Source organism: Crocodylus siamensis, chromosome 4 (assembly GCF_052110815.1).
Source record: "Crocodylus siamensis isolate JL-2025a chromosome 4, ASM5211081v1, whole genome shotgun sequence".
Classification (NCBI taxonomy): domain Eukaryota; kingdom Metazoa; phylum Chordata; order Crocodylia; family Crocodylidae; genus Crocodylus; species Crocodylus siamensis.
This window is the reverse complement of record NC_143398.1, coordinates 205,185,131-205,257,219: the sequence shown is the minus strand read 5'-3', so window position 1 is coordinate 205,257,219 and position 72,089 is coordinate 205,185,131. Positions and strand designations below refer to the sequence as shown.

The window sequence follows — 72,089 nt, the reverse complement described above, 5'->3', positions numbered from 1 at the left end:
CACTACTTTAGAAATCTTCCAAGGATTTTTTAAAACAATGTATGGAGTGGGGGGGGTGTTCTTTTAAAAATAGACACATTAGCTATGTTGGATTCAAATGTGCATAGCCCGAGAAAAGAAAAAATAACAAATATTTCCCATGAACAAAAATGTCTCAACGTCAAAGCCTAATATCTCAGGACCTCTCAATACTAGAATGTCCCTCTACAAATCTTGGAAATCCCTCTCTTTAGTGATTCACAGCTCCTATTTCTAGTTTTGCAAGGCCACAAGATATAGACTCATACCTCAACTTTATTATTGATATATTACTGAATGCTGCACCTTTTGCTGTAATAGAATTTGAAGGAACCACAATTAAAGGAAAGCAAGAATCATTTCACCTGCAGACAGATTTTTGCAATAAGTGGATGCTATTTGAAGCTGCTCTGAACTGTGGCTTATGCAGTTCTAAGGGACAGTGACTTCTTACTGGTTGTAAGAAGAAAACTAAATGATACTTGCAATCTGTCACATGGAGCTCACTTTAATAGTCTGTCACCCACATCATTAACGGACACATCATTAATGACCTCCAACCCTTCCTGAAAAATTACAACCATCTCAAGGTAAATGTAGGGGACTGGCTTATGGATAGCCCTGCTAACCTCTAATAGTGTCTGTCCAGCAACAGCTCCCCTCATTTCTCTTTTCACTGAGGCATTGGGCTTTGCCCTGGGTAGATCCAGAATTCTGTAAAGGGAGGTATGGGGGCAATAACTGGAGCTGCAGACGTGGCAACAGCCCCACTCTCAGCTTCCCCACTCCAAGATAGGCAAAACACACTGCAGGAACAACAAACAGGGACTGTTTAAAATCCCAGGTAAGAATCTTGTCCTCCCACCCCAATTCTCAGCAGCACCTCATCTCCCATCCCATTTCCTTCCTCCCTTGCCTGCCACTGGCAGACTTCAGCACTCAGGCTGGCAGGGAACAGAGGAAGGGATCAGAAAGGGAGAAGGTACTCAACTCCCTGCCACCACTGCTGCCACTGTCTCCTGCTGATCTGGATCCCCACAAAGCCCAGATGGAGTGGGACAGAAGTAGATTCTCATCAGTGCAGAGGCAGAAAAGGATCTTGGAGTCATTATTGATGCCAAAATGAACATGGGCGAAAGTGTGAGGACGCAGTCAGGAAGGCCAACCATACCTTGTCATGCATCTACAGATACATCTCAAGCAGGTCCAAGGAGGTGATCCTCCCCCTCTATGCAACACTAGTCAGGCCACAGCTGGAGTACTGTGTCCAGTTCTGGGCGCCGCACTTGAAGAGGGACGTGGACAACACAGAGAGGGTCCAGAGGAGGGCCACTTGCATGATCAGGGGGCAGCAGGGCAGGCCCTATCAGGAGAGGCTACGGGACCTGAACCTGTTCAGCCTCCACAAGAGAAGGCTGAGGGGGGGATCTAGTGGCCGTTTACAAATTAGTCAGAAGGGACCAGCAGGCATTGGGGGAGTCCCTGTTCCCCCGAGCGCTACCAGGAGTAACTAGAAATAATGGTCACAAGCTGGCAGAGGGTAGATTCAGACTAGACATCAGGAGGCGCTACTTCGCTGTCAGGGCGGCTAGGATCTGGAACCAACTTCCAAGAGAAGTGCTGGCTCCTACCCTGGGGGTCTTTAAGAGGAGGCTGGATGAACACCTTGCTGGGGTCATTTGACCCCAGTACTCTTTCCTGCCATGGCAGGGGGTCAGAATTGATGATCTGCTCAGGTCCCTTCCGACCCTACCAACTATGAAACTATAAGCTCTGGAACTTTCCCCACCCCCAGGTCAGCTAGAAACCCTGACAGCATGTGGCCTTGATGCAGGTAGTAGTGTGAGCAATCAGAAAAAAACAGATTTGGAGGCATTCATATGGCCACAGTTCTATAAGCTGCCGTGACTGACCTAACCCAGCAATATAATGATGGGTGGGCAAGTGGGGCAAAAGCCCTGAGTGCTGCGTAAGAAGGGGAACTGGAATGCACCTGGGGGACATCTCCCCATCCCAGGGAAGAGAAAGGGGGAATTATTACCTACTTCAAGGACATAAAAAAGTCCCTGGCTGCTACGCCCATGACCAACCTTGCAAGAGCACCCCTCTGGATCTGTCCCTGGGCCCTGCAATGGATCCAGATGCCAGCTGCACTGCCTCACCAACACAGACCCCATCATCATTATGCTAAGTACCACAGATTATTACATCCAAGATTCATTCACTGGTACCTCTACCAATGTCACATATGCCATCACCTGTTCACAGTGCCTCTTTTCTCTCTACATTGGACAGACGGGGTAATCCATTCATGATAGAATGAATGTACATCTATCTGATGTCAAGTCCAGAAATACACAAAAGCCCACAGCAGAACACTTTAACTTCCTTGTACTTTCCATTGCTGACCTGAGAGTAGCTGTTCTTAAACAACAGAAGTAAAAAAATTAACTTGAACATGAAAATGGCAGAACAAAAATTCATCCACAAACTAGAACATATTAACTATGGTCTAAACAGGCACTATGAATTCTTATCCCATGATCCAGATTGAAACCTTGATTTGGTGGAGAGACTTGTGTGCTACTAGTGACCCTGAGGACGATGCTGTCTGGAGTTCTCTGCTCCTGGTAGGGTCACACATGGTGGCAAAGCCAAGAGTGAGATTTCCAGACTAACAGTGATCGAAAAATAAAAATCCTCAAGGGCAGAGCAGGTAGATAAAAAATATTTCACAATTGATGCAAAGGCACATGACGGCTTCAGTGAAATAGAAACCTCCAGTCATCCAGGTTTTCCTTGCCATTGGATTGTTTCAAAGTATCATGTGGTTGCTCATGTGCAATGGCATCCCCACGTTAAATGAAGGCACAACAAGTCCTGCAACAACGGGCAAATGACGATGGAGCCAGGTGCTAGTGATCACTGGAAGCCCCTAGTCACAGACCTACACAGAGGCAACGACTGCATGTTGATTGTTTTTTACTTGGAACTGAGATAGATGTACAATTTGGCAGCTACAATCATGACGGAGCAGCCCTCCTCAGATCCACTCTGCTCACCTCATAAGGATGCTAACAATAAAAGTTCTTTTACCTCCACCCTATTCCCACTCACTCCCTTGCCTAACCATATGCCATACATAGACAGGATCAGGAGGCCAAGTATCGCCGTTCTTGAATATAGCCATGGGGACCTATAATACACACTCTCTGGGACAATGCTGTAATGCTATAACTATACCCATGGGCAAGAAAGTAGTATATGCAGAAATATGCATTCATGCTTGTTCAACCTGTAATTTCAGCTTTGATTCTTTTTAATAAGAGCAAACTTAGCAGAAATTATACACCAGGTGTATGTGTAATTCTTTCTGCTTGAAATCCATCTTGGATTATAAATGGTGGGGAAAGGGAGCAAGTCATGGTAGGTAAATAATACAGTTTCTATCTTCAACCAAACCCAAAGCCTTCCCATTACTCAGTAATTTTCTCCAAAACAATAATGTTATCCGTCATAACCCAGAAATACTTCCCACTGATGCTGCAGTTACTCTGATAACAATAAAGATGACAACCATCACATACATACAGATGACAACTGCTACTTCTCCAGGCCCATCTCTGAACAAATCCTCAAAATATGCCTACCTCAGAATGCCTACCTACCTGCATAGCCTGATTTGGGACTGTTTCTAGAACTACAATCTGTTCTAGTTCCTGTGATTTCACCAGTGCTTCTGTCCAAATCTCTTTAGCTGAAAAATCAGAATATTTCTGCTCAGGAACCTATACAGGACTGTGGGGTTTGTATATGAGGTAGTGGGAAGAATTCAATAAAGCCTTTCATGGTAGAGGCAGATAAATTTATTTGGTTTTTTAGATCATGGGTGCTAGACTCGCCCAGCCCCATCTGGCTGGATCCAGATCACAGAGCTCCTTGTGGGCCACACCTGGATCTGACGGTGGTCGTAAGCAGTGGCAGCAGTTGAGTGAATGGTGGTGTGGGGGGATAGGGGGTGGACTACCTGATGTGAGTCCCCGTATCCCCTCGCCGGCCCCTGGAGAAGAGGGGGGACTCAGCTGTCCGTCCCATGCTTCCGCCGATCTCGTCTGCCACGACTTGATGTAATTTAGGGGGTTCACCCGTACGGGGAAGCTGGCAGTCTGGATGCGGTCCCTCGTCTCTTAAAGTCCAGGGGTCCTGAGGGCTCCTCCTCCCCTACACCCTCGCCTGGTCCTCTGGGGTAGCCGCCGTCAGGGTGGCTCCCTACAGGGGTAGCCCCTGATAGGTAACAATGTCAATGAAACAAAGTAGTATAATGGCTGTCCAACGTCGGCACCCGCTTCTCTGGGGCGGAGGTTATTTTCCCTCTCCCAATAGCCTTCGGCCCCAGTCGGGCAGGGACCCTGGGACCCTCTGGCCGTCCACCAGTCCTGCAGTGGGGTTCCGTCCTCTCGGTGCAGGACCCTATAAGAATTCTCGCGGTACTTGGCTTCAGCCAGGTGCCGCTGTCTCCTGCGGCCCTGGGGCCGTCGTACCCCTACTGCCTGTCGCTCGAGACCCGGGGGCGTGCTGGGGCTTACCTCCACGCCCGCGGGTCCTGTTGAGTGGCCAAACAGCCTGCAGCCGCCAGAGAAGGGTCCTTCCTTCGGGGCCTCTCTTACCGGGACCCTCCGGATCTGCTGCCTCCGGTTCCACTGCCCCCGGCTCGGCTGCTGCCGGCCCCGCCGGCTTCGGTTCCGCTGCTGCCAGCTCCTCAGTCCCCGGCTCCGCGGGTCCCATCTCCACTGCTTCCGGCTCCGCGGCTCCCGGCTCTGCCGCCGCCGGCTCCGCAGCTCCCGGCTCCGCCGCCGCCTGCTCCGTGGCTCCCGGCTCCGCTGTCTCCGGCACCGCGGCCTCCGGCTCCGCGGCTCCCGGTGTAGGCTCCGGCTGGAGCCTCTCCCACCTTCTGTTTGGGGTAGGGGGGCTCCTTTTATCTTTCTGGGTTGGTCCCGGCCCGGACCTGTCTGGGTTCTGGGAAAGAAAAGGCTCCCAGACACACTTCCGGGTTTGCACCCGGAAGTTAGGTGGAACTCCGCCGCTTTCCGCCCGACCCTGGCCCCCCGGGGCCTTGACCCCTTCACAGGTGGTGAGGCAAGTGGTATGATGGAGCTGCCAGCGTTAATGAAGTTGTCGCTCACGCCCCACTGCCAACACACATCCACAAGGGGATTTACCTCAGATTTTGACGGTAGACAGCATCCCAAAATTTTCCAGTTCTCTATGAGCAGTGCAGGCCAGATTGCACAGCTCTGTGGCCTGGGCCCAGCCTTCATGTTTGACAACCCTGCTTTAGATTTATATCAGTCCTCAAGAAGGCTCAGAGCAGCTTACAATAAAATAGAAAACAATCCATCAGACATGAAACAAACTTTCAAAATGACACCCTGGAACTTTAAAATTCCATTATATTCCATCTACTCCTGCTTCCTTGCCTGTCACCCAGAAGAGCAAACTTCCAGCCCATCCCAACCGGGCTTTCCAACCCCATTCACTTCTAGGTATAGAAAACCTCTTGCCGTGGCCACATACTCCCACTCCTCTGCCTCTCACCCAAGGGAGCCCCTCCCCTTGTGTCCCTCCTAGAGTTGCTGGACTTGTGGTTGCAATAAGCACCCTGTAGGTTCTTAACATGCTCCCACAGCCACATTGATTCCTACTTGAATCTAACCTCTGCTAGCCTCTTTGAGATGCCCTCATTTCTGAGAAATTTTGAATGTCAATCCTTATTATACTCCCATGATATATTAACCAAAACCATGACGTGCTCCTATGGCCAGCTAGTAGTATGCCTGAATGGAAACTTCTAAAGCTGTTTTGCTGAGCCATGTAGAAAAAAGGGACATGGTGGGTGGAGTGAAGGTTAGATACTGACCAGTTATATGTAAACCCACAGGTAGCTCCTGATACATAAGAGGTGAATGGCAGGTGAGTAGGTTGATGGGCCAGAACACACAGGCCCTGACATTTGTGGGATGGCACCAGAGGATATGTGAACCTATCTAGATATGTTTTAACTTAATCCTCACTACAAAGTGGAGGAATCAAAGTATGTCTACAAGTAAAACACATGCTTTAACCCAGAGATTTTTAACTATTTGCAGACCCCTAAAAAATTTCAAATGGAGATCCAGACCTCTTTGAATTGTAAGTGTGGGTATTCACACACTGTTTATTAATCGTAGTCATCTTTCAGCATTGGTGACGCATAGGGAGTACATGCAGGTGCATGTGCACCCCCTGAGCGTGGCAGTGCACCCCCTGTGAAAAGACGCCACTGACACTGCCTGTGGGTGGTCGCTGCTCACCACCTCCCTCTCCCTCCACCCCGACACCACTGCCTGTGTCTGCGGCCAGTCTGTGATTGATGCTGGCTGACAATGCTGCCACGAGCAGTGGCTGCAGGTGGTCACTGACTGCCAGTAAGCGCTTGCCACCTCTCCACCAACAGCGCCACGGCTGCCTGCGGGAGCTCCCCACTGCCATGCTCCCGCCACCAACAGCACCTCCACTGACTGTGGAAGCTCGCTGTGCCCCCCTCCCCCCGCCAGCCTCTCGGGGCACACGGCGTTCACGTCTTTCATGAAACCCTTAGACCAGGGTGGGCAAAATATGGCCTACAGGCCAGATCCAGTCTGCCAGCCTGTGGCTGCCCACCAATTAATTGTACCCCACCCAGCCCATACACTTTGCTCCCACCCTTGTGTGAGGGAGGGTCCTGGCCAACATGCACAGCTTCTAGAAGGGGCCACTGCTGCAGCCACCAGGGGACCTGTTCAGCTTCCCCTGCCTCCAGTGGCTCCTCCTTGTGTCCCTGCTGCAGTGCTCACTCTGGCAGCTGGCAGGGAAGCTGCAGCTGGGTGGAAGTCCAGAGCATGGGGCTGGACCTGGCAGGAGCCTGGGGCCTGCACCCAATGAGGTGGCAGGATCATGGAGCTCAGGTGGGCAGGGTGTGGGTGTGTGGGGTGAGGAAGGGTGGAGGGATGTGGGGACCTCCTCACATGACTCTCCTATGGCGTACAGCCCCCACTGCCAGCAACAGCAGCAGGCGCCAGGCCTTGGGGTGCTTGTGGCCCATGCAGGTGCAGCCGCCCAGCAGTACACAACTCCAGCCAATTCTGGGAGCTGCATGTGGAATCAAGGAGTGGAGCTAGGCTGGTCCATCTCTTACCACATGGGGCTCACACACAGCTCCCGAGACTTGCGTGCCACTGGGAGGAAGCCCCATGCGATGGAGCTGGCTGCCTTCCCTGCTCCCTGCTGCCACGTGCTATTCACGGGCTTCCACCAGAAGTGGCGGGGAGCCCCCTGCTTCTTGGTGGAGTCCCATGATCTTCACATGGCACCAGCAGCTGGCTCCATTGCTTGGGGCTTCCCCCTAGTGGTGCTTGAGTCCCAGGAGCTGCAGGTGAGTCCCACGCCATAAGAGGCAGGCCAGCCTGACTCCACTCGTTTCCACTATGTGCAGCTCCCAGAACTGGCTAGAGCTGTGCATCACCAGGCAGCAGCACCCTGAGTGGGCCCTGAGGGCCCACTGCCTGCTGCCGCTGTCAACAGTGGGGGCTGTGCACCATGGGGAGGAGGGTCCCCCACACCTCCCAACTTCAGATCCCACAAACCCCACACATATCCACATGCCTCCCACATATACAACCGCCAACATACCCTAGACCCCCACAACCCGTTACAAGCCCCACACTCCCCCACTATACACACAAACCCCCCACCCACACCCCACGCACTCCCCCCACACTCCCCTAACACAATATACAAGAGTAAGCCTTTATTTTGTGCTATTATAAAATCACCTCTATATATACTATGCAAACACACATAAATCAAGACAAAAATATATTTTGATTTTTTTTTCAATACGTTATAGTATATATATATTTTTTGTATATGATTTTTTTTCCAGTTCCAAAATGGCAACCCCCTCTCCTTGCAAAAGGAGTACTTCCAGGGGCAAGGGGAGGGACTTCCAGTGGGAAAGGTCAGAGGTTAAGGGGCAGGGCTTCCATTCCCAAGATGGTCACCAGGAGCAGGGCATCTGTCAAGGGGCAGGGCTGCCATTGTGGACCTCAACAACTCCCAAAAACTCAGTAAGTGGCCCTCCAACCAAAATAACTGGCCACCCCAGCCTTAGACATAGTCTGCAAACCCCTGTGGGATTCACAGATCAGATTGCAAACCACTGCTTTAACCCATGCCTCCAGCTTCACACACAAACACAATCTTAGAACACGTATAAGTATGGGCATAAAGCCTAAAACAGGTAACAGCACCAGGCAGGTTGGCCATATAGACACTCTTTCAGATTCACAGCAAATTGATAGTTTTAACCACAACAAGGTCTTTATGAAAAGGATTACTGAAAAATAATTGCTGTGATTAGACAGTAATGTAGATCCTGGGAGATGTATGCCATTTTCAAATAATTTTGAAGCCAGGCAATATAAGTGATCAAATGGGACAGATTCACCCATGCTTACTTTTGGTGTTTACTCACCTCTTCCATATATAGCAGGGGCGGGCAGTTATTTCAGGCAGAGGTCTGCTTACTGAGTTTTGGCAAGCCATCAAGGGCCACATGACAGGCAGCCAGGGGCAGATAAATATTAATTTTCTTGTCGCAGGGCACTTGCACGCCCCGCTTCTAGTGAGAGGTACAGACTTAAGGGGGAAGGGGTGTAGCAGAGCACTAGGGTGCTCGCTACTAGCAAAGGTAACAAGGGCCCAGCTGCCAATCTGCAGGGCAGCGCAGGTAGAAGTTGCTAGGGCAACTGATTGGGTCAGCTGACCGCCAGGGGGCAGGGCCTGGCCTTCATAAGCAGCCAGGCTGAAGCCAGAGGTCAGTTCTATCTGACTGCCTGAGGAGTAGGAGTTCTGCCACTGAGCTGAGCTGCTTTACCACCTGAGTGTTGGTATGAGGGAAAGGGGTGGAGAGAACCCTGACTGGGAAGCGTGAAGAATAGCCAGGGTGGCGCACAGTTTATGTTATAGCCAGGAGGCTTATTTTGAGTTATAGCCAGTTGGCTTGTGGCTTTATGTTTCCTGGTTTGTTACTGTTATACCAGAGAACTGGGTGAGGCTGTAGGGGAAGGAGGAGGCCTCAGAGGAGTGCCCCGATAGTGTGGGGGTTCCTGGTGCCCTGGGAGGGCACAGCAATTGGGTGCCAAGAAGGCCACAGCAGGTGGTGCGCTGTAGGGTGGTGCTGTGTTGTGGGGTGTCCTGGCCACAGCCCAGTGGGGTGACATCGGTCAGGGCTAGTGGGGTGTCCCGGCCCCAGCCCAGTGAGGTGACATTGGGGTAGAGCCCAAGCAGGGCATATGACCCAGAAGATGGGTCAGGAGGCCAGGCACAGCTACAGGCCACCTGAGCCCCTACTGTGGGAGGCGCGGGGAGATAGGCCCAGTGAGGGCGACCTACTGTGGGAAGCGTGGGGAGACAGGCCCAGTGGGGGTACTGCCTCTACATGAGGAGCCCCGGAGAGGGGGCGAGCTACATATTGAGGAGCCCCGGAGAGGGGGTGAACCTATCATGGGACCCCAAAGAGAGGGCAAGCTATACAGAGGCCCCGGAGAGGGCGCGCACAGATTGAGAGGGGTCACTAAGACAAGTAGAGATACGAGAACGTCTGACGCATCTGCGAGGCTTGGGGCGTGCTAAAGGGGAGGTTGGAGGCACGTGATGCCCATAGGGTTAGGGCACCAAATTCATCTGGTACAAGAGCTGGGACCGGTAGAGTAAGAGCACCGGGTCCAAGGGGCCAAGTAAGGCAGCCTCCCATTAATCTTAGAGAAACGGCAAAGTTGTGGCAGGTGAGAGAGAGGGTGCTAGACCGGCAACTTGGCACGGTAGGGGAGCCAGGGGAGATCACGGCCACTCCTGGGTCCCTGCCCTGTGACCTCTTCTAAATTTTTTTATTTTGGGGGGGGGGGGCCCCCACAGGCCAGATAGAATGGCCTGGTGGGCCACATTTTGCCTGCCCCTGATATAGTCTCATTCTTAAGTTTGACAAGCAAGCATCTTACTTGTCATCCTTCTGGCTTCCCCTGCTGCCCTGGCTACAAGCATTTGAGCTCCAGTTCCACAACTCCCTATTGTTTGTGCTAATACAATAGTACAAGGATCATGCCCTGTAACCCAACTAATTCCTTTTTATGAGGAAGGCTAGAGAGCAAGAGCCAGCTGCAGGTAGGTCCCAACAGCGCAGAGAGACTGAATATAGAATATCTATACTCCACTGGCAATAAAGCACTGAACTCCATCGTCAAAATGTTGAGTTCTGTGGTATCGTGAGCAGCTGCCAAATTCCATAGTGCTGTGAATAACAGGAAAGAGGCAATTCACACTGCTTAAAGCCATTGTTTCAGGTTCTCTTGGGTGCTGACAGATGTGGGGGGGGGAAAAAACACTTTACCAGAAGAAGCAGCGCATTAGTTCAACCTGACTCCTTAGCATCTGTATAGATCAGGTGCTTCAGCGGGACTTTTTGGCACTTTTATCTAATAGCTCATTGAATCAGCTATTGGATAAAAGCACCATAAGAGCCCCGCTGAAGTGCCTAATCTATACAGACATTGGGCAAGCTGAGTTCAACTAATGTGATGCCTCTTCTGGACATGCGCTAGGCTTGGCATAGGGACACGCAGAGTTTAAAGTAATGTTTTGGTTTGGTTTGGGGTTTTTTTTGTTTTTTGTTTTTTACCTGTGTAAGGAGCCAAGATGTCTCAATTTTATACTCATTTTCAAGGTCCTCTCTGAAGTCATAAGGGCTAGAAAAAGTTTTTTGTTTTTTGTTTAAATGAAAATTGAAGCTGGATTTATGCACTAGTTTAAATAGAGCTGTCATTTCTGATCTGATTAAATTACATTGAAACAACCTATTTGTACAGAAACTTAGATTGATATAACAGTGATCTAAAACTGCAGACAAGCCTTTACATTTTGTAGCACAATATTGAAACAAAATGTCACTTACTCAATAGCCTCCATGGCCAGGGAATCTGCAGGATCCTGGAGTAAAAAACAGTATCTGCCAGATATTCTAAAACATTGATTCCACTGGGACTATGATTCAACCTGGTTTGTGGATGACACCAAATATATGCAGGGTGCAAGAAAGAGGTAATTAACCATGTTAGTTTGATGTCAGGTAGAAGGCAGATTAGATTTGTACCTTATAAACTAACTAAATCAGTGATGTACAAACTCTTGTTTGTAAGCAGCAACTTACTTCATCAGATGCAGACAGAAATATGCCATAGAATACAAAGTTTAATTTTCAAATAATCTTATTTCTCATGGTAACTATGTGTTGCTGGGTCTTCATCTGGTCTCTTGTTAACCTACTGAAATATTTTGGGCAACTGCAACTACTGTGTTTAATCTCACAGTTACATTTTGACCATCATTCTACTGGTTCCAGTTACTCTGTATAAACTTTACTGATATAAAAATGATCAACCACATTATTATCTGAGACTAACACTGATGTAAATACTAAAGCAGGGGTGGGCAATTATTTGGACTGGAGGGCCACTAAAGTTGTGGTGAATTATTGAGGGCTGGGGGTAGGGAAGAGTGCTGACCCAGCCTTGGCCCCCTCCCCCCCCCCCCCCCAATCACAGCTGTTTATGCTGTCCAGTGGTGGGGTGAAAGGGGGGAGCTGGAGAGAGATCAATTGATCCTGTCTGGACCTGGGCCCACCTACCCTGCACCCACCACTGAGAGCACTGGACAGAATGGGTAGGTGGGCAGGGTCTCTATGGAGACTGGCCTGGGACCCCTGGAGGCAAGGTGTGTTTGGCTGGTCAGATGGGATGGGGCTGTGGGCAGGCAGGGAGGGTGTCCAGGAGCAGGATGAGCCGAGATTGTAGGGTAGTGACAGCATGGGACCCCATCCCCATGCTATCATTGCCCTGCAATCCTGGTCCCGGTCCTGGCCCAGCCCACCTGTCCCAGTACCAGATGCCACCCTCCACTCATCCACAGCCTCATCCCATCTGCCCAGCCAAGTGTGCACTGCCTGTGGGCATCCCATACTGCTTTCCATGGAGACCCTGTCTGCCTGTTCTGGCCAGCACCCTCAGCACTGGGTGCAGGGTAGACAGGCTGGGGTGTTTGGGCAGTGGGGCTGGGACTAGCAGCAGTGGCAGAGACATTAGCAGCAGCAGCAGCAGCTGAAAAAAGCTGCTGCTGCCACAGGAGCTGCTGGCAAGCCAAGTCCAGCCACTGCCCAAGCCCACAGATTACAGTTCCTGGTGTGTTCAAGAGCCACAAGTGGGAATAGGGTGGGCTGAGCTCCACGCCAGGCAGTACCTCCACACTGGGCCAGGTGGGCCTGAGGGACCTGTTGCAGGCTGGATAAAATCACCAAGCAGGTTGCATCCAGCCTACAGGGTGTATTTTTCCCACTCCTATACTAAAACCAGTTTAACTTATGCACTGCAATATTACTGTATGATTTTAAAATAGGAGCCAAGTACTCAAAAACAAAAAACTCTTTGCACCTAGAGCGAGAAATGTAAACAGAGTTTAAATACTGGAGTTGGAATCTAGCCAGGACATCAGGTTTAATGCATCTGAAACATCTGTAACCTAAATATAGTCAGTCCTTAACTTAAAATGTTTTGAGTTGCAACCAATGGCACTTATGACATTTTATAAATTGACACCATTTTGACTTTATGAAGTCAGTTTTGACTTTACAACGCTTGATCCAATGCGATGACATGCCAGTGAACAAGTCTGCTGTGTTGCCCATTTCCCTGGAGAACATCTGTCCAAAGCTTCTTGGACAGTTTCTTTAAGAAAGCAGACAAGACTCCAGAAAAACTTGCAGGCAAGACTCCTGAGAAGACTCCAGCCAAGAGCCCTTCAAAAATTCCAGCAAAGTCTCCTCAAAGAAGTCCTTCCAAATCAGTATGATTGCTATTTACAATATTAATATATTAATGTAGCTATATTACTCATCTGTAATTGATTGAGTAAAAAATTCTGCATTATTTTTGGTGAAAATAGGGTATTGGGCCTTGGTTCAGGAACCAATCCCCCATTTATAACACTGTTCCTATGGGAAAATCAGCTCTGAGTTATGACGTTTCGACTTATGACACAATTGGTTCCTGAAAACTGCGTCTTAAGTCCCAGGACTGCCAGTGGTGGTGATGATGATGATGCAACCAACTTGAGTTTCAGTTTTGAATACGTTGAAGCATGTATGGAAACCATTTTATTGTCTTCTGCTGAAGTACTCATGGAAGTAAAGTTAAGTGTATTTGAATCCATTTTGGTAGACTATTGAATGATAACATACAGAATTTAGCCAGTGTATATTTATAAACTTCTAGAGTCCCTTATTTAAAAAAAAAAAAAAAAAGTCTAGATAATGCACTGCTTGGTATCACAAGGTCTTATGGGTTTACAAATCTTTATATCAGGGATTATACTATGAACTTTTGCTGCCATATCTTAATTTGCTAAGGGCAGAATGAGCCACCAAAAGCCCACGTTACAGATCCATTAATACAATTCCCAGTATAGCTTATTTTGCTTAGGCTGAGGAGGATGAAGGCTGGAATAAGCTATACCAACAAAAGCTCAGTTTTGTTGGCATAACCTGTGTCCACACTCAGAATGCTTTGCTAGTATCATATATCAGTATACTGCAGACCTGGCCTAAGTTCCTTAGTCAAGTCTGCTTCTTCCAAAAGTGACTTCAAGATGACATCACACATCTTCATTAACAAAGCCCCACAGCAGATGCACAGCTAACAGTGAAAAAAGGTTCCCAAATTAAACAAACTATATACACAGGACTGGTGCAGCTATTTTAGCTGGACTTTCATGAGGGTGCTGTTTTACTGTGTTTTCATATAACACAGTAAAAATCTATGCATTTTCCTGACTTAGAAAAGCTTGAGAGGAGGAAACTCTATGCTAAGGGTAGAGGTTTTACAGAGTGCAGGATTCTTCCCCGCCTTATGTGGCTTTATCTATACAACCCAAACTTGTATACAGCTCACACACCGCATACCCCTGCAGCCAGCTTCTAGGCTCTCTGAAATGACTCAGTCACTTGAAAATAAACTAAATTATCTGTCACCCCTTATGTTGAGCCTAACTCCCTATGACATTACTAAATACTTCTTCAAACAATCTGCCTGGGAGCCTCTGCCCGGACACTAACTAACATCTGCTTACTGATTTTGTAAACAGTGGCCTGACTTCTGGGAGTGCCCGGCTCCTACTCCTTCCTACACGAAAACAAATGGACGTGGCAGGGGATCAAGAGCTCCGAAATCCAGGCCCAGCAGGCGGGCTTCTTCGAGCACGCTTCCCCGTGCTGGCGCAGTTCCCGAGCGCGGGGATTGTTTCCAAGCCTGCCCCCGCGTCGTGTCTCCATCGGACACGCTTGTCTCCGTAGCGTGCCCCCGTAGCGTGTGCCCAGACCTCTGAGCTCGGGGCGCCTCTGCTGGGCTCCTGCCTCCCTCTCGGCTCCCCGAGCCCAGAGCAGAGTCCGATGGCCGGGGGGAGCGCAACGCCCCAGCCCCGCCCGCGGGGGAAGGCTGCCTGGCGCTGGCAAGGCTCCACCGTGGGGCTGGGCGGGGCATCGCTCCCTCCCCTCAAGGCCCTTCAGGACTCGTGTGGGTGAGGGGGCCCGGCGGGGCGGAGGCGGCCCTCGGCCAGAGTAACGGAAGCGGGTAGCGCTCGTGCCTCCCGCCCCCGGCCGGCCGGAGCATGGGGCGCTGAACATGGAGGGCTACCGACTCTTCCTGGCGCTGCTGGCGTCGGCGCTGCTGCTCGGCTTCCTCTCCGTGCTCTTCGCCCTCGTCTGGGTCTTCCACTACCGCGAGGGGCTCAGCTGGGACGGCGCCGAGGCCGAGTTCAACTGGCACCCGGTCCTCATCATCACCGGCTTCGTCTTCATCCAGGGGATCGGTGCGTACCGGCTGCCCGGCCGGCGCCTCCGCGGGTCCCGTCCCTGGCGCCCCGCTCCCCGCCCGTGGTCCCCCCGAGGCCCGGGGGCTGAGAGCGCTGTCCTTGGCCGGAGCCCCCGGGGCTGAGGGGAGCCGCCCCAGGCCCCGCGGTGGAGTAGCTCGGGCGGCGAGGGGCTTCCCCGGGTCCCGGTTGCGTCGCTGTCGGACTCGGGCCGCCTTCCCTGCGCTTCCTCGAAGTGCTTCCCAGGCCGCGTTGACCGCTGCTCCGCGCGAGTCGGAAAGGCAAGGCTCGCTGACTGGCTTGGCTTTCTGGGCTCAGTGTTACTGCCTCCAATGCTGGTGGCGGGTGGACGCAGCGAAGGAGGACTCGGCCTTGAGCTCGGCGGTATTTTGATGCCGTTTGGGAGCGGAGACGCGTTCGCTGCTTCTGTAAAGTTTTAAGCAACAGAGAAAGTGGTGGGGAAGCAACGGGTGAGGCTTCATCGTGGAGAAGTAGGGCTGGAAGGGACCTGCCCCCTCCCTATCCAAGCCGTCCTATACAATCCATAATCTAAACTCAGTCACCCCTAGCCCGACCCAAGACATAGCACCCTGACCTGCCTTAGGTAAAGCAGGGGAATCGTGGCAGCCAGTGCCCTGTAAGAGGTTGTTAATATAGGCTCAAGAGATCCTGGGGAGAGGCCCAAGCCCCTGCTACAGAGGAAAGCAACCTCTTTCCCCCACCCATTCTGCCTAGGGTAAAATTCCTTCCTGACCTCAAATGTAGCGATTGGTCTGACCCTAAGCAGAGGGGCAAGACCCTTTAGAAGGGAACCTCCAGCTTTGGTCCCAGCAGGAGCATTGGCAGGCCCCAGTCAGAATCCTCAGATTAAGATGGCTGTCCCTGTAATTGTATCTCAATTATGAAATGAATGGGAGAAATGGACAAAAAGAACAAGAGAACGGTTCCAAGGTGTGTTCCCACTGAAGTCAGTGGCAAAGTTCTTCTTGGGTTCAACAGGACCTGATTCCAGCTTCTCCATTAACAGTGCCTTAATAGTACAATAATGTAGAAGAAAAAAACCCAAACGGAAACCCAGGTTATTTTACCATTGACTTTGCTTTTTGTTCAGTGTTTAATTCATATTAGAGACTGAAGGAAGAATCAGTCTTTTCTTTGCAAGAATCTTGCAGTGTTTAAGTACACAAGTATATTTTGTGTACTTAAATTCATAATACCATGTTTGACCACTTTTAAATGCCAAAGCTTTTGTTTGGTTCATTGTTGAATGGCATTCCAGTTTCACCCAGCAAGCTCACCTGCTCAACATATGCACATTCCTGCTCTAGTAAAGGCAGTTAGATTACAGTTAGAGTAAAACTGATGGGGTGGATGGCTATCTAATAATAATAGGGACTTGTATGGTTTAAAAAATGAACAGAATTAATTCTTTTGGTGGGGAAAAATTGATATAAGTGATTTAAGTACAATTATATTTTTAAGTGATGTTTTCTAAGGTATTTTTAATGTAAATCACATGAAGTGCAATATTAGGGGCAATTAAACCTTCACAGAAGAATCTGTAAAAGTCCTATTTACTTCAAAAGGAGCTGAACCCTTCTGCACCATTAAACTAATAACTTTCATTTACAAAGAGAAAGTAGATGCATTTCCATAGAAAGTAGGGAAGGTTTTCTTCAGATCTTTCTCTTTTTTTTTCTCTCTCTCTCCTAATGGTTTAGTTTGCCCTTTTGCTGATAATCAGTGGTGTTATTTCAAGCAATATATACGCAAGGGATATTTTAAAAGTTAATGGAAGATCTCCACAGCTCAAAAGAAGGAAGCAGTTGTAAGATTATCTGTAAAACATAGTATAGATAACACATATTTTGTAGAGTTAATATTGTCAAACAACAGGTGCTGGCTATTTGTTATTTTAATAATTAATATATATTAAAAGTTCAGAAGACCAATTCAGCACTGCTCAACTAGTTTAAGTCTATAATTGGCCAGACAAAGCGTATGTTCCCAGTTTATTGGTCTTTTCAATCCTGCCATAACTCAAACATGACAAACTTAACATCTCACTTAGCAAAAAGAATTGTGTCAACTAATTTCTCTGTAGAGTAATAGCCTATAGACTTACGATAGAAGTAGTAAATCAAGAATAACAATACTGCACATATAAATCATTCTTACTAGTAAATCTCTCGCATTATTAAAAGTGGAATATAAGGAGTGTAAGACCTGTATCGGATTCAAAACAGAGCAAAGGTCTTCAAGACATTCTTAAGAATAGTTAGCTAGGCCTTGACGTAACTGATGAAAAATCATGGGAGGTTTGTTAATTATTTAACATAGCACAATAAAGGCCCCATTCTAATAAGCACGCAAGTTAAAATGAATCTCTAAATAACAACATATGCCAACACAGAAAAATAAAGGTGAAAAATAAAAAGAAGATAATGGAAGAGGTTAAACTAAATGAAAGTTTTTAAATATGTAAGAATCAAAATCCATTGAAATCACTCAAAAGATCCCATTGACACAGTGAGCTTTGGGTCCTGTGATAGGACATATAGCACTTTTTGTGTATGTAATTTAAAAGTAAGTTCAATCTTAAAGTAACTAATATCCTATTAGAAATGAATCTCCGATTACGTACAATTCTTGTTAAAATTAACTGTATGAGGCTGGAATGGGTATCTTAACAATCACAAACTCAGAATGAGCACATGTGGTTACTCACAACCAGTGAGAAAAGGAGAAGAGTTGTTATTGCTGATATGCAGAAAGTAGGGGAAACAGATGACAACAGCAGTATGGATTAAGAAGGTCAGATAGTGAGTTTGTGTACTGTATGTTAGCCAAATATTTGTGTATTAAATAACAATTATAAAGGGGACTATACAGGGACATGGTATTTTGCAAAATACTTGCACAAATGCTTTCCTCAACAAAAATAGGGGAAAAACATATGGGACAGAATCACTGTGCATGAGGCACAGGGACATTTTTTTTATTAGACTAAAATAGGAAGGCTTTGATAATAAAGTGGATTTTAAGCAGAGATTGAAGGAACAGAGATGTACTACTGTAGAATGTCAAAGAATTTACTAAAGGACTATTTAGAAAAACTGTCACAGTTGCAGTTTCTCTGTTCAGAATGGATGGACTGGCTTGGAGGCCTTTTATGGGACTGGAGGAAGAATGTATTCTTATTCTTGCTTATGTCCTATCACCTTTCAACTTATTCTGTAGGTATCACAATGTTGGGTATTAGTACCACTATCTGAACATAACAGAAAATAATTTAGGGCCTTTTGCCTCATGAAAGTCAAAGGGATGACAGGCCCATGATGATCTGAATATTATGGGCAAAATCTCAATTGGGCTTCCTTAATTTCACAAAACAGAGTACATCCATGTTTCATCATTCATAGTTTCATTTGCCATCGCAATATGGATAATAGTAAGGACACTTAAGGAGGTCTCAAAGCTGGGCTTTTAAATTAAGTCCAAAATTGGCCCCCCAGAGAAGAAACATAAATAATAAACTATTTCTGAACCCAAATGGTTTTACTTAATTTGCATATATAGAAAGATTATTGTAGTAAGTTAAGATAATACAGATGGGGAGACTAAGGAATCTTGGCACTTTTGAATAGCTACTAAACTCTTTGAATGCAAAGTACATATTCCCCAACCGGTCTATAACCAAATGGAAATTTTGCCCTTGTAGTTCAACTTGTAAAGTCTTGTAAGGGGATGCCCAAAGGTGAGTAACACCTTCCTTAATCTATTTTTTGTTAGCTTAATTTCTAAGCATTTTTAAATGTAACTTTCTGATTTATGAAGGGAACTCTGGCAGATCCAGAGAAATAGAAAAGCTTTATTTAATCAATAGGGAAGGTGAAATAAATCTTTCTATACAACTTTTCATTTAGGTACAGTAAATTTAAGCTCAGTGAAGGTCTGATGTCTCACTAAAAGGATCTGCCATTGCAATAAAAATGACTAATATAAAAAGTAATTCCTTAACAACATGGTGAAGTTAAATTAATCCCATATTACTAAGACATGAGGATACCTTGTATAACATTTGAAACATCAACATGGAAAATAGGTTGAAACAAAGCAACATCTTTTTCATTTCTTTTCCTTTTCTTTTCTTTTTTAGTGGCAAACTTTTGGAATTTGACATTTTTAGCTCTAATAAAATGTTGAGGTACTATTGCATCTGATGCAGTATTACTGTTGTTAATATTCTGTTTTCTCATGATCTAAACACATGACTGACATTCCAGAAACAAGTTACCTTTGATTTTTCATAATTGGTCTCCTGTCCTATAAGTCTAGTCAATCTTAGTTGTCAAACCAGATGCTGAACTAATAAATCTGCCTACAGCTACAGACAAGACTTTAAATTACTAGTACTGTATATTCACATGCAAGAACCTGATAATATTAGGAGTTGGTATAGTCCCTGCTATATTTTCCATTTTATTGGCTGTCAGCAGGAATGCTTCCAGTATTATATACTGATGTATAAAAACATAACATGCTGTCCAAGTGACCTCACTCATGTATACTCCACTGTGGCTGTATACAGACATTTCAGCCAGAAGTATGGGGGGTTAGATTGGGTTAAAAATGCTCCCCACCCCATCTGACTTAGCAATTAGATGCTGGGAGCCTGAGGTAAGGCAACTAGAGGGAGGGAAAGGGGCAGGAAGAACGAGGGGCATAGGTGGATAGGGAGGTTGGTGATGTCTGTGGAGAGAGCTTGGGGGATCAAGGGGCTAGTGGGGTTTGCATGGAGGCTTGGGTGGATTGGGAGGGCTAGCAGAATCTGTGGAGGGGGCTAGCAGAATCTGCAGGGGAACTAGGGGATTTGGGGGGGCAGCAGGAGATTGGGTGGGGAATGGCTGGATCAGACAGGCTCTTCAGTCCAGCAAAACCACTCGGGACCCCTCCCCCCCACCATTTCCTCTAATGCTGCCAAACTGCCTTCAATCTTGCAAATTGATCCTGGGGGTGGTTTTACCAGTATCTACTGGTTCCAGGAGCCTGACTGAAATAAATTGGGGTGGGAGAAGGGTGGACAGTTCTGTGGGGGGAGGCTGGTGGATTCATGGGGGTGTTTGGCAGGATCAGGGGGTCTCTCTCCCCACCACCAGAGGTTATTTTAGCCCCCCCAACCCTTCCTCATCTCCAGATGAACAACCCACCCCCGCAATCCCCACCTAACCCTCCCTCCCACCTGACTTGCTTCGATTGGCTCCCAGCACTGGCGAATACCAGTAAAACTAGCACTGGGAGTAGCCTGCAGGATCATGGGGTTTGGCAGGCTCTGTGGGGGTTAGCTGGCTAGCAGGGACAGGGATGTTCTGTCTGGTGGTGGAGGGAGGGGCTAAAAATAGCCTGGTACCAGTTGGGGTAGGGAAAGTGCAGCCCCGGGGCTAGGGCCACTGGCTGGGCTTTCCCAGCTCCAGGGCTCTGCTTGGAATGCATATAGATCAGTTTATCTGTACCTGATCTGACTTAGTGCACCTCTGATGTATGGTTACATTAGACTGGATTGGCCATTTTTGGACCCATCTAACCTTCCTAGAACTTCTCTACAGTTTGCATTTAGGTTGACCTAACTAGGGATCTAAGTGTAAGATCATGGGTGGATCTAACTAAATCCGGTGGCCATTTTTACTGTTGTCTAACCTCCCCTGATGTCCCTGAATGTCTGTATATACCCTGTTTTGCATAGCCACAGCAGGTCTAGGTTTGAATGCATGTTACTTCTATACCTCTTTTTTACATCTTTTGTGTATCTTTAAACAAAAGTAAAGGAAAAGAGGGAGTGATCTACTTGTTATGGGATTTATTGCTCATTTCAGTTTAAAGTCAAAGTGACTTTGACAGCCTCATGGCTTAAAGGATACCAACCAAAAAGCCCCCAAAAAACCAAAACATTGCTTTGAAAACTTTGTTGTCAAGAACAGGTAAATGTTATGCATAGCATAACAAAGTAGATTGTCTGTAACACAGTTCCACAGTAGCTTTTGCCTCTTATAGCATTTCCACACAGAAACATCCAAAGAAAAGTGCAGGGCATTAGGACCACATGCTATCTGGAAGTAATTAGAAACGAACACAACTCTTTAATCATCCACAGCTGGTCAACTTAACAAACTACATAGGCAATTTCTTAATAATAAAATGCTTAATACAGATGGATCCATAGTGAAACACAGTATCTGACAACTTTATCTTTAAGAAGGTTTGAAATTGGATTAAAATACTGTCTCTCTTACCCATATTACATTTTAAATATAAATATTTACAATTTGGGTAATATTTACATTTCTCTGAACCTTTTTAATTAATCAGTCTGGGGTTTGTAAATTGGGGTCCAAAACTGTGGCCCCAGACAGAAATTACCCACACAATTTTTCCAGAAAACTTTGGGAATTATTACATGTTAAAAAAGTATGTAATTTATTTTGTCTTGTTGGATAGTATTTGTAAGATTGATATTCTGAGTCATAGCTACATAATGTGGTTTGACTCTTATCAGGCAGTTTCAAAAGTAAGGTTGCCATCTTCGTCTATACTTTTTTGTACACCTCTCTTTTTTTTTTTTAACAAAAAGCTGCAAAATACCTCACTGTGCATACAGCATTTACTTTAAAAGGGCTTTTCATTCCCATGTTGTATTTCCCATCATATGTAGAAATGTCCCTTGATCTAAAACTTGCCTGTGTTCCAGGACATTCCATTTGTGAACAGAGTTTTCTTTGTCAATTTTTTTGTGAAATACTATGATTTTTGGCAAGTATTGCATCCAAGTGAAAGCCCTTGTGCATAAATATGACTAAAATTAATTTGTCATTATTAGTCACTCTGATATAAATATTAGTAAATATTTCCTTTATTATTTATTTCATTAAATATGTCCTTAAGAATGCTAAGGCTACAGACTAATAGTGGAGAAAGAGCATAAATGCAGTTTCTTTTACCAAGCATAACTTTTACCTTTCCGTTAGTCGAGAAGTATACTTTTTTTTGCTTTATATATACAAAGTAATATATTCGTACTTGCTCAAAGTAGGAACATTACTTACAACTAGGAATCCTGTAATTCTCTTGATTTAATATGCTTCATGTATATCTAGTTACTTTTATCTAACCATATCTGGATGCTAATTTATAGCCAGATATATTTAAAAAGGGCTTTATCAGTTAGGTCATTATTTAGAAAACTGTTGCTTTGTGTTGAAGGAACTATACCACTAAATATTTTGTCAATGTATTTTGTGTTAAAGCAATACATTTTAGATGATCTTGTCTTCTGTCTCTCTATTTCCTGGAGAGGAAATATCCTATACTCAGAATATTTATTTTTCTTGGTGAGCATTTAAGATAAAGCTATTCCATTTGACGGGTGCAGCTTGTCCTTTTTATATTTACTATGATTTGAGAGCTGACAGCTGTATGTAAAAGGGGTCAGTGCCAGAAAACATGACTAGTACTCAAAATACATCATATCTACACACTTGCATTGTAATTGGAGTGATTATCTGTTCCATTCAACCAATTTTGTTGGGAGTGGGCGTGGCAATTAAAAATTAGTATCTAATGGGAGAGGAATGCTTTTACATTTAGACAACTATATAATTTGTTAGCATTTTACAGCATTATGTATATGCAAAAGAATGTTGATCTAAGATTAAGTATGTACAGTTCAAATCAATGAACCCTTTAGTTTCTAAAAGCCAGATTTTTATTCCCTTACACTCAGTGAGCACATCTACACATGCTATTAATGCAACATAGGCTTACTGGGCAGTAAAATAATGCATAGTAAGTCTTCCCTGAGACCATGTCTACATGTGAACCCTGTTGGGAGCAAATCTGCTACCAACAGAGCAGCCCCATACAGGGTTGTTCCTGCCCTGCTTTGCCTCCCTGCAGCAGCCGGGGGAGCTCCAGGCTCCCCTGGGGTGCTAACCCAGTGGCTGGCAGGGGGCACAGGGGCCAGTCCCGATGAATACAGGGCCAGAAGAACTCTGCTGGCTGCAGCAGCAGCTGTTTCCCACCCCATACACATAAGAACCCCTCCTGATGTGCACAGGGCCAGGAGATAGCTACCACTTGAGACAGCAGAGCTCTCTCAGCCCTATGTTCATTGGGACACACAGATACCAAAGCCCCATACCCAGCAAGGCGCTCACCAGGAGCTGTTCCACTCCTGGGGCAGCTACCGGTGAGCCTTCCACTGGGCAGGGGGCTGGCTAGCATCTATCCCACTCCTGGGGCTGCTGCTGGTGAACCCTGTGCCCAGCAGGGCTTCCCTGCCCAGCAGGGGGCTGGCCAGGACTTGTTCCCAGGACCCGGCTTGTTCCCTGCCTAGCAAGGGGCTGGCTGAGACTTGCAGCCGGTGAGCCCCTTGCTGGGTAGGGATTCCCCACTAGGCACAGGTTTCACTGGCCACTGCTCCAGGAGTGGGACAGGTCCTGGCCAGCCCCACCCTGCTGGGTAGGGAATTTCTACCCAGCAGGGAGCTCACCAGCAGCTGCCCCACAAGTGGGACAGTTGCCAGCAAGCCTCTAGTTGAGGGGGGAAGCAGACTGCTCTTCAGTCCCAGCACTACCCAGCTCCCAGCTCCTATGGGGAGCTGGGGGCTGCACGGCTCTGGGATGGGGGGGGGCGCGTAGAGAGTGACCCTGTCCTAGCCCTGATCAGCTTTCAGCTCCTGAAGGGGGCCAGGTGCTGAGCACCACTAGGACTGGGGACTGACCTCTTCCCCAGTCTCCTGTGGCTCCTGCGGCTGTCCCTGCTGGTGTGACTGGTGTGGCTGACCGGAGCAAATTTACTTGCAGTCAGTGTCTACACAAGTGCTTCTGCGCAGTTAATCTAATACCTGTATTTACAGGTGCTAGCTGACTGCACAGTAGACTAATTTACTCTGCAGTAAATGCCATGCATGGGTAGACAATGATGCTTTACTGCCCAGTAGATTAGTCTGCTGTGTAGTAAAACGTCTCATGTAGATTCAGTCAGTGACTGGCATTTTACTCAGATATCAACAGGTCTGTTTAAGCAGATAATTGTGAAGTACAATGCTATTCAGAGTAGGAATATCAAAATCAGGCTCTTAAATTTTCCAAAAGATTAATTAATAAACTAATTAGGCTTTACTCCTGCAGATTAGGTAATCTGCAAAGGACCCTTACGCTCAGTAGAATCCTACACAGATAAGATTATTAAAGTAAGGCCTTAATTTGTACATGTAAATATTAAGCTATTTACTATTTTTTTTAAAAACATGTTCAGTCAGCACTCTGAAGGAAAAAGAATAATGTTTCTCTCCAAAGCTTATACTTTGGCCTAAATCATGTTTTGGGAGGTAGTAAGATTATATATAATGTGATGAAATTAAAACTTTTTTCTAGTTGACTTTCACAGTGTTGCGTGTCATTTATTCTGGAATAACGTGTATCATGCATGATTATTAACAGCAGCTAGAACAGTAAAATATTTTATTAAACCATGCTTTTTATTCCTTCCTCAGCTATTATTGTGTACAGATTGCCCTGGACCTGGAAATGCAGCAAACTCCTGATGAAATTCATCCATGCTGGGTTAAATACCATAGCTATGATTCTTGCAATTGTATCTCTTGTAGCTGTTTTTGATTTCCACAATGCCAAGAACATTCCCAACATGTATAGTCTGCACAGCTGGATTGGGCTGACTGCTGTTATACTTTATTCTCTCCAGGTCAGAATCTAATTTTATTTATAAACAGAGTATAAAAATTAAAGAATGTGTTTTATAATCCAAGCACAGTAGAATTCACTAATTTGCTTTAATTGCTGATAGGTTTATTCTGAAATATGGATTTTTTGCAAACTAACAACTAAACGTACACTGACAACTTTTTTATTTAAATTAATGTTGTAAATCCAAATGTATTTTGTTCATTTGCTTTGATGTATGTAGTATATCTATTCTACTTTATAATATACAAGTAAGTGTACTTTAATGTATATATGAAAGTATCTTGAGAATTAACTGCAGGCCCCTGATATGAAAACTGACAGGTAAAGGTCAAGAAGGTGATGATACCACTAATGTCTTGCCACTGCAATAATAGGGAATTAAATGTATGCTCAGAAGATCCTAGTAAAAGGACCATTACCTACACTACAGAAGGCAAAAACTACCCAAGTCATGCCAGTCTGACCTACTATTCCTTCCTGACCCCAGACTTGGCAGTCAGTATGACCACACACAAATGACCAACACCATCTAGCTAGGAATTCCAGCAGCAGCATCCCACCTCGGACAAAAAACCCACTAGCCTTAGCTGTGGCCGCTATTCCCAGGACCTCAGAAAAAAGTGAGGGAAACCCCCCCGAGAAACAAGTAGCATTCATGAGTGGAGGTAAGAAGGCAGGATATTAATCCTGGCCCTAACCAGTGACCAATGAACCCCTGAAAAATGTGGACTACCAAATATCTTCAACAATGCCCATGGCCACTGCAGAGGGAATCGGTGTACATAGGTCTCTTTGCTTTTGGTGTACAGGCAGTCCTCGGACTTGCGACACAATTGGTTCCTGAAAACCGTGTCTTAAGTTGAAACGTTGTAACTCGTAAGAAACGATGTTACAAATGGGGGATTGGTTCCTGAATCAAGGCCTGATACCCTATTTTCACCAAAAATAACCCAGAATTTTGTACTCAATCAATTCTAGATGAGTAATATAGCTACATTAATGTAATTATATTGTAAAGAGCAATTATATTGGTTTGGAAGGACTTCTTTGAGGTGACTTTGCTGGACTTTTTGAAAGGCTCTTATTTGGACTTTTTGAAGGGTTCTTGGCTGAAGTCTTCTCAGGAGTCTTGGCTGCAGGTTTTTCTGGAGTCTTGTCTGCTTTCTTAAAGAAAGTGTCCAAGGAATTTTGGACAGATGTTCTCAAGGGAGATGAGTGACACAGTGAACTTGTTTGCTGGCGTGGCGTCACATTGGATCAAGTGTTGTAAAGTCGAAACTGACGTCATAAAGTTGAAACAGGGTGTCAATTTATAAACATTGTAATTCAAAACGTTGCAAGTCAAGGACTGCCTGTACAATGGTTTGGTCTCTTGAGGGCTGAAATTATTAATTCTAACTAAAGTCAGTGAGATGTCTAGGTGAAATTTAATGGCATGTGATATGTGATCCTATTGGTCTTAACCTGTATGTGTAAACTGGTCTTACCCTCTTATGTGTAAGATGAAGTATGGAGATTGAAGTAATTTGGCAATACAGCAAGTAGAGATAATGATAGAAACAAAAATTTAGGATTTCTAGACTGCTGTTCTTATCATTGGATTAGACTACTAATAAGCAATGGACATGGGAAACCAACTTGTTGTAGAATTTATCTAATGCTTATTGCAGCATAGGTTCCCAGTTGTTTCACTAGGATACAGGGGCAGCAGTGACTTCCAGTTGCTGCTGTACCACTGGCACAATTGCAATTAAATGTAGCTGCCAATAGCAGACATTTTTTCACACTTTCCCCCAAATTGGCCCCTGGGATCATTGCCTTGGTTGCCTCACCCTAGTCACACCACTGAAGGCTCATGGCTAGGAACAGACATTATGCTTATCATGAGTTAAGCATGCATAAAGTGCTTTAAAGCTGTAACAGAACAGACACTTCAAAGCATTTTAAAAATGGCAGATCCTACTCTGTAAGTTTACACTTGATGGATGTGGTATCAGACTAAAGCACTTTAAGTTAGAGGCTATACCACATCCATTGTGAGTCAAGTTAGGTTGCATTCCCCCAGAATCCCAGGGGCCCCACAGCCCATGCTCATCTGCTTCAGGCAAGCACTGGCCCAGCCCTGACCCTGGGCTGTCATAAAGGAGACAGAAAAGGCTCTGTCTCCTCCCTGTGTAGCTGGGCAGAGGGGTGGGTAGGGGAATGGAGCCTCTGTTGCATGAATGTGGCCTAGCCCCATCAAGACTTGTGCCCCCACGCTTGGGAGGATCCGCATGGCAGAATGGCTCCGTTCCTCCAGGAGCTGAAGTTCTGCAGTGCTGGCTGCGCTGCTTTTTGCCATGCCAGGAACTGTGGCAGGGAGGTAGAAGAACAGAGCCCCCTTGCTGTGTAGATCCCCACCCACAAGCTTGTGGGCTCAGGTCTTCATGGAGGCCAGGCCAGGTCCATGCAGCAGAGGCTCTGTTCCCCCAGCTGCAGCCAGGAGCTCCTGACTGCACCACTTTTCACCCCATTGGTAACTATGGCTGGGAGGGGGGCAAAAGGAGCCTCTCTGCTGCATAGACCCAGCCTGGCTCTCACCAAGACCCAAGCCTACAAGCTTGGGTGAGGGATCTGCACAGCAGAGGCTCTGTTTAACCTCCTCCCCATCACAGTCCTTGGTGTGTTGAAAAGCCAAGCCAGGCAACCTTGTGCTGCAGGTCCTGGCTGCTGTTTTCAGGAGGCTCAGGGTAGGGCAGGGGGAGGGAGTCCCCCTGCTGTGAAGACCCCAATAGCTTGCTGACTGGGGTCTTGGGGAGGGCTGGGAAGAGTGGCAGCTCTGGCAGCCTCCTGGGAGTCATAGGGGAGTTGCCCCCACCTGCTGGCCTCAGCCAATGCAGTCAGCCACAAAGCCCTCTCCCACCAAACTGAATGTCTGTTCAGTTCACTCTCTCTGACTTAATAGCACTTTAAGTAAAGTGTGACAGTTAGCACTTCTGCCAGGGGCTTTTTGAATGTCTATACTTAACCTATATTATTCAAGAAGCACATCAGTAGCCCTTATTACAGCAGAATCATGTTTCTTATTTATAGATTATGATTTCTTATAGATTGTGATCTGCTTTTTTATGCTTTTGCTTTTATCCTCTGCATTGAAACATAACACTAGGATGACTCCGTTAACTCCTAGTTTATTGTTTTCAACTAAATGGTTAGTTTTAATAGCTGAACAGTATTTGATATTGATTAAAACTCTGACATAAAATATTTTGGATCAAAAGTAAATTACTTAATATGTTATTGCAGCTTTTAACATAGAATTTCCCTGTCTTGTACTCTTTAACAGTTGTTTGTGTCCACTTAATTAGGAATTACTCCAGCCAAACTGGTGGTTATCAAATAAATGATATAAGAAAATGGTTTAATTTTCCCCTTGATTATTTTTGTTGTTGTTGTTCATCCTTTCTGAGTGAATTTTGTATAACTGAAGACTTGTTTCATCAGTCCTTTTAGCTCTTTTAAAAACTGCTTTAATCGTAGTAAATATTTCTGGCAGTACTTTTTCATTCTATCCATCACTTAATTACTATAATTATCTACAGAAATATTCTTTTTCAGTAATTTTTTAAGCATTATCCTTTATGTCTAATAAACATCTCAATCTTCATCTCCCTTTATCTAGATTTTACAGCTTATCATTTTTAAAGATCTAGCCATTTTCTTATTTAAGACAACTCTGTTAAAATGGCAAAATGGCAGCCCGTTTATCTCCTGACACTATCCTTATCTTTAAGAATTTCTGCTTTATATCCCTGCTGTTCAAGAGAAACCAAATAAAAAAGTCATGGAGGAAAGAACAATAGAAGGAGATGAGAAACACAAGAATGGGAAGTGAGGAAGATGGCATAATTCCCAGATATTAAAAAAGGAAGTTAGAACTGCAGAGACTTAGAGTCAGTTTAAAAATCAAGACAGAACTAGAAATTGCACAATGTAAAAATTAGTTAAACTTATCCCCACTTTTTTAATCAGCCTTGGTCCAAAGCCATGTTTTTTTATTTAAATGAATGCTTGCACTTCTCTTAACTCCTACTTACTTTAGTGGGGCTCTGCACAGGTTTAGGGAGTTGCATTAAATTTGATCAAAATACAGAAACAAGGCCCAACTATAAACTAAATCAAAAGTAGTTCTATACCTTAACAAGACCAGATTTAAAATCTGTGTGACTTGTGCTGTCCACACTGGCTGGAATGTTACTGTCACTTCATGTGTCTTGCATAGAATGTATCTATTAATGCAACTCAAAATAGCACATTATTTATTAATATTACATTGCTGGCTCATGTTGAGTTTATGGCCTGTCATTAAACCCAGTTCCTTTTTGTCTGTGTTACTGACAAACCTATTCTGCATTTGTACATTTGTTGGGGTTTTTTCCTTCCCTGTGTGCAGCACTTTGTTTATCTATGTTGAATTTCATTTTGTTGTTGATAGCCCAGTTCTCCAGTTTATCTGGGTCTCTGAATCTCAGGCAAATCCCAGGACATCATTCTTCCCTTGTACTTGGCCTCGGTGAGGTCTCAGCTGGAGTACTGCATCCAGTTTTGGCCCCACAATTCAAAAAGCATGTGGAGAAGCTTGAGAGAGTCCAGACAAGAGCCATGCACATGATCAGAGATCAGGAAAACAGACCTCACAATGACAGGCTGAGATCTATGAGCGCAGGCTCAGGAGTGATCTGATGGCCACCTATAGGTTTAACCAGGGTGACCACCAGTACCTGGGGGAACATTTGCTCACCAGAGCACCCCAAGGGATGACAAGGTTGAACGGTTATAAACTCCTGCAAGACCATTTTAGGCTGGACATAAGGAAGAATTTCTTACTGTCCAAGCCCCCAAGGTTTGGAATACCCTGCCATCGGAGGTGGTTCAAGCACCTACACTGAACACCTTCAAGAGTAAATTGGATGCTTATCTTGCTGGGATCCTATGACCCCAGCTGACTTCCTGCCCTTTGGGCAGGGGGCTGGACTCATTGATCTTCTGAGGTCCCTTCCAGCCCTAATGTCTATGAAATCTATGAAAATGTTGCATTCCCTCCCCTAATTATCCTTTTGGTCTTCAAATACATACATTCACACTGGAGCCCTGAAAGGAGACACCTTTAGTTTTAAAACGCTAATGATGTCTTTGTTTACAAAGTACTCTGATTCATGCAAACAGAAAAGAAAATAATCAGTGTTCCTAATTGCAACACATACTGAAATAGAAACCATAGAAACTAAAGGGTGATGTTGTAACCATGATGGACATTTTGTGCCGAAAAGCTTGTCTAACATGCCTCCCAATTATATAGTTAGTCCTATAAAAGATATCACCAAAAAAAAAAATTGTGCTCTTGTAATAACTAAAGGCTATAGAAGCACTGGTGAAAAATAAAGCACATCAGTTAACAGAACAACAGAAAAAAAATCCCTTATCTTAATTTTAAATACACAGAGTTCATTCAGAAGCATGCCACAGACTAAGACATTAAAAGTAGCGGCACCTCATACTGGTCCTCTTTGGTCTAGGATTATTATTATGCCTTTGAAACATCTAACTTGTTCCTTCTTGAAAGACACTTTTGAGAGTTTTTCTTCAAAAAATTGCATTAATCCTTTGACTGTAGTTATTTTAGAGGTCCTGTGCTGACACTTTATTAAGGGACATCATTCCTTGCTTCGGAATCTTAACTGCTAGTTCTGAGTTATCTGAAGTCTAATATTAATATGAAGTATCTTGAGGTTTTTTAGGAAAGCCTGTAGTATGTTAAAAATATCCACATCTCACAGGCCTTTCTATGTAAAAATTGACACAAAGAATTCTCAGATTTTGTCTTTCTCATAAGATGCTTCTGATTCCCAGTGCCAGAATATTTGATTATGTATTTAGGAAGAAGATATAGATTTATTCTTACCGTGTTCTATGACCACAAATAATATTATTAATATTATTTTAAAGATGGAATGCAGACAGAAAGAGAAGGGTAACTTTTTAAAAAAGTCCAAAATAGGTACTTTTAAAAATGTTACCCTAAATGACATGCCTGAGGTCACACACACAAACACTGAACCCATATCTTCTGAGTTTCAGTTCATACCCTTTACCATGTGATTCTCTTCCACTGCCCAAAGTCACACAGAGAATCATCAGAACAAGGCAGGAGATGCGACTTTCTCCTTCTGAAACTATTCAGAGCAGGCACTGGATGGGGAGTATAGTCATTTAATTAAAGCACAGAATTGGGAGTCAGGTTTTGCCAATGTGAACCTAAGCGAGTACTTAACGTCTCAGTGACTTGCTTCCCTCTATAAAACTGGGATAATATTACTTTCCTAAAAGGGTTATTGTAAGTCTTAAGTCACCTAATGTTTGTAAAGCAATTTGAAACCCTCAAATGGAAAAGGCTTTCAAATTATAAAGTATTATTGTTCTTAATAGGCAAGACATTCAGCCACTGCCAGCAGTTTGGCATTTCTTTAAGCATTAATTTTAAAGAAGAACGTTTACTTTATCATAACGTTGTTTATTAATATTAATCTTTAAAAGAATGTCTGAACAGCTTGTATTTTTTAATAAAATTCTTAAGGAATGCTGATACAATAGTGTACCTGTGAGATGCTCTTGTTCTTACAGTTTCGGTACTGTAAGTTGGGCCCATTCAAACAAAATGTGTATTAAAAGGAAGCTGCAGAGTCATGCACATAGGAACAAGGAGTACATGCCATACCTGTAAAATAGAGGAATATTATCTTAGAAAACTTTCAAAAGCACTCAGGGGCTACAGTGAACAAGTAGTTTAATAGGGCCTCCCCCATGTGATACTATAGGCTAATATAATCCTTGAACGTATACATGGGAGAGTGAGAGAAAGGAGACAAGTTTGCCTCTAGCAGCTTTGGTGAGACTGATGCAGGAATATTGCATCCAGTTTGTCTACTTTTTAAAAAGAATGTTAAATAATTGGAGAGGGTGTAGAGAAGGGCCAGAGAAATTGTTTCAGAGCTGGAAAAATACCTTGCAGTGAGAAACTTAAGAGGTCAATCTGTTGAGTTGATTAAAAACGGGATGGAGAGGTGACTTGATTATGGTATGTAAGTGCCTTCATAGGGAGAAAATACCAGGCTCTTTAATCTAGCAAGAAAAGGCATGACAAGAACCAACTGCTGAAAGTTAAAGTGGGAGAAACTTAAAAATATCTGCCTTATTTCTAATTTAACAGTAGGAGTGATTAATCACTGGAATAAACCACCCAGCAAAATGGATTCTCTATTAATGCATTCAATCAAGACTAGCATCCTTGGAAGGTATGATTTAATAGAATACAAGGTACTGGGCTCACTACAGGTTAGCTGGGTAGAGTTCTAGGGGCTGTTTTATACAGGAGGCTAAACTAGTTGATCTAATAGTCCCTTTTGAGCTATAATTAAATTACAAATTTATGACTGGAAGAGAGGAAAACCAAAATTAAAGGGGCTGCTGTTAAATTAATAATCATTATTTTACTCCTTGATTGTGTTAACCATGCTACAGAATATTCAGAATGTGCTGTTGTACTGTGTGGTTGGGTTACTTTTCACCATTTCTACTCAATTTGGGCAATAATGCTAGACTGGTATATTATTAATCCATTTCATGGTCTTTTCCCCAGATATTGGCGAAAAGTAATATATTTGGGCTTCAAAGGTAAATATATTTCTAGTCCCAGTATGTTTGGGCCTAAGAAACTTAAAAAATGAACCTTGTGTATGGCTTTCTCATTGAAAAGTATCATTTTCTTTCATAACTTTAGGAGTGACTTTGTTTTCTTTATCTAGCTTGTTTTAGGTTTTGCTGTCTTTCTGCTGCCCTTTGCTCCAGTTTCTCTTCGAGCATCTCTTATGCCAATACATATTTATTCTGGTCTCCTCATCTTTGTAACAGTGATTGCAACTGCCTTCATGGGATTTACTGAGAAGCTTTTATTTGCTCTGTAAGTATCCTCATTTCATTTTTCTATTTGTTCATTAATTCATTCACTGAAACAATATCCTAACTTCATATACAACAATGCAATTTGGAATTAACTCATTGGTTTTCTTTTAATAACATGCATAATAATCTCTTTTGGGACAATTTTATGGTCAGTATTGTACCTGAAACACTTCTTTTCTTTCTTTTCTCCTCACAAAGGAAAAATTACAAAGCATCTCCACCAGAAGGAATTTTTGTCAACACTCTTGGTCTTCTGATTCTAATCTTCGGTGCTCTTGTTTTGTGGATGGCAACCAGACCCCAGTGGAAGCGCCCACCAGAACAGAATTCTAAACTTCAGCAACCCAATGGAGGCACAGAAGAATCAGCTATGACAGACTGCAGTAAGGCAGAGAAAGCGGATGTGGAGTTCAACAGTGAAGCAGCAGCAAGAAAGCGCAACCTCAAACTTGATGAGGCAGGGCAGCGGTCAACCATGTAAAGAAAGTATATAGAACAACTGTAATCTTACATTGATTTAAAAAGCTGATCTTATCTAGCTTTTAATTACATAAGGATATAAAGTTATTTAAAAAAAATCTTAGTGCTGTTCAGCTTTTCTGAACACTTATATGAGATGAAAAGGTCTTCAAATTCCAGTAAGACTTGTGTTTGTTAGGCTGTTCCTTATTATATAACTTTGTTACAAAAATGAGGACAGGAATTAAAAAAAAAGTGTTGAGTTCTGTGCTTTGAAAAGATTTAGAGTGCTTGGAATAGGGACTGAGTTTTTTAAAAAAAGGATATGAAGGAAAAATAATCACTTTTATCCCAAATCTTAATTTACTTAATGAACATACAGTTCGTTAGTTTCTTAGAAAAGTTGTTATGATTAAGCCCAAGTTCTGTGCTGACCTATACTCTGAATGGTGAAGAATAAGAGTTGCACCTGCATTTCAAAAGACAGAATTTGGCGGTTAGCATGTAATGACTATAAAGACAGTGTTTCACCTGTTTTAAGGGCCTGATGATGGAGTAGCCTTGATTAGCTCTGAAATCCATGGGAGTAGAGGTCACTGAGCACTTTGCAGAATTACACTATAAAAACTTCTGTCCCAAAAGAATGAATTTAGATAAAATAAGTTAAGCAGATATTTTACTTCTGGATTTATGAAATTCGCTTGCTTTAGATCAGCTTTCCGTTTAGATCGGGGCAGGCAAACTTTTGTAAACTGCAGACCAGAACAATCTGGCTCTGGTCCTCATCAGTGACAGAGGGGTTTCCCTGTACCCATGCCAGGGACAGACAGATGGGAACTGTGCCCATGCCGCCACTGCTTCTCCTAGCCCCCTACTTCCTGGCTGCGACATGGCCAGTGAGAAGCTGTGTCAAGAACAGGCATCTGCAAAATATGTCTGTGCTGCTGCTGCTTCTCCTCCTGTTCCTACCCTGGCACAATTGGAAGCTGCCTAGCCCCAGGGTAGCTCCCCATTGGCTGGAAACTGCCCAAGCTGTAGCTGGGTCTGGAGGAGAAATGGCAGCATCAGGATTGGGTGTAGTTGACAAGTGCCCAGTCTCCATGCAGCTCCCCCTCAGCTAGAAGCTGCACCTGTGCTACAGTCAGGAAGCAAGAGGATGGGAGAAGCAGCAATGGCATGGACACAGCTGCCCACTACCTGGCCCCAGGAGCAGGCAAAATCTCCCATGGTTGATGTACCACCAAAACCACCTGACCAATACTGGACCAAAGCCAGGAAGACAGGGAAAAGTATCAGCATCACAGGCACAGGTGGAAGCTTTCCAGCCTGGCACAGCCCCTTGCTACCCAGGCCCTGGGCAGGCACAGGCTTGGGCACAAGCTAACCCTCCAGTTCCCTGGGCTGGGTTGAGTCTGTGGGCTGAATGTTACTGACCCCTAATTTAGCCTATTCATCAACATTTAAACTGTTGACCAAAAAGTTAGGAACAGTGTCTATCTATCCTTAAATATACCTGCTTCTTACTGAAGACTAGGGCAATCACAAGTAGATATCCAGGGTAAGACTGGATTTGTTGTGAAGGTTATGTATATGCCTTTTTTTTCACTGCATAGGATTATAGAAATGATCTAATTCTACCCTTCCTTCATCAGAGGAGCTAAACACTCCTTATGGACTGTAAATAATAACATAATCTTTTAAAGCCCTGCTTTGCTTGGAAGAGGAAGATAAAGAGAGCAGTACAACATCCAGTCATTCAAACACCACACTAGAAGTCAGGAGATGGGCTTCTATTTCCAGCTCTGCCACTGACTCCATTTATTGTAGAGTGCACTCATATAAAGTAGCATAATGGAGAGATACATGAGCTAGCTTTAAACAGCAAGTTTACCTTGGGCTTTCTCTGCCAAGGAGCAGAGTAAACGAGTCTATATTGAGCTTCTTGTTGATGTGGTTAGGCCAACTGAAATAGCTACTTTAAAGTGTGTTCAGATACTTGTATAATACTTTCCAGCCATTTATGTGCCTTCAGTATAGACATACAGTTAGTCTTTAATCTAAGGCAAACCTTGTTCATAAATTGAAGATGTAAATATTGGTTATCTTAGTTAATTCATTTGTTTGTAAAGGCACTTTGCACTTCTATATAGCTCCTAGTAATCAGAGCATTAACACATATTATTCTCACCTAGATTTTCTTGTGAAGACAAAAATAAATACAGCTAGAAGAATGGAAAATATTATAATACACAGTATAATTATAGTGGATGCCTTTAATTGATTGCAAGTGTCTAAAGTGATTAGCCTTTTTATTATGACGTTTTTGTAATGGTTAAAAAGCAAGATGTTGTATTAGTATACCATAATTACTCCATATTTACCACTATTCATGTTGCAAAGGGTTTTAGACCCTACACCACTTTGTTTCTCTGAAGACCATTTTTCATTTTGATTTATTTTTCAACTTCTTGCAAACATTCAAACACATTAGGGTCCTTCAAATATTTAATCTTCCTAACGCAAAGCATTAGATTAGTATAAACAGTTTTGGTTATTTATTATTTTGGGCCTCTGCCGAGACGAATTATGGCAGATCCTGATCTTGGGGGTAACAACATTTAATCATTTGGTAACTACAGTACAAGAAAGCTATTATATTAATTCTTATGAAAACTTATTTGCAGTTCCATCTGGCTATTAAAGGCTACATCCTTCAATTATCTATGTGACTGAAATAGGTTAAACTTTTCATGTGTGGATAGCTGGTTGCCATATATTGCAATGCTGATGTTTTCTTTTACAAAATACATATGTTTAGGAGCTGAGCATTGCCTACACCAGAGGTGTCAAAGATATGGCCCAAAGACCAGATCTGTTTCAGGGAGCCTTGTCCTCTGGCTTACAGGGCATCCCATGGGGCTTGAAATTTGGTGGGAGGAACAATGGCAGTTGCAGCACTAGGAGCCAAAGCAAATGATGGCACGGCCACCAAATTTCTGGCCCTGTAGGCAGCTCTGCAGAAGAGATGGCATGGCTCCATGTTCCAGGCTTGGCCCACAGACTAGCCCCATGTCACCCACCTAGTTTGCAAACTGGGACCAGAATAGTTTAAACTCTCTTGTTCTACATGTTTGAATATAGAACTCCACTATAAGAAGGGGAAATACTTTGCCATTCTGTATTAGACCTCCAGTGCTGCTTTTTAGAATGGATGTTTTTAAAGTGTATGCTAGATATGTTAACACTTCCACAAAATTATCTGGATTCATTAAGAAAGAGACCTTGAAAAACTTTACTTTAAAATGAAAAGGGACTTTAGAGTATGGGAATGTTTGCTAAGGTGAGGAAAAAACTCTTGGTGTCAAAGTTGACTGTGACCAGTTTACATGCCTCTACTAGAGCTGTGCAAGTTACACATTAAAAAGGCAGGGTCACTACATCTTGCACAAAGTACTTAACTGCACAATCTTTCCTTGGGATCTTTTTCATAATCTGCTCAAACTGCTGTATGTATATGTTGAATCAGTGAGTACCTGATAACCTGGTTAAGACCCTTTAAAAGTTTGGTTGGAGGTGGGGTTGTGCTTGCTGTGGTGCAATATTAATACCTCTGAGGTGGTATTGTTCTGCTCATCCATAGAACAAATGCAACACAGGAAGCAGCAGTTAAAATGTCCATATATTGCCTTGCCATTATGTCTCAACCACCTGTAGAAATAAGTACAGTTCATTTTTATGCCCATTTGGTCTATGGCATACTGCTGAGGCTCTTGGTAACTGTGTGTGTGTGACAGTCACCTGTCCAGGAATTGGATGGGAATAAACTCTTATCAAAGGGTATATAACACAGTAACTCTTACTTTTTATAACAGTTCTGATTTGACCTGAACTAGAACAAGCAGCACATTGGTAAAAAGTTTTATGTTCTGTAACAGTGCCTTAAATCACTAATCATTATGCCCTTTATTTTTCTATTGCTAACTCTGTATTAATGATATGACTTTTCCCCCCCTTTCTATGAAACATTCTTGAAACTGATGGCAGAAAATGTCTTCAAATACAGCTGCTTCAAAGTTTTTCCCTCAGTCCTTGAACTTAAGGGATATAAGTCCTAAAAGGCAATGAAAAAATACCCCATCCTAATTATGAGTTATAGGCTATATTATACTGTATATTGGGCAGGTTAGCTTAGCACTTATTGAGTAACTTACTTATAATCAAGTAACTCCAGTTTTAAAAACACAGTCTCACCTTATTACCTACGGTCCAAATGATATTAGGATATTTCTAAGAACAGTTTAAGACACTCTAAGATTTGAAAAATCTTAAATCACATAAATTAACATATTCTTGTTCTGGAGGAAAAATGTGGCAAATAAGCTGAGTTACCTAAGTACAGTGTTATATGCAAAAGTAAGATTAAAATCTATAGCAACATGGAATTTAAAAGAAACATTTGCAATGAGAATTAAGACTCCTACTTCTTTCTTTGGGAGCTAGATGTTTAAAAACCTTTTTAAAAGGATGTGTTGCATAGCTTAGGCCCCAACTTTGGGTTCATATAAGAAAAATACAAAAAGTTACAAAACCTACTAGAAAGAGAAGAATTTAAGTTAACTGCAGTGAAAACAGGATGATTATTGACAGATCTGTTCTGCAGTTCTAGACACTGAAAGAGGACAGCATTTTATACCTGGATAAATGAAACTGAACCAAAAGTAACAGAGACTATTAATCTCACTGCTCTGAATGGAAAGCCGATAAAAGCATAAGCAATGCAAGATTAGATTTTTAAAGATCATTTCTATTTTGAATAACTGAATAGATAGCAAATTTTATACAAAAATGGTAACTTGAGCCAAACCAAATTGAATATATAATAACTATGTATAATTTTCTTACTACATACAACTAAGGTAATTGAATATAAGATTGTGTAGTTTAAAAAAAAAAAAAAAAGATCAATAATGTACATGCAAATTATAACCCAAGTTCTTGGTAAGAGACTAAAGGATATTGCCAAAATAGTTTTTGTTTCAGAAGAGTTTGTCCTCTGCATCAGCTTATTCATTTTTAAGGAGCTGAAAAAATATTTGTATGTTTTATACCTTGTATTGCTTGTTTGTAGAAGAAAACAAATGTTTTTATTACAGTGTCAATTTTCCTTACTCTTTTTTTTGTATGTTAATAAAACCTATTTTTGAAGCTTATTTTACTGCTTAGTACAGGCTTATTGTGTGGTATTAAATCCTAACCTTTTGGGCTTGGTGGGAGTTCAAATTTTTGTTTCAAATTGCATAGGTACAATGTAATCTTATAGGTAATAAAATTCAATAACTGAAAATATTGAAAATATATATTGAAAATACTCCCTACCAGTTTCACTTTGAATATAATGCACTATGCGCCATTAACAAGTATTATATATGCTATGGGAAAAACTGGCATTTTCATCTCTCCATTTCAATGGAAGTTAAATGGGCATATTGGAGGGGGAATGGCAAAAAAGCTGCTGCTTTTGTTGAGGTTGTATGGCTTGCTGGCTTTCGGAGCCATCTTTAGGGTCTGTTCTTTAGCACTGATATCCTCCAAAGTAGAGCTCAATTTCTACCACCCCACCCTTGACTCAAGTGAATGTCTGTTGGGTTGGGAGGTTGCTGTAACTCATGGTGCTTCACATGTAGCACTGTGAGTTACAATGGGGAGCTGCACGTCTGTCAGTGCTGTTAAAGACTAAATGGGTTCAAGAGACACAACTTTTCAACAGCCTGCTTTGTCACATGCTATGAATCGGAAAGATGTACAGAGATTACCCAACTCGCTCTCTCTTTCTCACATCTGACCCAGGACACCTCTAATTGAAGGAATTCAGCTTCCCCTTATCTCTCGGGTTCATAGCTCCTGGATCCTCTGCTATGCCTGGATCTTCAGATGGCAGTCACGGCTAGAAGTGCCTTTTACGAACTCCTATCTGGTGAGAAGGCCACAACCCTTTCTTTCAGATTCAGATCTGGCCACTATGATCCATGCCTTTGCAACCTCAAGGTTAGACTATTACAATGTGCCCTATGCAGGGCTGCCTTGATGACCAACCAGAAGCTCCAGCTGGTGGAGAATGTAGTGGCCTGCCCTCTGACAGGGGTGGGTCACCTGGAGCACATAACTCCAGTCCTCCAGTGGTTGCACTAGCTCCCCAAAATTTTCTCAAGCAAAATTCAAGGTATTGGTGTTGACCTATAAGGCCCTATATGGTCTAAGTCATATGTACCCAAGGTACATATGTACCTCCTTTATGCCTCATCTCAGTCCCTAAACTCAGCAACCTTCAGGATCCTCAGCTCTGGAACTCCTTCCCTCTTGAGGTCCACCAGAACTAGAGCCTGAACATCTTTCAGAAGCACTGTAAGAGTTTCCTGTTTAGACAAGTGTTTACCAAACAGAGTTAGGCTGGGATACTGTTAGGCAATTTCTGTTTTATGCTGCTACTCTAACAGCCTTTTAAGTTGTTTTGTTCTCTTGGTCATTCTCCTGTTTTATAGAAGTTATTTTGTTCTCTTATTGTCAGCTGCCCTGACCCTTTATTGGGAAGGGCAGCATATACATTGAATAAATTAATACATTTATAATATATACTTAACAAAAGCTGTCTTTCCCCTGGATCTGGGAACCTTATTTCCAGAACTTGCTCAAACAAGTGATGACTGGTCGCTTTCTGTGAAGACCGTTTGCCATAGAGGTAATGTCAAAAGAAAACATTTTGTCTTGTATGTTGATTTTAATTCTAGGACTCTATGCAGGTATGCTTTCCTCATGTTGAAATTCTGGACCAACATTTTTAGACTCAAGGCACCCCTTGGAAAATGTTTTCACTCATTTATGATTATAGAAACATAACAGAGCAATTCATCTGCTGCAAAGAACTCAGGAAGGCCACAACAGGTCAGAATGATCTTAGCACTGTGTATTCCTATTTGAAATCTCTGGTTTTATTTTGCAAATCATGTTTGTCTACCTAGCGGTGTTATCAACATTTATGTGGAATCCTGAGGCACCATGGCACCCTGGTTGACAATCACTGATCTAGCCTACCACTTTTCAATCTATGGGCCTTTGTACATGCAACAAAACTGGCCTTTAAAGTGGCTTAATTGCCCTTTTGCACTGCTTTACTGACATTGCTATTTACACTCTCAGCGGCATGTTCTGTTTTAATGGCATTGCTATTTACACACTCAGCTGCGTATTCCACTTTAAATGACTTTGTTACGTACCAAGGTAAAAACCCATCCAAGGTGTTTTAGTTTGCTATGTAACGAAGTGCAAGGGTGCTGACATGCCTCGGCAGGCTTCCAGCATCCCATGCGCCATCCCTACCACCTTTTCCCACCACCAGCACACCCAGCCACCCTCCTGCTGCCTTGCTGCTCTGCCCCAGGGACAAGCCAATAATAATAGGTTCTAGGAATTCCAACATTATGTTTAATACAAAGTCTCTCCCAATATAATAAAACCATTCTTAATTTTATGTTTGAAGACTTTTTTTTGCCATTATGTGTTGTCAAACTTCACTGTGACTGAATTTAATGGTGAATTAGCAACATGTCATCATGTAGCAACACATAAGATGGGGCAGAACAATAAACTGCAATAGAATAATAACTTTTCCAGGTTTGAAAAACTGTATTATTGAAAAACTGTTGAGCATGATCCAGCCCAGAAGTGCATGCTGAGTGGGATTTCCCTTGCAGTTGGTCCTCAGATCTGCTATAAACCATTGTGGTACTGGTAACTGCAGCTAAGAGAAGGGAAACTATCTCCTGCATTCACCATGCTGAACCCAGGAAGAATTTAGGAGAAGGCACCCTGACTCAAATGTAGAGGGGACAAGAATCGTCTCTGAGGGATGGTAGGAAAGGGAGTGAATTGGGACAAGAAGTTTATAGAGAGAAAGGCAGGAGAAGATGACAAGAGAGTGAGTAAATGCTACGGCGCATTTACACGTCTGCATTTGCTACTCAGTAACCAAAATTACCACACAGCATGGGCATGCATGTCTACACGTCCATACCTGTACTGCAGAGTAAATATGGCGAATTATGCTGACTTGAGCATAAATTTGATACGTGCATCATGCAGGTATCAAATTTACGCCTGATTAGTTACTGCACAGTAACGCATGTATAGATGCTTAACTTTAGTCCCAAGTCAATCGACACACAGCATTCTTACGCTTTAATACCTGCACGTGTAGATGCCAGTCCATTACCACTTACTGCACTGTAACTTACTGTGCAGTAAATTTAAACCAGCATAAATGCACATGTAGACACACTCACAGAGAGCTAAGAGAGGGAAACTGGAATAGGGAAATAGGGAGAGGATAGGATACTGAGTTTGGAAGATGAATTATACTATACTATTTGGGCAAAAAAATAGGATAAAGAGCTTGTGTGAAGGAGGAGACAGGACTTTGACAAGGAGTCTGAACAGTATGAGGCTTGGGGAACATGACACAAGTCTCTTTGAGCATCAGAGAATACTCCCTGCCAGAGCCTGAAATGGAACCCAAGGTTCCTAAGCTCCTCCTTAGTTCTGCTATCAGAAATCTACTGAAAACATGTTTCATCCCTCTCTCCTGCTGGTCCATGCAGAGAACGAGAACCTAATGTTGATATAATTACTGTACTGGCTCAACATCCAATGCTCTATGCAGTAGATTTAAAAGTCCCAGTCCCGTGGATAAACATGTCAACATGATGGAACATAAAATGAATGCCTGCTTGCTTTTCTAAAAATATTAGAAAACTATGCACAAAACACTATGTTAAAAGATCATTCAGGTTAAACAGCCAAGCACTGAGAAGTTAGAACATGCCATAATTAAGGTTGCTTGGGGAAGCTTATTCACCTCTCTTGTTCATCATTTTAATAAAATCATCATCAAAATAAGACACTCCAGTGCACATGCTTCTCTCCCTGAGAGGATGACAGAACATTTAGTTCCAAATTTTGGTCACATCACGTAATGCACCAGAAAGAATTCAGAGATTACAATAATAAGTATATTGTAAGAACTATGTAGAATAGAATAGGATTAAATCAAGACAAAGAGTAGAGAGCAGTTCTGCATTTTTAACTTTATTTATTAACAAATCCAACTTTGAGTAATACATTTAACATTTAAAGGGAACATTCAGTTCCCTTTAAATTTAAAGGGAACATCCAGTTCCCTAAACTATACATTAAGACCTATATCTATCTTCTATCAACAGTGCTCCCTTAACGCAAGTCAATGCCCACAGAGGAGTCTTGTGTTATTTTATTCTCTTCCTTTCACTTTCTGACAGTTCCTTTATGCTTCAGTTCATGTTAAGTTTTTGCATTTCTTCATTTCTGTATGTAACTTGCTTAATCATTCACCCCCTCTTTTTCCTTAGAACTCTGCATAATATAAATCTCACTGTCTTCTATTCATCTCTGCTTTTAGACTTTAAATTTATTCCAAAATTATTCTTAACTGTTAGTTCATAGAACCTGCACTTCCCTTCAATATTGAAAGAAGTTTGAGAAACTTTCTAAGTTTGGAAACTGGAAAGATATTTTTTCCAGGAAATTCCAAGAATTTCCATCAAATTTCTAAATAGACATCTTTTTTCTTTCTTTACTGTAGAATAATGACATGGTAGAAAAATTTTTCAATTACTAAAGCTTAACTCTGCATTTCCTACCTCCTACCATTTGCTTTCTGTCTGATCAACCATTGGAACAGAGTTGGTATAACAAGGAATACATGCACATCTTTTAATATATAATAAACTTCTAATGTTAGTGCCTAAGATTTCTTTGATGAAGTACAGCGCCTTACATTAAAAATATAATAGATTGGAAGACAAACTAGATAAATACTTTTACAAGACAAGTTGATTACTCAAATAATGTAACTCAGAAGTTTATTTCTGCCTAGTCAAATGTTTGCTTAATACTGCTGTTATATCAATGAAAATGTGATGCAACTGTAGACTGACTTAAATCATTTATGCATTATGTTTCTGCATTGGGGTGTATTGAGATCTACTCTATTTTTTCATCCTGGTGGGAAGTAATAAAAACTATCACATTTACTGTATGGCAGAAAAACATAGTCCATGTCAAGCAAATAGATCAGAGGTAGGAGCAGGAAAAACAGCTAACAGAGGGGAAAACACAGGGCAAGGAGGTCTAATTACTGTTTTAAACATTTTATCATAAAACAAGCCCTGACATAAAAAGCAGGAACCACTGGCACAGATTTTAATAAGTTCACTTACTGCAGGGTGAGTTTGAGCTTGATAAAATTCTACATCAATGGTAATTATATTTTGCTATATACACCTAATGTGTAACTTTTGCTACAGTTTATATCACTGATAGACTTGACTCTTTTCTCCATGATATAAGGCCAAATCCTTGTTCCATTAAAGTCCATGGGAATTATGTTACTGACCTCAGTGGTGCCACTTATTTAACATGGGTCTGATACCATCTTCCTTATGTGTATTGAACAGAATCTTAACAATAAAGCAGGCCCATTGAAATCAAGATGCTAAAACAGGCAGAACTGGGCTTTGTAAGAATAAGAAAATGAGGCATAGCATAAAATGTCACATACAAAACTAATGTTATGATCATTTGTGTGCGTTAAAGAACAGCTCTACTTCAGCAAGAACAAGGATGTTTAACCCAAAGTAATGGTCAATTTCTAATATGGGGAACTTTCATTTTGAATCAATTTCCCACTGCAGCTGCATTTTCATATTACATAGTTCTTATAATCTCCAAAAATATTTTGTAAAAGTTGGTGTGTCCAGTTAAAACATACTATAAACCATCTTACAAGTGGGTGAAGTAATTTCCTCTAGGAAGTCAGGAATTATGTAATAAGGTAACACAAACAGATAATGAAAACTGTGATATAACGAAATGATTTCTCTTTTCAGCTTGTGCTTGGTTAGAAAGGAATGTAGCATACCTATTCAAAGTACAGACTAAGCTTATTTTAAAGTAGAAAGTAAAACAAAACAGTAATTTGAAAAATAAGGCAACAGAACAGAGTGTAGGTACTATATTTTTAATTTCATTTGCATTGTTCTCAAGCTAATAAATTGTTTCCAGTTTTCCACATTTTTATTAGACCAAGAACTAGACTATCATAAGCAATCCTTGTAGATAAAAACATGGCCCATCTTTTGTCTATTACAAATTAAGTATAGCTAGGCAGAAAATGAAAAAAGTATGCCATTTCCTTCCTATTCTTGTTTCATTTCAATCATAATTTTCTATCCAGCTGTACTGCAACTTTTACAAATATTTAAGTAATTAATGTGGGTTTCACACATATATTTATGAAGGATATCGCACATCATATGTACACATGTACACATATTATATGTGTGTATAAGCAGTATCCACTAGGTGGCAAGCACTACCAGAGCTGCTACTGTCAAATGTTATCACTCTTGTAAATCTTATATGACTGAGCTGCCTGTCAGTCAGAGACAGATCTTTCTGAATTTAAATAAAATCAAATATTGTTCCTCTTGAACATAAATTTTGAAAAGTACACTTTATTTAATAAGAATTCACACAATTAAAAACACTTTCTGTATTTAAGTCACTTTGGGCCCCCTATAAATGCAGATAAAGGTGTGATGGGATCCATTGCATGATCTACACAATTGTGCCTCCTTCTATGCCACACATGCATGGCAGAAGGCACAATTTTGGGATCACACATTAGATTCCATCAGACCTTATTGCCAGTACAGAGGGATCTCAATCCTGGGCTCCCCTTGCATCTGCAGGAAGCAAGCTCCCATGGCCTGGAGCCCCCTCAGTTGAGGGGGTGCATGAAACCCCAGCAGCTGGAAGACCACAGTCTCCCAGCTGTGGGGGTTTCATGCACCCCTGAGGCAGTAGCAGCAGCAATTTCCCAGCTATTGGGGTTTCATGCACCCCCAGGGCTGGGAGATCACAGCTATGCCCTGCAGCTGCCAGGACTCAGCTGGGTCCTGGCACCAGGAGGTATGCTGCAGGACTGTAACTGTGGGGCTGGATTCTGACAGCTGTGGGGTGCTGCTGGGATCCAGAGTTGACAGCTGCTGGGGCTGAAAGTCCCTTCAGTTGCAGGGCTCCCAGCCCCAGCTGGGCATGGTGCACTTCTGCAGCTGAAAGCCCAGTCAACTGATACATATGCAAATTAAAGCTTGGTGACAACCAGCTATGAAGTCAGTACACATTTTTGAGGTCTAACTTCATAGCTGGTTGGAGCTTTTTATGGCACGAAAGCTATTTTGCATGTGTTGTTGGTCACAAGGTAATTGTGCAGTTAACTGCACGATACCTGTAACATGTAGAGGGGGCCTTACGTATATAACATTTTAAAATCTTTCTAAGTTTGGAAACCATTCTTGATGCTTTGCCTTGACTGCTGATTTTTCAAATAAGTCTCTTTGGATGCCTATATATGAGCAGATGCTGCTGTGACATGCTGTACTTACAGCACATCGGAGCAGACTCAAGCTTGGTAATTACTGTGCTCCTGCCAGCCTCCACACCTCCTGTATCAGTGTCCTCATGCTTCAAAATGGCGGTGGGAGCACTTTATCTAAAACTTATTCAATGAGCTTTAGATAAAGTATCCCTGCTGCCATTTTGAAGCATGGGGGCATTGATACATGAGATGCTCCAGACGCTTTAGTCAGAGCTGCTCTAATTAAAGCACTTGCTCCCCCTGACCACAGGAGCATGTGTACCGATGCCCCTTGGTTTTTGGGTAATTAATAGCTAAGCTGTATTAGCACAAGGTTATTTCAATTTATTGAGGGCAAAACAAGAGCTCAAAGTGCAGAGCATAAAAGCATACAGATCAGCGGGTGCACAAAATTTGACAATGATAGACGCTGGAAAGATGCCTCAGTTATCTGACTCTTTTTCCCTTCTTTGTCCCATACAGATTCAGCAATTGTATGTATTAGCATCTAGTTGTCAAAAGGCTAAAAATTAACTTTCTAATCTGTGTTGTTGCTTTCTGTGGCATATTCTGCTGCACACGCAGCTCCCAATATAGAATCATAGAATCACAGAAGCAGGGTCGGAAGGGACCTTGCAGATCTTCAAGTCCGACCCCCCACCTGGGCGGGAGAAAAGACTGGACTCAAATGAGTCCAGCCACGTAGTCATCAAGCCTCTTCTTAAAGATCCCCAGGGCAGGAGCCAGCACCACTTCCCTAGGAAGTTGGTTCCAACTCCTAGCCCCCCTAACTGTGAAGTAGTTCTTGCGGATGTCTAATCTAAACCTACTCTAATAATTTGTGTCCGTTGTTCCTTGTCATGCCAGGGGGCGCTAGGGGAAACAGTATCTCCCCTAAACCCTTCTGGTCCCCCCCTACTGAGTTTATAGACAGTCACCAGGTCCCCCCTCAGCCTTCTCTTGTCAAGGCTGAACAGGTTTAGGTCCCGCAGTCTTTCAATGTAGGGTCTGCCCTGTAGTCCCCGGATCATGCGGGTGACCCTCCTCTGGATCCTTTCAATGTTGTCCACATCCCTCCTGAAATGAAGCGCACAGAACTGGACGCAGTACTCCAGCTGTGGCCTGACCAGCGTCACATAGAGGGGGAGGATCACCTCCCTGGCTCTACTTGAGATGCACCTGTGGATGCATGACATCATTCACAAAACAGAATTTTTCCCACATATTTGTTTCCTGGTATACTGCAGCGAATATGTTACTTTCAACCACAATAAATAATTCTGAACATGGTTCATGTTGAGTTTTGATATGACTTGCTGATATAGAAGTTGAGAATATATGGATCTAGAAAGATGTATTCAGGGTTACCAGCTATCTGTAAATATATGCACAGGCAGTAGAAATTCAAGCTAAAAACACATTCCTGTAAAGTCTGTAAAAGAACTGAGCCATCTGTAAAAACTCTAAGCAGCTGTATTTAAGACATCACAGGGAGGCTGTGTAGACAGAAGACAACTTTCTGTTCTAGAAAGTTTGAGAGATAACAAGGGAATCGTTTCTCATAGATCTTGTTTTAGCTAATAAGGATGGATTAGACACAGAGCTGATGAGAAACCTGGAAGGAAATAATAATGCGACAGAATTCATTATTTTAAGAAAGGGAAAGCAGGAGGTTAACAGAACAAACAGCCCCTGGACTTCAAAAGGGCAGATTTCCACTGTCTCAGAAAAGTAATAGATAAGGTCCCTTGGAGAGACAGATTGAAGGATAAAGGAGTGCAGGAGAACTGACAGTTCCTAGAGGGCATAGTATTGGGAGCTTAACAAGAAACTATGTGTACCAAATGCACCCAAATAAAACATACACCTTGTTTTTAGAAGGCAAAATTAAGAAAAAAGATTTGTTTCAGAATCATGGCGAACTGTGTGTGACAGAATAAATTCTCCTGGAAACAAAGAGTGTCCAGGAAATGTGGCATCCCAGGAGAAAGTGTGTGTGAGGCAGCAGGTGTGGCAATACAGCACAAGGATAAGGCCCCAGACCCTTGCAAAGGCAGTAGCCAAACTGTCGCTTCTTTACTGTTAATAGCTCTCTATGTGAGTTCCTGTAAATAACAGAATATTGTTTTCAGGCCACATGTCAATGAGATGTTGCATGAAGCAGTTCACTTGCCCTGAGTCAGCTCAATTGCTGCTTCAAGTATAAGTGACAGTGCTCACCAAATACCTACAGCTGTGAGAGTGTTAACACAGGACTGAGGACACAGGACTGACTCCACCTCTTTTGCTTGTTGGGTCAGAGACAAGCAGCCTCAAGAGCAGTGTCTGCCTACTTCTTTTTTCAGCTAAGAAAAATCAGTTTCCCTATTAAGACATGCACCCCAATTTTGAAGGGCTGATTCTGTGGGGAGGTACATGTGGTATACCAGTAAGCACAGTATTCTGACACAATGGAACAATAAAAAGACTGATAGGAGACTGATATGGTTACACAAAGAGCTTTTTGGGTGTCTCAAAATCAAAAGGAAAACATGCAGGCAGTGGAAGGGAAAGCAAGTCACTACATACCAAAAAAAAAATAGCAAGAACTTGCAAGGGAAAAAATCAGGAAATCAAAGATAAAAATGAGTTACAAAAGGTGAGGGAAGTTAAGGGCAACAAGAAGGGGTTCAGCAAATAGGTTGGTCAAAAAAGAAAGATCAAGGAAGTTATGGGGCCACTGTTAAATAGCTTGTGAGAGCCATTTATAGAAGATGCAAAGAAGGTGGAGATGCTCAACAGCTACTTTGCCTTAATCTTCACAAAAAAATAGGTTTCAACCAGATACCTAACAAAAATAATATAGACAAAGAAGAGAAAATGTTGACAGTCATAATAACTAAAGAGGACATCAGAGATTTTGATTAATTTGAATAAACTTAAGTCAGCAGAGCCTGATGAAATTCACAACAAGGTCCCTGGCAAAACAACATTGGAGCCATTGGCAATAATATTTAGAAAATCATGGGAGACAGGCAAGGTGCCAGAGGACTAGAGAAAGGTTAACAGAGTACCCATCCTTAAACAAGGGGAAAAGGAGGACTCAGGGAATTACAGTCCGGTCAGCCTGACTTCAGTACCCAGGAAGTTACTGGAGCATATGATAAAAAAATAATTTGTGTTCATTTGGAGGAAGAAAGGCTGATCGGCAGCCACCATGGATTTGTCAAGAACAAATTATGCCAACCTTAACTTGGTCTCCTTTAACAAAGTAATTCATTGAATGGAAAAAGGGAACCCAGTACATACTTGCTTCTGATAAGTCTCACAACACATGGGCTACATAACATTAATCTAAGGTAGTGTCATGAATTGCCCTAGAGAACTGTGTGCTTGAGACCCCAGATCTTGTCTAGAGTCTTTGAAAATCCCCTTGAAGCCAGCCCAGGCATGGCCTCTAGATTGAGGTGAGCCTCTGGCTCCTCAACTCCAAGGTTCGGCCTTTTGGTTCCTGACCCTCCTCCCTGTTTCTCTCCCAGGAGCTTGACAACCTACTCACAGGGAAAAGGACTGTACGCCAAAGTTCCAAGCAGCAAAGCAGACATCTCCTCTTCAGTGAATACAACAATCTGTAAACAAAAGGTGCCCCAATGCCTCAAAATTTGGCAGTGGATTTCAAATACCACAAAACTTACTGTGGTTCAGATCTGTGGCTTTGCTTTGGGCCCACTTTTACTGTAAATGGAAGCTCCTGACAGGGAATGAAATACAGTTCTCCCTTTGAGTTTGGCTTCCTCTTTCAGGAGTCCTTCTGTAGACCCCATAGTACTCTGTGATCTCCTCTAGTTTAACCTCCTTAAATGTCTCCCATTCCTGCTCAGGTTCCAAACTCAGAAAGGAACATAAGATATAGGAATTCCCATACTAGATCAGTTCATGGCAGCAGACCAAGCAGATATCATTGAGCTGTCTACACTGACCCCCACGTGTGTTTCCTTAGTTAATATGGTTAATTCACATAATTGTATCCTCTGCAAATTCTACATCTCCCTTTCAAGATCATGAATGCATTTATTAAACCACATAAGAACTAGCATGGAACCTTGATATACAACTTTCTTAACCTTATGACAGGAGCTAAAAGATTTTTTTCTGTTTGCACCAGGCCCTTTAGTATGTCACCTGTCCATAAGACAAATAGTTGTATACGCTGAGCTCTATGCAGTAAATTAGGTAACATCTAGCCTGGTTAACCTTTGACTGATCTTCTACCTCCACAGTCAGAGTGGATTTAAACTGAATATAGATGAAGTGAGTTTTTCATGTGGTCTATTTAACCACATGAACAAAACCTACTAATTACTTAGTTTAATAATCTATTAACGATTCAGTTTAGAAGCCTAGTCTCCCTCTGTATTGAACTCATGCTTAGCCCAAATTCCCCTCTGCTCACTCCATCTGTCACCTTCTAGATCAGTCTGAAGCCATACCTTACCCAAGAAGAACCTCTCACTGTAAACATATTACTACATCTCAAAATACTCTTTATGTTTTCCATAGGTACTATAAGAAAAGCTACAAATAATACTCTGAAGGCTGTCTGCATATAATTAAACATCATGTAGGTCTGCAAGCAGAAGCGTTTTTTCGACTGCTTTATCATTCAGAGCATGTCATCCAAAATCGAAGAACACACAAAAGACTGTATAGACAACGGATGGCTAAAATGACTATAATGATACACAGCTCTACAACGACTCTTTTCTCTGTATGGAAGATTTCAGCATACAAGCCAAAGCTCCATCTGGCAAATTCTAATGACAAGCTCTCTTATTTACACATATATTACAAACTGCAGCACGCTTGGCTTTAAATAAAAAACACTACACCACTTCCATTACGGATTGGCAACTTTTACAAATGGATTTATTCTAAAACACAAATAGTTTCTTTGCTAATCTCAGAACCTGGCTTCAGGCCAACAGCTTTCCGGCCTTTTATTAGTTGCAAGAGAATCCAAAATAGAGGCTGAATAAAATAATTGAATAGGAATACAGCTCCAGATAATATTGTCTATGTGCTTTACTTTTTCTCTCCCTTTCTGTCTCTCCCTAGGGGAAAAGCACATTTTCTTCTTCATGCTAAATCCAGTTGCTCCCCACGGCAATCATGTAAATCTTGGCATCAGTCTCACAGCAGAATAAAAAGTCAAATCAGCAGGAAACTTGCACATGAGAGCAACAGGCAGCCAGAGGGGAAAAAACATCCTCTCAAATGGTTCCATTTATTTTCTCTTAAAAATAGAAGAGTTCTATTCATTAAAACTTTCAACTATTATTGTAATTTTTAAGAGAAAGTGCATTCAAAAAATAACAGCTCATGTTTCAGAAAACTTGCCATCCTTTCAGTTCAAAGCATCTCTTTGCATAAACAAATCTGTAAAAAGAATAAATTTAAGTTTCTGCCTTTCACTGCATACAAGCCATATGAACATTGTCTGTCAAAATGGGTCTGACCTCAAATTATTGATTTAAATAACTAAAAATTGTTGACATTAGGTTTGTGGGACATATTCTATATATAGAGGTCTACCTAAATCACAGGGGGGCTTACCAATTTTCATGGGTTCATAGCACCCTAAAGCTCTAATTTTGAAGTCATTTTATGGTGGCCCCACCCCTTGGCACTGCCCCCGTCCCTCCTCCCCCACAGGGCCTCTCCCTCCCTCGGAGGATGGAGGAACAAGGGGGCAGCCACCATCTTTTTTGCAGCCCTTTGTGCTACCCTGCCAGCTGGCACCTTCTGGGGTGTGTGAAGCGGGTTGTATTCAATTTGGCCTGAACTGGGGACAGTGATTGGATTTGTTGATTCAGATCACTGTCCCTGATTTGATTTGGCCAAATCGAAATCTAAAGATTTGAGGCTGATTCGGAGAATCAGTGATTCAGCCATAGACACAACTTTAAATGTTTTTTCTACATACCTTGAGGTACCAGGCACGGCTTATGAATGCTGCGATGCTGGGGTGGATGGAGCACCCCACAGGAGCACAGGGGACACCCCGCATGACCAGCAGCAAACCTGGAAGTGAACCGGAAGTACTTCTGGTCCACTTCTAGGTTTGCCAGGAAGCATGCAGGGGTTCCCCCCCAGCTCAGTGATTGGCTGTGGGGGGACCCTAGGTGCCCACCCCCAGACCCAGGAGGCACCAGTCGCCAAGAAGGGGGGCTCCCTGCGCGCTCCCTGGTGGACCTGGAAGTGGATCAGAAGTGCTTCTGGTCCACTTCCAGGTCTGCTGCCAAGCACGCTGGGGAGCCCCCCGTGCTCCTGTGGGACACTCCATCCACCCCAGCACTGCAGCATTGACGAGCTGCCTGGTATGTAGAGGTATGTAGAAAAAACATTTAAAGCTGTATCTATGCCTGAATCTCCAAATCTCTCTGAATTAATTCGGAAGGTTCCAATTTGATTCGGAGAGATTAAAGGGTTTCCTGATTCAATTTGGATTCAGAGACTTGGCCACTGAATATTTGGTACCTTGAGCTCTTTTCAAGGGTTGCATTGTGACAGACAGCCTGGGGCCCTCTGTCATTTTAAGAGAGAAAGAGCCTAGGGGGAGACCTGCAGGACAGGCAGGGCACAACTGTAATTGGGTGACCATGGAGGCCAGTTGATGATATTCATTAGCAGGCACCTACAAGCAGCCTAGGGGAGCCACCTGACTGGAAGAAAGCGGAGCCCTGGAAGAAGTAAGGCAGCCCCAGAGCCAGGACAAACAGTATGGCCAAGGAGGTTGAGTAGGGAAGAGCTCTGTGGAGGTGCCTGTGACTTAGAAGCAGACTGAGTATTGTGCTAGGCCCTAAGACAGCTAGGGAAGTTGAGGGCTAGCAGCTGACTAAGACCCTGGATTGGGTAGTAGTTTTGTTATACCCAGAAGGGCTTGTGTCTGATGTTTGGGGGGACTATGAGGGGTGGCTTGGAGGTCCCATACTGCCTGCAGTGAAGGCACACTTCCAACTTGTGGCCACTTTCACTGACACGTATATACCACTAAAACGTGGATAATAAGCTATCCTGGTGAAACGCAGAAGCCTAATTGACAGCCCTTCCCTTTCCTACTTCAGTTCTTAGATCTAATCTGTAACAGAGTTCAGAGTGGCTAAGTTATCATTTCCTACTCTGTAGTAACCTATAACGATGAGGCAAAGTCAGATTGTTGTGCATTTTTTAAAAACAACCAGCTACCCGGGAGTTCACTTAGCAATGTAAAGAACAGGGCCTTTATTTTAAAAAAGGGAGGGAGGGAAGAAACCATTGTACCAGGGACAAGTGGGAAAATATAACTGTGTAACATACCCGAGGAAATTAGTTATCAATATGGTGAGACATTTTTCCAAAAGTGACATACAAAATATTTTCAAACTCCTAAATACATGTGCAAGATGGATTTCAAGTGGATAAACATATTTTTTACTGGCAGCTTCCAAGTATTCCAGACTGCTAACACATTAATTAACTGAGCTGAGGAATTCCCTGTCAGAATCTATTTGCAAAATGAGAAGCCTGTTGTTGTACTTGACAACAAAAGATAAACAGATATGTACTGTTAAGATACCTCTGCGGCACAATTGAGTGTTGTTTCTTCTGTGGTGTGCTTAAGGGAACTGTAAGGTAAATCTGAGTTAATTGCCATACCTGCTGTCTCCCTCTACTTTTTTCTCCTCACCCCTTCTTAGCTAAGCACAGATGTTCAAGAAGCCAGCAGCAAAAGTACTTTTGAGCTTTACTCTAAGCGCCCCTGTTTAAGGCAGGAGCAAGCAGGACACATTAGCTCTTGCAGAGGAGAGCTCTGAGCCTGCCTGCACAGCCTGAGTGCAGCAGGTAGGGGGGTTTTGCATGCCTCCCAGCATGCCCTGCAGGATCCCCAGGCTGCTGAAGACTCCCAAGAAGAGTCAAAAGGCCAAGCTGCCCCGGACTGGTTGGTAGGGACATCATGGCAGCCTACTTGGACCTGATGCAGCAGCACCTCGGCACGGCCATGAGCCATCAGCTGGCCATCCCACACATGCCACCCAGCACACCCTGAACCCTGCACTCACCATGTGTGCTTGTGTGTGAGATGCCTTGGTTGGGCGGGGGAGAGGGAACCTGGACACCTGGATTGTGTGTGCACACATGCATGTGCACATATGTCCCAAACACTTGTATTCCTCCCCCCACTGATCTTGGTGGTCCCCTGCCCCACACCATGGAAGACTGTCCAGATCTGCAAAACCCTGGCCATATAGTTCCTCACCCATGTGAACCAGGAGCTCCCCCAGATTAATAGGGCTGCAGGACTTTGAGTACCCATGCCCTGGCACCAAGCCATGGGTCTCCAGCCTTAGGTTCCTCTGGCCCTGTCCCCTGGGGACTGCTGTCCACAACCTGCAACATACCCCTTCCCCTCTCCCTCCCCAATCCCCTGCAGGGACACACACCAAGGTGCAGGGGAATATGGTGCAAGGAAGAAATCAAATGTTGAAGCTGCCAAACATTTAGTGTGGTTATTAAACAAAAACTGTGCAATGTTGCCTGCGCCAACACTTGGAACTTTCTTCTCAGTTAGCTTTGAGAGAGTGGGGAAAGACCCTGGCTGCACCAGGTGGTTATGATTTTGAAGGGGGAAGAAGGGGGGGCAGCTGCTGGGGCTCAGCTTAACAAACACAAAACCTTGGGGTGGCAGGGGGACTGCTGCACATGAAACTGCCACCTCTCAATTTAATTAAAGGTTGCAGCTGCCAAACTTTTCATGTGCATAATAAAGAAAAATACTGCCTGCTCTAGAACTTGGACCAGAGCCCAGAGGGCCTCCTATCCTTGCAGAGGTTGCACCACTCCTGCACAGTGGGACCCAGACCCCCAGTGGACTTGCTCAGTGGCCTGGTCAGCCATCTTTCCCCTATTGTCCAAGCTCTCACCCCTTTCCAGGACTGCCCTGGAACCTCTTTCGGGCCCTGTGCCTATGCCAGTGATGGCCAGTGGCCAGGGACACCAAGTTGGCCCTGGAAGGCAGGTCAGTGCCAGCCCTGTCATTGGGTTTTGTGCAGCCTAGTGCTCCTCCCTTCCCCCAGTGCTGTTCCCCAGAGGGGGTCCCATTGCATGCCTTCCTGGCTCCTTTGACCAAGAGTCAGCAGCTCCCATGTGTCATACCTTTTGTTTTGGGGTTCCCCTGCAGCCCAGCATCTCCCAATCAATATGCAGTGTGGAGCATTCCCCCACAGGCACTACCTAGGGCTTCCCTCCCATAGGACTCTCAGGCATGTCCCAGGGAGGAGTCCCTGGACTGGGGCTCTCCATGCTGAGGGGGTGTTAGGTGGCAGCCTGCCCAGGAGGGCAACGGTAAGGCCAGGTACTGTGGCCTTCTGCATTGTGCTAAATTTAGGTAAAGGGTAGGATGAATGGAAATGAAACGATCATTCAGAGTAACCTGATCTGAAAACTATTCCTACAGTGTTTTATACCAATACCAAATGATTCCCCCACTGGGCATGACCCCAACAGAGAAGCATGGGTCAAACTGAACAGATTAAGGTCTGGACATGGATGCTTCAAAACAAAACTGTACAAGAAGGGCACCCTTGGACATCCCTCTCTGTGAATGTGGTGTTCAGCAGGCAGCACAACCCTTAATCAGAAGCTGTAATCTTTACAAATGTCCAGATGGAGTAGGTAGAATCCACACATTGAACAATAATACCAGACAGTGGCTCATAGCTGGCTAGAGAGAACAAGGTGGGGAAGGGAGAGGAGAGAGGAGAGGTTGAAAACAAGGATTCCACTGTCTCCGGTCCTGAGAGCCTGGGGAGAAAGGCCAGCCTGGCATTTGGGCAGAGGGAAGAGCTCTGGCCTAGGCTAGACCACCTCCATGCAAGGACAGGAGAGTTAGTGGGGTGCTGCAATGCTCCACAGCAGCGTTTCTTAGCCTGTAGGTCACAACCCAAAAGTGAGTCACAAGAAGATTTCAGAGGGTTGCAAGCCACACGCTGAGAAATGCTGATCCTGGGAAAGTGCCGAGACTGTGGAAGGGCAGAGACTGTGGAAGTGCAGAAGGGTGGCGGGAAGGTGTCTGCCTCTTCCAGCAGAGGAAGGGGGTGGCAGAGAGCTGAGGCTGGGCTGGGTGCTTGCACAAGCTGGGCAGCCAGGAGACTCTGTTCTTGCAGTGGGAGAGGCTGTGACCAGGCTGCATGGCACAGCACGGCTGTCCCAGCCTACGGTGGGGGCTACCACAAGCTTCTCCTCCTCCTCCCTTTAGCTTGTGCCAGGGCTGGACTCACTCTGCTGCTGCCTGCATGAGCTGGAGCCACTGCAGCTACCACGCTTTGGCCCAAGCGGAAGGGGGTCTTTTTGACAGGGCTGGGGGAGGGAGCAGGGCTGAGACAGCATCAGGGGCTGGGGGCACATGCCCCCCCATGCCCTTTCAGGATGTGTGCAGTGATGGGATCTGTTCCCTGCACGGCTCAGTCTTGCACCCTGCCCCGCCCCAGCCCCAGCCCCATTGCTGAGCCAGCCCACTCCAACCTGCACACAGATCCGGTGGCACAACCCCGCCATGCCTCCTGGGGTGTGTTCACCAGCAGGAGCTGCCCCCCTCTTCATACCCCCTGGACGAGCTGCTCGCAGCTCTGTCCTGTACTCTGCCCCAGCTGTGCAGCCCCAGCCCCACTCCCTCCCTCATCACAGGGGCCTCGATCTGCCTCCTTCCCCCCACCCTGCCCCTTAAATATAAGAAAAAAATATAAAGGGGTATGAGCCAAAACTGAGAGAGAAGAGGTACACTTGTTAAAAAAGGTTGAAAACCCCTGACCTAGCTGTTTAAACAGTGAGTGAATGCACCAATTTAAGGACACTAGCAGGTTAGTTTTGCATTACCTACATATTCTGCCTCTGGCAAAATCAGGTTATCTTCTGGGATATCTGTTCCATCTAGGCAAATGGACCCAACAGAAGGGGTTAATCTCATTCTCCTCGGTTTCTGACTGGCTGTCTCCTTTGTTCTGGCACAGGTTGCACCTAAGATTTCTGGCACTCAAGTTGATTGGCTGGATCCTTGATGATTCAATGCAATTTCCATTTGAATGGAAATTTATGTTATTATGGCCATGTTTTTTGTGCACATTTGTCTTGGATCTTTTTTCTTTGCTTTGGGCTGTATAGGCAGCTGGTGAGTCAAACACTTATATACATAGATATTTCTTGAGATTGTGGGCAGCTGCACCTTGATATGCTCAATGTCACTCAATGCCGAAAGTATGGATATCCTCCAAGGATCAGCAAGCTGTAATTGTGACATTTTGATACGTTCTAGTTAAAGAGCTTTGCTATGAAAATGACTTACATTTGACGTGCTAGACAATATAGAGCATGGTTTGTACAAGTAAGTGGCTTCTGGGTAAGTATTCTCAGACCAGTAGAATGATCACACAGGCCACTTCTGCAGCGACTTTTGGTCTATTGGATAAAAATAATGTTGGAGCATCCTAATAAGGTAAAAATCCCACAAGAAACTGGGGACCAGTAAGTGTACGAAAGACAGTATGTCGACCTTAGAAAAAAAATAGAGCAGGGGGTCACAGCAACATTTCTGAGCAGAATGCCCAAAATACCCACAACCTTAACTTTTAAGATGTGGCCATGCCAGGGGTAGATGGTGGGGAAGTCGCAAGGAGCCCAATCCTTGTTGTGGCAATGCAGTCCCAGCCCCCTCTCTGCCATCCACCCTGAGGCATGCATGCAAAGTAAAATGCCTTCCCATGACACACTTTGGCACCCATGCTGGGGGTTGCCTATCACTGAATTAGAGGAAGCATGTAGGGAGATTCTTGAAGGCAGACATTAGGTTGAGATTTGGCAAGTATTATGATACTTTTGTTCTAACAATACTTGAATGAAAGTGAATAACACCAATTAATAAACTTGGCTCACAAAGCTCTCCCAGCAGGATACAACAACACATTCAACAAATGATACACAAGAAAAAAAAGATCAGAAGATTTTCAGTAAATGGAACATAATAGGCGTGTCCACACAAGCAGGCATGTGCACTTGCAGCAACTGAAATAGGAGTGGCACAAATTTGTGTCAGGGATTTTTGTCTCAGCGTATGTGCCTGGACATGCACTTTGGTGTGGGGCAAGTTGTGCCACTTGGGGCAAAATGACCCTGCTCCACTCCTCCCAGATCTGCAGCCAGGGGAAGGAGGACCCACAGGGCCCACATGCCCTCCCACACAGCAGTATAAAAACTTGCTTTGCACTGGCCTCAGCAATATAAAAACCCAACCTGGCAAGCAGCTCAGGACTACTTACCCTCAGGAGCTTCTGAGGCCCAGCCACTTGGTATCTGGGGACACTACCCCTTGTGCCAGCTGGACTGCTGAAGCAGCCCTAACCTGGAGTGGACCCTGAACCCTCTACCCACTGCAGCAGTTTGGCAGTGGGGGCTGCTGCCTGGCTGTGACCTGCTGCAATCTGCAACAGCATTTGTCCCCTTGGACCTGCAGCCCTGCCAGACCTAGATGGGGTGCCCCCGCTCTGCCATCTGGGCAGCTATCGCCCAGCAGATATGCTCATTGTGCTGGCCTGCTTTGGACTGTCAAAACATGTCCTCTTGGCCCCAAATGACCAAAAGGTCAGCCACCTTGTCTGCCTTCCAGCTGGGTCCCCAGTGCTAGCCCTGGACAGGCTCCTCTGCATGGGTCTTGGCACTTGTCTCACCAGCAGAGATCCTGGTGTTCCCTGTTTAAGAACTGCGACTACTCTGACAAGAAACCAAAATTCTCTCCTCAAAATACCCAAAATAGTGTTCTTCTGCTATTAAAATGAAACACCACTATAAACAGAGAGATCAGCTGGGCAATGTTTTATTGATATATTTGCAAGTGTAAAGCAATTTGGAAGGGGGGTTGGGGTAGTTTGTGGGTGGGTGTATGGTTTGTGAAGTGAGATTGGTGGGGGTATGGGGCTTGAACAGGGATTTGTGGCTGGGATATGTGGGTGAGGGGTTTGTGGGGGTGGCCTGGGGATGTGAGTGCTGTGGGTGGATTGTGGGGGGAGTGTGGGTGTGGGGGGGCTGTTCAAGAGGGGTTGGTCCCCTGCCCCCCACAGCATGCAGCCCCCTGTATAGCACACAGACTGCCCCCACTCCCCTGCAGGGCCCACAGATCCCTCCACAGAGCCACAGCCCCCCCCCCACAGGGCCCATTTACCTCCCACGGGGCCCACATGCCTCCCCATAGTGCACACAGCCCCCTGTGCATGGCCCACGGCCTGTTTGCAGCAGCAGTAGCCATTGGGGCGCTCAGGGCCCTCCTGGCACAGCCCCCCTGCAGCATGGGGCAATGTGGCTGGGCCCCAGCTACATGGCACCCGGTGTAGCCTATGTCACATAGTGCAGGTCCAGACCGGCTTGGCACAGGGCCATGCACATTCAAGAAGCTTTGGTCCGCTCAGGCTGTTGCTCGGGGCTCAGCGTCACTCACAGGGACCACATGTTGCACCAAGCGAGATCCTGTCTCCAATGGAACTGGCCTGGCCCAACGGCACATGGGTCCTGTGCATGCAGGACCTGACCTAGTGCAACACAGAGTCCCTGCAAGTGGTGCTGAGTCCCGGGTGACAGCCCGAGTGGTTCGGAGCTGCCCAAAGGCGTACAGTTCTATGTCAAGCCAGGCCAGGCCCACACGATGGGGCATAGGCAGCGCTAGGTACCAGCTAGCCGGGGCCGAACCACGTTTCCCTGCACCATGGGGGGCTGTGCCAGGAGGGCCTGAGCTCCCTGATGGCTAAAGTAACTGCAGTGAAATCAATTACTCCAGACTTACACTGGTGTAATGGAGAGCAGAATCCACTTCTATATTTCCTTGACTTTTCTCCTTCTGCACATCACATTAGGCTGTAGGCCTTGTTGAACAATAAAACTAGCTTTCCTTGCACCTCAGTAAAATATTTCCATTGGTCCACATCACTCCTTCTGGACCTAGATATTTTCCACCTTTTTGGTAATTTAGGGATACTGCAATAACACAATTCTTGAAAGTGAAAATCAGGACTGTTTTGTATTTGGTGAAATGTTTGCATTCCTGAGGTTTTTCTCTGGAACTGGTTCAGCTCCCATGTGTATCTTGGAAACTATAAGGTCATTAGATACAAGAGGAAATTTTCCACATTTTTTTCCTTTTTAAATGGTATAAACATTTGAAAGACAATATATTACTTAACTTAGTACTTATTCTCTTTCTGTATTTTGTAATGTTAGCCTGATTACTACCTAAGCACAGACATGTTTAAATGTGTATCATTAAAAAAATAATTTTAGGTATCCATTGTATAGAATTCAAAAGATGTTTTATGCTTACAAAAGGCCAGTCAAAACATATCAGCCATGGAACTCTGAATATCTGCACTGAGTTCACACACGTTTTAGAGCAAAAGAAATCACACACATGCTTACTCGAAGTCCAGCTGGTGCTGGTTATTTTGATCATGGAGACTAGCATATATATATTCTAGGGATTTGCTTCTTAAGAAAAGCTTCTGATTGTGCACTCCTTTGATTGCAAATTCAAATAATGATATCTAGATGAATAACAACATACTCACAATGCTCACAATACTCACAATTCAGGTAGTCAGATACTAACATTAAACATTTCTGTTTCCAGACCACATAAAAGTATTTGGATTGAGACCACGATGTGCTAAACATCATTGTAGCAGGTTCGTGTTTCAGGGGCAGTTGTGATGCCCTCTGGTGGCTCGCATTCCCGGTCTGGCTCCAACTCTAGGATGCCCTCCGCTCCTTACTCGCCTACCACACCTTTGATGTAATTGTTTTGTTGGGAGGGAAGCTGCCTAAGGGTCCTAGAGCAAGCCCCAGTTCTTCTAAGTGCGCATAGGATCCTTCCGGCCTCTGTTCTAGTCTCAAGTCTGCCCCGCTCTGGCACAGTAAGTCCTCCTCACCACCTGTGCCCCCTAGGACACTTACAGCCTTAATGGTTGTTATGTCAATCATTCCCATGTCGGGGCCTTGGCCTTGTCGGCCTCCGCCCCTTTTCTCTTCCTGAGCCCTCTAAGTCCAGTCCACTGTACTAGACTGAGCTTTTGGGTCCCAGCTTCTCTCTCTCCTTCTTGGATCCTGAGCCACTTGTCTCCGGTCTCAGTCCTTCTCAGGCCCCTGGCCCTGCCTCTGCCCTGCTCTGGGCTCTAAGCATACTTTGGCTCAGTCTTTCTTTCTCTCTTGGTTACTGCCTGCTTTCAGGCCACAGCTCTCTTGCCTCCTAGCCTCTGGTGGGCTCAGGAGACTGGTGTGCCCTCAGGCACCACTGGGACCTCCTCCAACCCCTAGTAGTCCCAAACCTAAACCACCAGAACAAACTGTAACCAAAGCCCTCTGGCTCTAACTAAACCTCTAGCCTCCTGGTTATATACCACAACTCCAACCTCCTATCCTTTAGCTCTTCACTTCTCTCTCGAGGCATAGCATGCTCAGTCTGCCTCTCAGCAACAGGCACCTCATGGCTGAGCTCTTCCCTCTTCAGCCTCTCAGGCCAGCGTGCCTGACCTGGCTTTGGCCCTGGCTTATATCTCTCCCAGTGCCTGCCCCTTTCCAGAGGGTTGGCTGCAGCTGCTGTCTGATTAGGCTCATTAACTGGGCTCCCTGGCCACCCAGCTGCTGCTGTGTCGGTTCCCCTGCAGGGCTCTCCCTAGGCTCCTTCTCTCTTCAAAGCTAGGGACAGACATTACACATACATCAGTTTAAGTTATCAGAAACTGGTTTAAACCTGTAACAGAACAGACATTCAGTGCACATAAACCAGTTTGAAAATAGTTTATCATACCTAACTGATTTAGCTCAAACTGGTGTAATGCAATGTCTGTCCCAGACCTCTTGCTGGCTCAAGATAAATCAGACTCCCCCAGCATCTTGGCATGCTCTCTGGAATGGGTGAGGCTTTCTGCTCCACAGCAGAGCTGGCCCTGCCCACCTGCTCCCTGGTCAGAGCTCTGGCAGAGACTGCAGGTACAGCAGGATCGGCCTGGCTTCCCCCTGCCCCAGCCCCCCTCACTGCTCAAACACAGATCCTCCTCCCAATCTCCCACAGCACAGACCCCAGTCCCATGAACCCTAGGCATGTGGTATGTGAGCTAATGCTGAGAGGTGTGTGTATGTGTCTCCAGTTTCATGGGGATAGACAGGACAATGTCCACTTAGGGCTTTTTGGAGCTAATCAACAGGTCAGCTGGTAAGGTCCTTCCTTCCTTCCCTGGAAAAAGCTGTTTAAGAACAGCTGAGAGAGGCTATTGTTTTGCTGGTTGGGTGATATACACTGTCATCAGCCCCCTGCCAGCTTGCTCACCTGTCAGCTTGTATAAAGAAGCAGGGAGGGAGATTGAAAAGCTCTGTATCATCAACAGATGCATGCACTACACGCCCCCCCGCATCCCTCAGAGTGCTAGCCCGGGGCTGGGGTCTGGCAACACTCTCGCCCCTTTAGCAGTGAGTGGCGAAAACCCTGGGATGGTGCAGGCAGACCTCCCTAATGACAGCATCCTGCCAGGGCCCAGCCACGCCCCCTTCAGCTCAGCACTGCGTAAGGGAAAGGAGGGCTGCTCTAGCGCCCCCACTCCCCCAGCTTCTAACCTGAGCCACTGCAGGTATGTCCCTGCAGGTCTGGGATGTCTATGCAGTTACAAACAGATTTAGCCTAGCCAGGTTAGACTAACCTGCAAAGATTGAATCAATTCAGGCTCAGGCTTTTTGGATGTCTGTCCCAAGCCAAAGCAGCAGAGAGTCCCAGATTCTCTATTACAGTCATGCAGGCACAACATGAAAATACAGCCCGTGTCCCAAAGAGTCTACAACATAAGATGCTAACTTTTAGTAGGTGCAAACTTTGTGGCTGCACTTAAGCATCTCTAAAAAAACACAGTACCGCATGTAGCCTGTGCAGCATATAGCATGTGAGTGAAGAGCCTATCGTCCCTGCCCACTTAAATCTGGATAGCCCTGATTTAGGAAATTAGTCTCTTATGATTTCTTGAAAGATAATGCTCAAAGAAAGAACTGTGTTCAGAATTTAGTACTTTTTTACTGGGTACACCAGAATATTCTCCAAGGAAATTGCAGCCTAGCAAAGACTCTAGCATAATTTCATAGCATTCTCTGCCCAGCTGTCTTCTTCCTCTTCTCTACTTTCACTCTCCATAGAGGCAAAAATATCCTGTGACTCAGTCCAACATTTCAACCACATCCAGGCCTATTGCTGCCAGTGGGTGTTTTAGGTATGCAAGCAATGGAGCAACACACATTTGAACTTTACTTATTAAGTTACAGTACATGTTACAGCCATAAACAACACCCACAATAGGTACAAAAGTCTGACAACTACACTCACATGCCAGTTATTACACAGATTAAAGAGAACCACAATAAAGACACAACCAGTTTTTCATATCACTCCAAAAAGAGGATATTTTAAGATCATAGTGCAAAAGTGTGCAAAATTATAAGGCACATAACAAAATCCAGATTTCAGTATATTTTAATTTTCAATTACTTTTTGTTACATTAAAGTACAAGTATATTCTGTCTCTAAAAATAGCAACTTAGAAATTGAGCTATTTCCTTCCCATGCCTTATCACCTGTAATGAAGGTTGACAAGGTGAATTAGGCCATCACTGACGCTTGTGCAACCCTAATGTCTTCAAGTCAGTTATCCTTTTACAAACCTGCTGCTATCAACAGGCTTCTTGCACAGATGGAACCAGTTGTTTCTGAATTTGGAAAGTAGTAAATAATTATTTTCTATAATAGAAGAAATCCATATAATATTCTCTTACGGTTCTCTTTTTACAGTGTACAGTCAGTGGGTGTCACCTGAGGTTATGCATACCCCTAGGGGTACTTAAAAAGGTTGTAGGGGGTACACACAACTGATCTGGCTGATAACGTGGCCAATAAATGCTGCGTGTGTGTGCGAAGCTGCAGCACAGCACACGGGCAGCCAGGAGAACAGCCCAGCAGCATGGAGAGCAACCGGGTCCGGCTGGTAAGTCTGTTGTGAAGGAAGGGGCATCAGGGGGTCAGATTGAGGCCCCAGTGGTAGGGGAGTGAGTGGGACTAGGGCAGGGGCTGCCCAGCTGTGGCAGGGCATGGTACTGAGCCATGTGCAGGGGGTGGGGTGGCTCCCACCACTACACGCATTCTGGGAGGGCATGGGGGCATGTGACCCCAGATCTGTGCACAGGGCAAGGGCAGGATGCCACTGCAGGCTGGGGCTGGGACAGTGGCAGGCTGTTCCTGGTGGGGGTGTTGGGCCGGGCTGCATTTGGGGTGGGTGGCAGCAGTGCTGGGAGGAGGTTTGGGGGAACTACGGTGAATTCTGGAGATGCTGCAGCTCCTCCTGTAGCCCCCTGCCAGCACTGCCACTATCTGCCCCAAGTGCAGCCTGGGCCAGCCCCCTGCCAGGAAGAGCCTGGCACAGCCCCAGCCTGCAAAGGCAGCCTGCCTTGCCCTGTGCACAGATCCGGCAGCACATGCCCCCCATGCCCTCCTGGGATGCATACAGTGGCAGAAGCTGCCCCCCACTGCGCCCCCCACATGAGCCGCTCACAGCTCCGTCCTGCACTCCACCCTGGCTGTGCAGCACCTGCCCCAGCACCAGCCCCACTCCCTCTCTCGCTGTGGTGGCCTCAATCTGCCCCACCACCGCCCCTTCCCTCCCCCAATGGATTTAGCAGCTGGAGGCTGCATATATTAATAATGTATTTAATGTTAACTAGTGTAGCCTGCCTTATATCACATAATTGGTAACATTAAAAACAAGAAAAAAAATAGAGGGGTACAACATGAGCTGAAACTTTGAGACAGAAGGGGTACACTTGTTAAAAAAGGATAAAACTCCCTGTACTATGTGGTGCAATAAGTGTGTCCATTCTGTCTACACTAGATGTCAGTGTAGAGTTGCTTATTTTGCAGTAACTTCCTTACATGGACCAGCTCTCAGAAACCATTTGCTGGATCTTAGTTCTGATACAATATCCTGATAGTTTGTTTGAAGATTGACACTTAAGCCCATTCTTTCAGAAACCAAGCAGATTACTCTTGTAATGCACAGAAGGAAGAAAACAATTGTCTTGCCCCATCTTATACAAGAGGTAAGTGATTGAATTGCTCACTCATAATATGGAAGACCCAGATCCAACTCCTGTCTCTGAGGGGGTTCAAACCTGCACCTCTAACCCCTCTAAGGTAGACCCTAACCACCAGGCTATTGATTGCCCTAGATTGGAAGGCCTCTCCACCTCTCCTTTTGAAATTATTCTGTTGTATAGGAAAGCATTTACAATTTACAGGGCCAAAAGAGAACAACTCTCTAGCCAAATGGTTAAAGGCCCTATCCTAGAATGTGAGAAATCTGGGTCCCAGTCCCTGCCCCAGTGACTAGTTCTGTATCTTATTCAGTGCCTGTTCCATAATGGAGAGTTTTCCCCAGCCACGAAATAGCAGATAGACTAATGACTGGATCTCTAGAAAGATGTGGGCTTGAATCACTGGATAAAGAAGGAGGAATTGCACCTGAGTCCCTGACATTGTCAGTGCTCCAAATCCTGAACTACTAGATAAAAGGAGGGGAACCAGCCTCTTTGGCTACATTTATTAAAAAATGGTGGTTGTTTCTGCAATGGTACAAGGTTCTTTAGTTTCTTGAGGTATACATTTGAACTAACAGCAAAATCAAACTCAAAACTGGATCTTGTGAGGTTCTGAACATTGTCAACTGCATTTTAAAACAAGGGGTGCTGAAGATACTTGCTACCTCACAGAGGCAAACCTTCAGACAATAAATAAGATTCTGTGACCTTTACCTCTCTCCAGTGTAACTTGATGTAAATATACAGAATTTAGATCAGTATAAAAACAATGTAAATAGGATTATAGTCTCCATGTTTGAGCAACACACAGGAACAAATGCAATGACTTGGCAGTGTATAGCCTGACATGTTCTGTGCATGTAATGGTACATGCCACAAACCTAGGGAATGAATAATACTAATAATGCTTTTCTCTAATTTTGGTTGGAATTTTATCAGTCCTACTGTATGGGGTTCCTATTGCCTTCAACTGGAGGGCTTCCAACAGTGGGCTTTTTGACAGTAAAAGTAAAAATGTCTGCATATAAATACCTCAGGCAGAATTATAAAGATCTCTGCTTTGCTAGGTATAAAAACCCTATCTTACCTATGATCTTTCATTCACATTTCATTACTCAACTGATCTCTTAATATCTATTAAAATATTATCGTACATAATCAACTATTAGTTATTAAAATAAAATAAAATGAAATGAAACCCTTATATGTTTCACTGGGTCAGAAAGCACTGAAAATGATGTACTGTGATTCATTACTATGTTACTGGAAGTGCATGTAGTCTAAACATGCAGTTTCCTTTCTTGATTATATAATCAAATCACATAAGATTTGATTCCAAAAGGCTTAGCTAATTAGTTTTCATCATCTTGAGCTTATGTTTACATTTCTTAGCTGCTGTTGTGAGTTTCATGTCAGTATTTTTAGTAAAGGTTGTCAAAAGTAATTAACCCTCTCTTTACTGAATGCTTCTGCTTAATTTTGTGTTCCTTCTTCATATAGATGTCCCACCAAGAGGCCTGGCTCTTAGGGAACCCCACATTTTGCTTGTGAGTCCCAGTTTACTGAACTTAAGTTAGTGACAAGCATTAAACTAATTCAAGTACCTTAGAGAAGGGGTTTGCACCAGTTCAGCTACATCACCTATACATTTAATTAAGTCAGTAAACCTTTCTTGCACAACCAGGGCTATAAATAAAAGACATGACCCGAAAGTAGAGAGTCAGATAAGAGCTTACTTTGTGGGAGGCAGTATCTGTTAGTGAGTTTTGCTTAAGAAGAAACCACAGGGCTACATTTTAAGATAAAAAACATATTGTTTTTCTGTTGTTATGGTATGTATTATATACTATGAGTGAGTTTGCCATCTAAACCCAGTTTACAGAAGAAACGCATAATACACCAAAAAAAAAGAGAGGAAAAAGAATCCAGTCAAGTATACAAAATATGTTTACATTTCTGCCACTTCTACATACTTTGCAAAGTAGGGTAAAAACTAACTATTGTTTTCCCTTATAAGCTCGAATGTACTGTTGTTGCAGGGAACTGGTAAACAACTATAACGTATATCCTGTAGATTCCAGAGAACTGGAACCAGATCCCGCAGTCTTCACTGGAACAAAACTGGCAGTCAAGTCAATTAAAGTATTTCAGGAAGTGTTCAGCACCTACAATTACAACTGAAGTTGTGGCTGCCATGGATTTTTTTTATTGGAAAATCAAACCCAGAATATTTTATGATAGTCACGCAAATACGTAGTCAGTCAGTGTCACATTAAGAAAAGTAGTCTTTAAATGACTATATAGGAGACATGAACTTTACTTAATTTATATCAATTTTTAATAGCAATAATCAATATACATACATGAAAGTCAGAGTTCTATGACTGCTGTAACTTAGATTCCCATATACATTTTCTTATATCTGGCATCTTTATGATGCGCTTTAAGTTATCTATTATTTACAAGTGCAGTTTTACATAAATATGTATGCAAAGTTTTGTGCAAGGCAAGTTTAGAGACACATTTTCTACTGAATTTGTCAAAGAAGGAATTTATACATTTTTTGGCTATTTTCCTGTACTTTTAGATCCAAACCCCAAAGCAAATACTGAATATATTGTAAGGTTTGCTAAAACCCTGGAAATGTTTCTCATTATAATAGACATTCAGCCAGTTTCAATATAATTAATAGCATGAAAGAAAGATTTCCCAGAATCTATCAAAATATATAAGCTATCTCTCTGCCTCTGTACTGGATAAAATCCTCCTTAACTAGATGCAAACTGAAACAATGAACACCAGAAAAACAAAAATGACAGAGCTGGACATCATTAACTTGCTGAAAACCATGTAGGTAATACCTGGAACTCAATAGGTATATTATAATTTTTTACATATTATACACTGAATGAACTTTGAGGTAGCAAAATTAAACCTTAAAATGTTAGGAAATACCAAAACTAAGATTTACTGAACAAGTGCCATTCATCTACGTCTGTATTTGCTTCATGTTATTCTTTCCCCCATTCACTGCACAAACTGGAAAGTGCTCACAGAAGAAGTCATTCAGTATTTGTTTTTATCCACTTTATGTTCCCTGATGCCATCTCCTATCTCCCATACTTTATCAAAACTTCTCTCTGGCACTGTCATTGTTAGTACCTAAACAAACTTTAACAAACTTTAATTTTTTACAACAGTACCCCATGACACTCCCATAAAAAGTCTGGGGGATTGTGGGCTAGCAGAATCCATGATCAGGTGAGTTGGGAACTGGCTAAGGGGTTGAACCCAGAGAGTGTTAGTGGACGGGTCTGTATCATCTTGGCAGGAGGTGGCCAGTGGTGTGTCAAAGGGTTTGGTTCTTGGCCCCATGCTGTTCAATATCTTATCAACGATTTAGTTGGATATGTGGAAAGCATGCTGATCAAGTTTCTGGATGATACTAAGTTACGGGGAAAAATAGTCATGCTAGGGAATAGGATGCAGATCCAAGTGAACCTGGACAAGCTGGAAAGGTGGGTGGAGCAGAACAGGATTCAGTACAGTAAGCATAAATGCAGAGTGCTTCATCTAGGGAAAAGTAACCAGCGACATGAATATAGGTTAGAAGGACATGTCCCCGCCAGCACAGTGGCCAATAGGGATCTTGAGATTATGGTTGATCACAGGATGAACACGAGCTGCCAGTGCAACGCCACAGTCAACAGAGCTAATAGCATACTGGGATGCATCGTAAGCAGGGATAAGGAACTGATACTTCCTCTCTACCCAGCACTGTGAGATCCCACCTGGAGTACTGTGTCCAGTTCTGGGCACTGCACTTCAAACGAGATATGGAGAATCTTGAAAGGGTCCAGAGAAGGGCCACAAGAATGATTAAGGGCCTGGAAGACAAACCTTATGAGGAAAGACTAAGAGATCTGGTACCGTTCAACCTGGGAAAGAAAAGACTAAGTGAGGACTTGGTGGCCATCTATAAGTATATAAGGGGTGAATAACAGGAGCAAGGTGAAAAACTGTTCACTTGGGTGCTCCAGGGGAGTTCAAGGAGCAATGGCCATAAATTGTTAGAGGATGATTTCAGGTTGGCTGTACAGAAGAACTTCTTTACATTAAGGGTGAGCAGAATCTGGAATAGAATTCCCAAAGAGATGGTGCAGTCCCCAACCCTGGAAGTCTTCACCCTTCCCCTCCCCATTCACTGCTGCTGTCCAGGGGTAGGGAAGCTTCAGAGCCCAGACCCTGTCCAGCCCAGCTGGAGTATTCCCAGCCCCCAGCACAGAAAGCAGCAAATACCAGGCAGGGAACAGGGGGGAAAAGAAGGGGAGGGGATGTGCTTCTGAGCACAGAGCAGGAGGAGAGGCAAGGATTCTCACCTCCTTTGTGGACTTTTTTTTTTTTTTTTTTTTAAAGATTCCTGAGGTGTGTTCCTGTCTGAAAGAGAAGTGCAGCCATGCTAGTGAGAAGCAGCAACAGCAACAGTGGAGCAAAGGGAAAGTTTGGGCTAGTAACTACACTGCATACCAAGTTCACCCTGTGTGGGATTAAGACAGAAGTTTCAACTGTGATAAACTGTTAATAGCTGTTTGGGGTAAGCTACTGATTTCCAAGATTGTTCTTGTCTCATTTACCTTCCCCTTCAATAAGAACTGGGAAGTTTGTTCACATTGGAACACTTCTGGTAGCTTTTATTTTTCCAGGTTTCCATGTGGGAGCTTGAGCCAAGAGAGAAAATACATATAAAATTCCCAAATTGAACTGGCCCTTGTTACTGCCATCCTGGGCAGAAGGGAACACTTCAGGATAAAGACCACAAGTTGTACAAAGGCAGATTGCAGGTTTTCACATCTAAACTGGGGACAACATACATCAATGCTTCCCAAATTCTTCTCAGCATGACCCCTCACTCCCAACCCACAGTCCCTCACCCCCGCAGGTGCCCCACACTCCCCATGCATGGCCTCTGGCCCTGCCAGTGCCCCTCACTTCTCACTCACAGCCCCCCACTCTCCCAGCCCTGCTGCTGCCTTTCACTCATAACTCGCGACCCCCTCAACCCTCCCAGCAGCGGCCCCCACCTGCCAGAGCTAGAGAACCACAGCCAGGGCCCAAAGCTCTCTGCCCCTTGCCCTACTTCCCCAGCAGTGCCTGAGCCCCAGTTGCTGCATGCAGGAGGTAGCAGCTGCTGCAGCCAGAGCAAAACATGGAGCCTGGAGCCCAGACCCTCCTAGAGCAGAGCCCATGGGTTGGGGAGGATGTGAGCTGCCCACTCCGGGCTTGGGGCTCCATGCCCTGCTGCCCGTCCCCCAGGGTCTGCACAGACCAGCAGGTGGGACCTAGTGCAGAAGGGTGGGGAGACGGTGCTGCTGCCAGGAGCCCCACACCAGCCATGCCACCATGGCAAGGCACCCCCTGCCCACCCAGCATCAACAGCGGTATGGAACTGGGCTCCCTGCTGCTGCCAAGCATGCAAGGGGCACTTTGCCATGGTGGCATGGCTGGTGTGGTGCTCCTAGCAGTGGCACTGAGCCTCCCCATCCCGCTCTGCTACAGAGGTCCTGAGGGAGGGCAGCAGGGTGGGAAACCCTGAGCCCACAGAGGGCAGCCCACATCTGACACCACTCCATGCACAAATCTGGGAGGCATGTGCCCCACCCCTGTCTCCCTCCCTAGGAGTGCATGACCTCATATTTTAACCACTGGCATACAGGGTTGGTCTGCTGCTGGACCCAGAACACCAGGTCCAACCCAGCATGTGGCCCCCAGGGCTGAAGACCACAGGCCTTGAGTATTTAGCCATACTCCAAGTTAAGATTTCTACCCCCCCACCTCCCTTCTTAGGGCATTTGAAAAATAGGGTGTGTGTTATATTTGGGAACATGTCATATGCAATGGTATTATTGCTTGATTACTTACACTGGAAAAATCAGTGTGTAGCATGTAATTTAGCCAACTCAGACTAGAAATCACTGCGCATGTGCCACATTAGCACAGAGAAACATATGAGCAGCAAAATATGTCCCTCTCACAAAATAAGGGAGATGAAATTCACAGCCTTGCATGCAAACTGACTGTAGAGCTGTAACAAAGTTGCATCTTTTGCATTTTCTACTTTCATATACATGCTAGAAACTGTCACTGCCCTTCCATTTTAGTGTTAGAGAAAATGAATCTGTAATTGTTACTGATTCCATTTCCCCTCCACTACTCATCTCCAAACCTTTAGTCACACACTAAATTTTTTTTAAATCAATACATAGCCTTCTTCTATATAAGGGCTGCAGACACCCTGTTTGTAACCAGGATTTAAAATCTGCAGCAGGCCTTGCACTGGTGAATTTTATTTTTATGGATAAACTAGGACTGCCTCAGGCTTACAAAGGAGGACTGCTGTGAAAATTATGGGAACTACACTGGAGACTGTGGACATGTCAGACTCTTAGGTTGGGGACAGACATTACACATAAACCAGTTTAAGTGATCACAAGAGAACAGATGTTCAGTGCACATAAACCAGTTTGAAAATGGCTGAAACTGGTTTGAGATAAACCTGGTTGAATGTAGTATCAGACCTAACTGATTTGGGTCAAACTGATATATGCAATGTCTGTCCAAGTCCCCTTCCTGGTTTAAGTTAAACCAGACTCCCTCAGCATTTCAGCATGATCTCTGGGCTAGGCTCACTGGCCCCTCCCCTCTGCTTCCTGGCTGGAGCTCCAACAGAGACTGCAGGCATCTACTTGGTTACCCCCTGCTCCCCACCCTCCTTCCCTCACCACTCCCTGCTAAGCAGATTCCCTCCTCCCCTCTGCCTCACACAGACACCTCTCAGCATTAGCTAGCATACCACATGCTGGCTACAGTCCATGCTATGGCAGACAGAACTTTGCCACATGGGGGTCTTTGGAGTTAATCAACAGGTAGCTGGTAATGTCCCTCCATTCTTTCTTTGGAACAAGTTGTTTAAGAAGAGCTTGAACTAATGAGAGACCCTTTTATTTTGCTGATGGGGTGATAAATGCTCCTCCCTGTGTAAATAAATGCTATGTAATTCCTGTCTGGCTCCCACTCTGACCAGTGAGGGAGGGGGGACCCCTTCCTAATCAGAGCATCCTGCCAGGGCCTGGCCACACCCTCACCTCAGCTCAGCTCTGTGGAGGGGAAGGGAGGGCTACTCTAGT

At 44.3% G+C, this 72,089-nt stretch overlaps 1 protein-coding gene across 1 annotated transcript; it reads left to right on the top strand.

The window, feature by feature from the left end:
• Window positions 1-13,427: 13,427 nt before the first annotated feature.
• Window positions 13,428-38,434, top strand: CYBRD1 (cytochrome b reductase 1). Its single transcript, XM_090045475.1, has 4 exons — window positions 13,428-15,006; window positions 24,557-24,765; window positions 32,609-32,763; window positions 32,964-38,434. Exons 1-4 carry the CDS (start codon window positions 14,820-14,822, stop codon window positions 33,244-33,246), a joined length of 834 nt encoding a protein of 277 aa, XP_089901601.1. The 5' UTR covers window positions 13,428-14,819; the 3' UTR covers window positions 33,247-38,434.
• Window positions 38,435-72,089: the final 33,655 nt, after the last annotated feature.

Coding starts and splice junctions, on each gene's coding strand:
- CYBRD1 (XM_090045475.1), top strand. CDS start 14,820: ATGGAGGGCTACCGACTCTTCCTGGCGCTGCTGGCGTCGGCGCTGCTG. Junction 15,007..24,556: donor CGTCTTCATCCAGGGGATCG/GTGCGTACCGGC, acceptor TTCCTTCCTCAG/CTATTATTGTGTACAGATTG. Junction 24,766..32,608: donor TTATACTTTATTCTCTCCAG/GTCAGAATCTAA, acceptor TTCTTTATCTAG/CTTGTTTTAGGTTTTGCTGT.